The sequence below is a fragment of the Scyliorhinus torazame genome, chromosome 5 (assembly GCF_047496885.1).
Source record: "Scyliorhinus torazame isolate Kashiwa2021f chromosome 5, sScyTor2.1, whole genome shotgun sequence".
Classification (NCBI taxonomy): Eukaryota; Metazoa; Chordata; class Chondrichthyes; order Carcharhiniformes; family Scyliorhinidae; genus Scyliorhinus; species Scyliorhinus torazame.
Window position 1 is genome coordinate 171,520,169 of NC_092711.1, and position 57,955 is coordinate 171,578,123.

Below are 57,955 nucleotides of genomic sequence, written 5' to 3' on the forward strand. Positions count from 1 at the left end.
GTCTAGTTGAAGCCGCATAGTTCACTGCATTTTCTTTCCCTTTGTCTATTTGTTAGATTTCTTTCTCCATCGCATCAGAAAATAAATAAATAAATATTGCCGAATACAAAAAGAATGAGGATGCTCCCGGTTCTGATTGAGGAGCCGTGAGCTCCATCACAGGGTTCATAGCGGAACATCAATCTCAGTTAATGCAGAAAGATGGTTGGGACCCACACCTTACGGCTGGGGGACAGGAAAGCTGGCGGATGGGTCAGAAGAAGGATAGAGAACAAAAGGGGTAATAATTCTGAGCAGCCTATATTTAGTGAATAATTAGACAAAGGAATGAGACAATCCAGTCCAGCCGGTGGCTGCAGTTTGCAGCAACACAGTTGGGCAGATAGGGTGGGGCCGCCCCAGTGGATAAAACACAATCACCAATCGCCCTTGGGCCGAGGATACTGAGCCTCATCTCCCTGTGGCCAGAACCAATAGATACTGAGAATTGAAGGAAAAGGAGACATTTAGTAAACCCACAGGGTAAGACTAATCCTGAAGGAACACAAATTTGCTGAGGAATAGCAATGGTGTCACTTTACCTGCCTGAAGACACAGGAAACTGAGCGACAAAATGAAACAATTCAGCTGGACAGCTGGAAATGAAATACAGGCTTGTGTCTCAAAGGAAAACTCCGTCTGTGAAAAAGCATTTTTGCAAACTTTAAACCAAGGCCTTTCAGAGCAAGTTGATAAGGACAAGTACAGCTCCTCCTGCGATTACCAAGGGGGAGGCTGCCCTAAACATTACAGTCATATATTCTCCCCTCCCTTGTCCTGGCGAGTTAGCAACAGTTATAGTTAAAAATGTAACAAATGAATTTACTGTTCCATTTGAGATGCTAATAAGAGTTTTTTTATTGTGTTTAGTTCTAAAAAAATGTTTACAATTAGTTTGGATAGGAAACTAAACTTCATCTTATGTGAAACTCTGATTTAAATAAAATTCCAACCGCTCGGATTTAAGAGATAGGTTTGAAAGTAAGTAACCCATGTTTAGGTCAGTCTGTTCCAAAACAAAGATAAGACGAGTTTGGCAGCAATCCAATTTTAACTCCCCAGTACATTTGGGTGATAAAAAATGTTGAGAGTGAGTTTAAAACATTTTTTTTTTATTCTCCTCTTTTCTCACATTTTCTCCCAAATTTACACCCAACAATAATCAGTAACAAATATGTCAATCCCCATATCAATAACAACGATCCCATCCTCCCACCAAACCCCAAACATTAGCTCGCATGTTCACATAAACAAATGACAAAAAGGAATCAGGAATCACCCATAGTCGCCATTAACACACACAGCCCCCCTCCCCCTCCCCTCCCACCCACCCGCCCCAACTAATGTTCGATGTTATCCAGTTCTTGAAAGTGCATAATGAATAATGCTCATGAATTGTAGAACCCCTCCATCCTTCCCCTCAGTTCAAACTTAATCTTCTCAAGAGTCAAGAATTCCAACTGGTCCCCCCGCCACGCCAGGGCACAGGGTGGAGAGGCTGCTCTTCAACCCATCAGGATCCGTCTTCGGGCGATCAACGAGGCGAAGGCTACAACATCTGCCTCCGCACCCGTTTCCAACCCTGGCTGGTCGGACACCCGAATATGGTTGGAGTTCTATAAACATCTTCCATGACCAAAAGGGGGGGGGGGGGGGGGAAGTGTTGGAGGGCATTGTGTGATACTGGACTATGATATAAATTATAGGTGGCCCTGTAACTACATCTGTGCTCCCATATTACTTTTGAATAGTTCTGATGAAACAAAAGGTACTCATTGGCTTAGATGCCTGTTTAGAAGAGGCAATTTGTAGAAATAGATAGTGTATACACAATGCTGTTAACATCAGAAAAGACACAAAATGGCTGAACAAGCCTGTAAGCTGTCTCATGAGACCCAAGCGTGGGTATGTATAGAGAGTGTCCCAACAGCCGCTGATAACAGCTTCACAGAACAAGACTTGCAATGTATCCTTGATAAGCTCAAGGTCTAAGGCTGTAGACAGGGCACATTAGTTAGTTTTAAATGACTTCTGTATGAAGTTAGGGGCGGGTAAGACAACACCCACTTTAACCATATATGTGATAATTGGGTATGCCAGGAAAATTGATTTATTGCATGTAAAAAGTGTGACGTGAATATAGTTGATTGATTGTATGTAAATGAGAAAACAACTAATTCCGCCCCTTGAATCTGTATATTAACCCATGTGAGCTTTAGCTCAAGTGAGAGAAGGTGCTGTCACAGGCTGTGGAGTCTGAGACCTTCCCTCCCAGAATTCTGACATCATAAACTGCTTTTTTTTACTGATACTCAGGTCATCATGTGAATATTTTCACCCCTAACATTGTCATTCTTTTATTTAATTATGTGATATTCCCAATGAGAGAGTGACCTCGAGGAATTGAGCTGAGTTCTAACTGTACCATCAAGCAACATTGCATAATATTATGTATTAAAACCCCATTCCCGTTTGTTTCAGTCTGGTCAATGAACTTAAACTATGACGATGGAGCAATATAGGAAATGATAGAGGCAATGATTCAATAACAGTCCTGCTGATATTGTCTCTTTAAACATTTCAAGTTCTTTTTTAAATACATTTAGAGTTTCCAATTATTTTTTCCACCTCCCCAGCGCGCTGGCTTCATCCGTCACAGCTGGAGCTCCGAGTCAGCCCGCCATCGGCGGCGAGACTTTTCCCCCCTCCCCGCTCCCGCTGCCCGATCTCCCGTGTCTCGCGTTCAAGGAGCGAGCAGCCAGCTTCCGTCCTCCTCCACCTCCCTCGGCACCACCAGCAGCAGCTCACAGGGATCCTGGGCGATCTGGTCCTGCAGGAACTTCCTCAGTTCCTCCTCATTCCCGATTGGAACCGGGGCCTTTAGTTTGGAGTCCAGGTTGTAGTAGGCCCGTTGATTTGCCTGACTGCCACCCAGTGCTTGCGCTGGATGGGGAGCGAGACAAAGCCCAGCGTCATGTTGGAGGGAATGTTGAGGATTAAGCCATGGACCCGGCTCAGCACCGAGCTGCTGAGCGACTTGCGTTTATCCCACCAAATCGCAGCCAGACTTTGAGTTAGCAAGGCGGCCATGAGGACGTTGACATCATAGTTCCCGGTTCCTAACAAACTGCGATGTGGATTCACCAGAGAGTCGGGAGCCAGCCGGCCGCTCAGCCCGTCCAGCTGATGCTGGGTGAAGAGCGGCTGCTGCAGGAGGTTGTTGAGGGCGTGGAGGGCGCAGAGCTCCAGGCGCTGCCGCTCGTGGTACAGCGGAGGGGGGGGCTCCGACATCCCCACACCCGGGGGGGGGCTCCGACATCCCCACACCCAGAGAGAGAGGGCAGGCCGCTGGGTGAGTCACCGCCAACCCCGAGGATGCGGCATTCCCGCCCAGGCCCGGACACCGGACAGAGAGCCCTTTTTGCATCTTTTAACGACTTATTATTTTTGTTTTTCTTTCTTCAATCTAAAAACAAAAAATTTCTTCCAAAAAAAGTTTTTTTGAATATTCCTCAAAACGTCCCCCGGGGCCGGACTTCCGACTTCTTAAAAAAAACACACTCTAGGCGGGAGCCACCCGGTGTGGAACATCTCCACTACATTGCGCCCTGGCTTCGGGCCTGCCGCCTCATCCTCAGTTTGGCTCCGCCCCCGTTGCTCCAAATGCGTGCGTCCCGGGCCCGACACCTCAGCTCCGGCCGCCAGACACTCGCGTGGGGTTCCTCGCCGGTTCTGAAACCGGCCCGGCTGGACGCCCGAGACAGCCCCAAAGGCCGCCGAAAATCGGGGGGGGGAGCAAAAATCGCGGAAACCCACAAAAGCGGCGTAGACAGTGGCCACCGGCGGGAGCTCCTCGAGGACAGAGACTTGAACTCTTTCCACAGTCAGTCCCCTGGAACACACTCACTCGGGTGTGTGTGTCTCGGTGCTTTTCCAGTCACACTGATGGTTAAAATCTTTTGATGCCGACAGATCCGGCAAACATTTCTCCTTCTAGATTCAAAGGCCGATGATACTCAGATCCCAAGGAGTGACTCTGTAAGACCGAGACGTGACAATTGAGATTTCTGTCTGCAATTCCTCCTCTTGTAATATCTGTAAAAGGAGTTTACAAAAGTCAACACTCAGTACAGGATAGAAATTCAGATCAGAGAATTCTAGTTTCTATGGAACATTCCTTCCTCTCATTCCCCAATACCTCGTCTCCAATACCTATTCCCCATACCTAGTCTCCAGGGAGCGGACTTGGAGGGACGGAGTTTCAGAGCTGTGAGGACAAAAACCTTATCTCGGGGATTCGCAGCCGAGTATCCAGGGAGTGGACTCGGAGGGGCAGGGTATCGGAGCAGTGACTATAGGAAGGATGAGCTAGCTGACCACTGCACCCTGGTACAGGAGGCCATTCAAGTGGGGGGAGGAAGTGGTAGTTGTCGGGGATTCTATAATTAAGGGAACTGATAACATCCTTTGGAAGCAGGACCGAGAGTCCCACATGGTATGTTGCCTGCCCGGTGCCAGGGTGAGGGGCATCTCTAACCGGCTTGAAAGGATATTGGAGAGGGAGGGGGAGGATCCAGTTGTTGTGATCCACGTTGGGACAAACAACATCGGCAAGACTCGGAAAGAGGACCTGTTTGGGGAAAATCAGGAACGAGGAACAAAATTAAAGAACAGGTCCTCAAAGGATATAATCTCTGGATTATTACACGAGCCACGTGCAAATTTGACACAGGGATGAGAAAGTTACAGAAGTAAGCACGTGGCTAAAGGAGTGGTACGGGAAAGAGGGGTTCCATTTCACGGGGCACTGGCATCAGTATTGGGATAGGAAGAATCTGTACCGATCTGGGACCAGTGTCCTTGTGGAAAGGATAAATAGGGAGGTAAGAGGGACTTTAAACTAATAAATGGGGGGGGAGGGGAAGGCCTCAGGGGAACTCAATACAGTTCCAAAAACAAGTAGCAGGATGGTCTGGACTGGACAAATATACCGGTTATAAAGTTTACAGGAGGCACAGAGAATATGGCAGAGGGGGTGGAGTAGCCTTACTGATTGGAAATACTATCACCTCAATGGTGAGGATTGGATTTGTTAATTGTCACGTGTATCGAGATACAGTGAAAAGTATTGTTCTGTGTACAGTTCAGACAGATCATTCCATACATGAGAACAATACATAGGGCAAACATAAATACACAGGGCGCCTTCTCCTCCTCCAAAATAGCCCCGTAAACCACCAATACTACCCCTTCCCCAGTCCCCCTGTCGTCAGCACCTCCTCCAGCAATGTGGAAGCTGGCTCTACTGGGAAACTCTGTATCTCCTTTCTGGCAAACTCTCGAACCTGCATATATCTAAATATTTTCCCTTGCCCCAGCCCATACTTCGTTCCCAGCTCCTTCAATCCCGCAAAACGACCCCCAAGAAATAAATCTTTTAGTGTCCAAATTCCTTTCCAATCTCATCTCCGAAAATTTCCAATCCCACTTCCCTGGCTCAAATCTATGGTTATCCTCTCCTTTAAGGAGAAAGTCGACATAGCTTTATTACAGGAAACTCATCTGGATGATAAGGAACACTTTAAATTGAGGCGGGATTGGGTGGGGCAGGTTTTTTCATCTCCTTTTCATCAAGTAGCAGGGGTGTGGCAATCCTTATTAATAAAAATATCCCTCTTAAGGTTGAAACCTGCACCAAGGACAAAGGAGATAGATATGCGATCATTAGAGGTTCGGTGCATGGAGATGTTGCTTCAATAATGAATGTTTATGGACATTCCCCGAATTACTCCCCAGAGTTCTTTGTGGATTTTGCAGAGCTAGCTTCAACTAACTCTTGTGTGTTTGGCGACTTCAACTGCCACTTAAATCGTCTGGTAGATAAGCTCCCGGTTACCAGGAACACCCCCACCCCGCAAGCTAGGGCGTCGGCCTTTACTTGTGAGGAGGTGGGTTATGTGGATGTTTGGAGAACTTTGCACCAGAGGGGCGGAGATTTTACCTTCTTTCCAGCCCGAATCAATGTCATACTGGAATCAACAAAATTTTATGTCAAGGACGATCCTACACCTGGTGTCCTCTTGCACCGTAGTGAACATCGATTGTGGACCATCCCGTTTCTCTGGAATTCTACTCGAGGGTTCACCCCCAGGCCGAGAATGTGGAGGTTTGCTGCCTCTCTGATAAGAGATACTTAATTTACTAAGCATTGTAAGAACGAGTTGGAGTTCTCCTTTGGGTTAACCCAACCCCTGGTATTCCCCCCCTCCAATTTATGGGAGACATGTAAAGTTTATGCTCGGATGCTGAAGAACCAGCAATGTCTGGGGGTTTGTTTCACGAAGGCCGAGCAGAATTATAAGGAGATCTCTAATAAGCTATTGCTGAAGGAGCTTAATGAGACAAGAGTGGTTTTGGATTCCCTATTGATGCAGCAGGTCGAGAAAGGTTTGCGAGGCAGACGGTGTACGAGTTTGGGAATAAGCCGAGCAAATACATGACCTGTTTGACAAAGAAAAAGGCTGACATTGGAACAGTTCCATCTGTGCAGCTTGGGGGAGGGAAAAGGGTTGTGAGGACAGAGGAGATAAACAGGGATTCGGGGAATTCTATGCAGGATTATAAAGTCTGTGAAGTCTGGTGAAGGGTTGCTGGATATGGAGCATTTATTCTCTTCCCTGAAGCTTACGGAGGCCTCAGAAAGCCAGTGTGAGCCTCTTAATGCTCCCCTTTCTAGGGAAGAGGTCTCAAAGGCCATGAAGGAGCTCAGCTGGGTAAAGCACCAGGAGCGGATGGCTGTGGGTGTGAGTTTTATAGGGGGCTTGAGGATTTGTTGTTGGACCCATTGATGGCGAGAAGGCTGGAGGACATCCTTCCAACAATCGTGGTGGGGGGGTTCCAACAATCGTGTGGGGGGGGGGGGGGGGGGGCGTGGCGGGTGGTAACCAGACTGGGTTTATAAGGGTTTTCCAGTAACAATGTTGGACGGTTGCTGAATGTGACTCAGGCTTTTCAGAAATACACAGTGGATGGGCTGGTGATCTCCTTCGATGCAGAGAAAGCTTTCGCTCAAGTCGAATTATCTGGTGCATACCGTTCGAGGCTTCGGAATCGGTGAGGATTATGTCGAGTGGATTAAATTGTTAGATTATAGGTAAAGTCGCCAAGGTCCCAGATGACCATAGGCTGCTTTCCCCATTGAGAGGTAGAGCTGACTGGTGGTGATTCAACCTGAGGATCAACATACCTCAGGCAAGACACAAGGTTGAGACAAGGTTGAATAACCTCAGCCAGGAATTGAACCCTCGCTCTGCATCACAAACCAGCTGTCCGAATAACTGAGGTTAACCGGCCCCTGTTATATTACAGGCTGGTCAGGGGCAGGGCTCATGGATGGTTTATAATTGTCGTATTTGAGCTTCAGAGAGAGTCTCGACAAATAAATGTGTCAAGCTGAGGGAGCAAAGGATGTCAATGTCTTTAAGAGAGAGAGAGAGACCTGGGCCAAGCTTTGCAGAGTCTGCACCCTCCCTGGATTCACTTCCTTTCCCTTCAGTTGCTGCAAGTGACCAATTGAAGGTGGGAATGAGAAAAGAAATGGAAAGGGGGAGAAAAGAAAGTGTTTTACTCACAGATGTTGGAGACATGAAGAAGTTTTCAGTCTGTGTGATGTTCAAGCTCCATTCACACAAAGCCCGCGCTGATTGCCTGGAGGACCAGAGTCCTTCCGGTCATCCAACCCTTCCCATTGGTCAACGCCTCAGCAGAAAGGTCAGTGGTGAGCTTTCCCTCGCACATGCGCAATCTCTCATCTCCCTCAGACATGCGCAATCTCTCATCTCCCTCAGACATGCGCATTCTCTCATCTCCCTCAGACATGCGCAATCTCGCCTCTCCCTCAGACATGCGCAGTCCCGGGCCGGGGGGGAGAGAAAATCACCGAGAGGCTTCTCGCTCTGGCCGGAGCCGTCAGTCGGTTGCCTGGAAACCTTGTCTCGAGGAGGGGGGAACAATGAATGGGGCGGTGGAAGGTTGTTGACCAATGGGAAGAGTTGGTGAACCGGAAGGACTCTCTTCCACCATCCAATCAGCTCCCCCGTTCGAACGTGGAAGCTGGACAATGAGGAAACCTGGGGCCTCGCACGGACTGAAAACTTCTTCATGTCTCCAACATCTGTGAGTAAAACACTTTTCCTCTCCTTTCCATTTATTTTCTCATTCCCACCTTCAATTGGTCACTTGCAGCAACTGAAGGGAAAGGAAGTGAATCCAGGGAGGGTGCAGACTCTGCAAAGCTTGGCCCAGGTCTCTCTCTCTCTCTCTCTCTCTCAAAGACATTGACATCCTTTGCTCCCTCAGCTTGACACATTTATTTGTCTGGCTAAAAGGATGGTCTCTTTCCGAATGTTCACAATTAAAGGGCTGGTTTCTCCAGGCGATGGCTGACATTTAAGGGGACAGTAAATTAATACCAGAGACATGTCTCGTGCTGTTATATGGTACACATTAGATATATTACTTATGGTTCTGTAATAAAGTACAATCCAGTAATCTCTTCCCTTGGAGGGTTATTAGTCTCTGGATTTCTCTTCCCAGGGACCAGTGGTGTGTGGGGGTCATTGAATATATTCACGGATGAGTTGGACTGATTTTTAATAAATTGTTTTGTTTTAAATCATTTTTAATCAATGAATGCAACAGAGTAACAGAAGAAAATCGTGGCAAATGGGCACAGAGCGGAACAAGAGATATTGCCAACATCAATCCAAGCAACACATTGCAGAATTAATTTGGAACAGGATATTTGAGGGACCAGAGCCTCGAGATGAAATGCCAGATCAATTGAAGAACCAGTTAACAGGTTAAAGTAGTGAGTGGGGAAAGAGGGTAAGGGTATATAACAGTTCAGTTTGTAAACCCAAAAATATCACAAACGGGACGGGCTAACAGCATAATGAAATTAAAATGAATTACACAACATAGATGACATAGAACTCCTGTAGTGCTGAAGGGTATTCGCCCCTTCACATCTGCACTGAGCCTCAGAAAGAGCATTTCACACAGGCCCACTCCCCATCCAATCCTCGTAAGCCTGTCCATTGATCATGGTCAACCCACCTAACCTACACATCTTGGACACTAAGGGGCAAAATAGTGTGACTAATCCACTTTCGCTGCACTTCTTTGGATAGTGGGAGGAAACCGGAGCACCCGGAGAAAACACTCAAAGCCACAAGGTGAATACACAAACTCCACACAGACAGCCACCCAAGGCTGGAATTGAACCTGGGTCCCTGACGCTGAGGGAGCAGTACTAACCACTGTGCCCTAAGTTAAATTGAATTCACTCATGGAAAGTCCAGGAGGAGCAAGTCAGTGAATTTGGAGCCTATCTATTTGAGATAGGAGTCCCATACTTTACCCAATGCATCAGACTCCGAATGAATTACAGACATAAAAATTGCATGGAGATGCTTTCCATAATCAGCCTATGCTGGTTTTGGATCGAGGGAGAACTGACTGGCCTGCTTCTGTATTGAGCCAGATGAATGTGGGCTCCATCCTAACCCAATCCCTTATGAACCTAAGACGAGAGGCCAATTGATGAAGCCTGATTTTTCAGGAGACCATACCCTCCCTTAGCTCCTGGTGATTGGAGCTTAACAAACTTGAGGCAAGGTTTATTTGTGTTCCAGGTAGAGTCATAGATATTTACAGCTTGGAAACAGGCCCTTCGGCCCAGCTTGTCCATGCCGCCCAGCTTCTATCACTAAGCTAGTCCCACTTGCCAGCATTTGGCCCATTTCCCTCTATACCCACCCTGCCCATGTAACTTCTAACTGCTTGTTAAAGGACAAAATTGTACCCGCCTCTACCACTGCCTCCGGCAGCCATTCCAGATGCTCACCACCCTCTACCAGCCTCCCCGAACAGGCGCCGTAATGTGGCGACTAGGGGCTTTTCACAGTAACTTCATTTGAAGCCTACTTGTGACAATAAGCAATTTTCTTTTCATTTCATTTCTATGTAAAGAAACTTCTCCTCTGGTCTTTTTGTATCTCTCTTCTCTCACCTTAAACCTATGCCCTCTAGTTCTAGACTCCTCTACCTGAGGGAAAATATGTTGACTATATACCTTTTCTATGTTCCTCATTATTTTGTAGACTTCTATAAGGTCACACCTAAGCCTCCTACGCTCCAGGGAAAAAAAGTCCCAGCCTATCCATCTGCGGTCTTACCAATGTCTTGTCCAACTTCAATAAGACATCCCAACTCCTGTGTTCAATATTCTAACCAATAAAACTGAGCATACTGAATGCCTTCTTCACCACCCTGTCCACCTGCGACTCCACCTACAAGGAGCTGTGAACCTGTACTCCTAGATCTCTTTGTTCTGTAACTGTCCCCAACTCCCTACCATTAACTGAGTAGGTCCTGCCCTGATTTGATTAATTCCCCTAACAACTCTGGTTGACAGCAGTATAGGCAGCATCTGCAGAGGGTACAACAGTCTGGGCAACACATTCACTTTAATGAAGGCAATCCTCGCCATGAAATCGGAAGAGCCGACCACCGGGCAAGGTCCCACCTAATAGTCACCATCAGCTGTGAAAAGTTGGCCCCATACAGCTGCCTGAAAGAGGGGCCATTGACATTCACCGGTTTTTAAATGGCATGGTGGGGGTGGGGGGCATCTGAAGGGGAAGTTAGCAAGAGGAGGAGGCTTACACCTCAACCCCTCCCCACCGGCATGGCCTTGGACTCAGTAAAATTGATCTCGTAACCGGAGAAGGCACTGAATCTACCCACTACTCCAATAATGACCAGGACTGAAACACTGGGGATCGACATCAGCAGCCCGTCATCTGCACACAGAGTGATCGTGTGCTGCCTCATGCCACTCCCCAGTCCCGATATCAGAGGATCTGATCTGATATCCTCCAGCAAGGGCTCAATGGCCAATGCAAACAGCAAGGGGGACAGAGGGCAGTCCAGTCTTGTCCCTCTCTGAAGCTCAAGGTTTGATGCCCTTAAACCATTGGTGAGCACCGCCGCTGCCGGTTTGTGATGTATCAATTGAATCCACTCAATATAAACCTCACCCAACCCGAAGCCTCGCAGCGGATACACCAGATAATTCCACTCAACTCGAGCAAAAGCTTTCTCTGCATCGAAGGAGATCAGCAGCCCATCCAGTGCATATTTCTGAAAAGCCTGAATCACATTCAGCAACCTTCCAACATTGTTACTGGAAAACCTTCTCCGTATAAACCCAGTCTGGTCCTCCCGCACGATTGTCAGAAGGATGTCCGCCAGCCTTATCGCCAAAACATAAGATCGCAGTTTCAAGTCAACATTCAAAAGAGAGATTGGGCGATAAGAGGCCCACTCCTTGGGTCCTTGCCCACCTTCAGGATCAAAGAGATATTAACCTCACCAAGAGTCGGTGGCAGCATCCCTGAGTCAAAAGAGTGACAATACATATCTATCAACGGGTCCAACAACAAATCTTCAATCCCCCGATAAAACTCACCCACAGCCATCCGGTCCCGGGCTTTACCCGGCTGCAGCTCCTTCATGGCCTTTAATACTCTTCCCTCGAAAGGGGAGCGTTAAGAGCCTCACAATGGCTTTCTGAGGCCTCCAGAAGCTTCAGGGAAGAGAAAACATGTTCCACACTCACCAACACATCAGAATATTGCTCAGACTTGTATAATCCTGCATTGAATTCCTGAAATACTAGTTTGTCTTCATGACCCTTTTCCCTCTCCGAAGCCGAACAGAGGGAATTGCTCTAAAGTCGACCTTTTCTTTGTCAAACAGGCTACGTATTTGCTCAGCTTATTCCCCAAACTCGTACAACTTCTGCCTCGCAAACGTCCAACTTTTCTGTTGGGACAATAGGGAGCCCAAAGCTGCTCCGCCGTGTTAACCCAAAGCACTCTTGCCGTGTTAACCCAAAGCCGCTCTTGCCGTGTTAACCCAAAGCACTCTTGCCGTGTTATCCTCCTTCAACAGTAGCCGACTCGGGCCCTCCATATGATTCTCCTCCACCTTCACCAAACAAACCTCCAGATGCCACTGGTTCTCCAACATCCTGCACCTTTTATTAGCAGTGTAAGACATGATCAGCCCCGAGCATAAACTTTACACGTCTCCCACAAAATGGAGGGGGAAATACCAGGAGTCGAGTTAACCGAAAGGAAGAACTCAAACTATTCCGTAAAGTGTGCCGTAAATGAAGTGTCTCTTATCAGGGAGGCATCAAACTTCCACGTTCTCGACCTGGGGGTGAGCCCTCGAGCAGAAACTCCAGACAAACGGGGGAAGGTCTGTGATTACGATGCTCCCTGTGGTGCAAGTGGACACCAGGTGTAGGATCGTCCTCGGCACAAACAAATTGCTGATTCGAGTATGACAATGATGTGGGGCTGGAAAGAAGGTAAAATCTCTGCTCCTCGGGTACAAAGTTCTCTCAACATCCACATAACCCACCTCCTCACAAGCCGAGGCCAACACCCTAGCTTGCAGCGTGGGTGGGGGGGTTCCTGGTAACCGGGAGCTTATCTACCAGAGAATTTAAGTGGCAGTTGAAGTCACCAACCACAAAGAGTTAGTCGAAGCTAACTGTACAAAATTCACAAAAACCTTCGTAATGAACTCCGGGAGTAATCGGGGATCCATAAAGATTCATTATTGAAACAACATCTCCATTCACCAAACCTCTAATGATCACATATCTCCCTCCTTTGTCCTTGGTGCAGGTTTCAACCTTAAAAGGGATATTTTTATTCATAAGGATTGCCACACCCCTCCTATTTGAGGAAAAGGAGGTGAAAAAACCTGCCCCACCCAATCCTGCCTCAATTTAAAGTGTTCCTCATCATCCAGATGGGCTTCCAGTAATAAAGCTATGTCGACTTTCTCCTTACGAAAGGAGAGGATCTTTTTCCTTCTGATAGGGTGATGGATGCCCCGTACATTCCCTGAGAAAATTTGCAGATTAACTGCTGCCATTAGTTAGGCGACAGAGAGACAGGAACAGATTTTCACACCACAATCGGGCGTGCGCCATTACCCCCTCCTCCAACTCTCTTTACACCAGAGGCACCAACGTTTCCACAAACTGCTCCTTTCACGGATAAAAGCCCCGTCTGTACCAGAGTAGGATAAAGTCAACAACACATAAACCCTCCCAGAATAACAAAAATACAAAAGAATCACCAACACAATAGATCCAAGGGGACATTCCTCAATAAGACTGAGGACCCGGAGGATTAACCCCACGGCCAGACTGTCGTTACCCTCAGGATACCTTCTCCAAAATGAGAAGAAAAGAAGGGCCAACAAGGGAATGGGGAATGAATGCCCCTCCCGCATTTTAGACTCACCCGTGAAGACCTACATCCACCACCACCCACCCTTCGGCAATGGCACCACTCGGTTCTGCCATGATTAACGCTCGGATAGTAGAAGACAACGGATAATAAGCACACGGCACATCTGCCATAACTGAGATAAGATAATCCGAGTCCCTGGAACACTCGAGGAGAAGAAGAAGACATTCAATTGGCGCTCACAGAATAACAACTCCCTTCAACAGGATAAAAGATAACAATTTCAGACAACAACACCAAGATAGGGAAAGAGTTTAGATTAGAGCCTGAGTTAGTCTGAGCTGCAAATCATCGCTCCAATCGTAGCCCTTCGAGGATTTAGCGAAGACCAAGGCAGTAGTCGGATTATTGAAAGACTTGACGGAGTTGTCAATATAATTTTCAGGGTCACAGGATGACGCAACATAATTTACTGTAAGGTGAGGTGGGAGCCAGGTCTCACCTCACCTTGCCCGTCTCCAGGACCCTCTGGTGATCTTTCAAGTTGTGGAAGGGAATGATTACAGGCCTGGGATGAAAACTATCCCTTGGCCTCAAAGACAGGATCCGATGCCCTTTCTAATTTCTAATTCTAATACCCAGGCTTCACATCCAGCTTGAGAAAACGTGGCAGCCGGTCCTCGAAGAACCTAACGCGAGCCTCACCCTCCACACCTTCTGGCAGGCCGACGACTCAGATGTTCTTTCTCTGACCTTCGGTTCTCCAAGTTCTCCAGGAGTCCACCACACCACTCAGCCGGTTTTCCAAGGATTAAATTTTTGCCTCCGCCGAGGACGCATCTTGCTCAACGTTCAGGATTCTCTCCTCCGGATCATCGAGCCTCTTAATGGTGTTTTACAGCTCGGCCTCATGAGCTCACAGATATTGAGTCAGCACACTCAGCCTCTGGTCAGTAACACGCAGAATGTCGCTGACATAGATCGGCCAATGATCCCACAGAATAGACGAGCAGGCTCGATGGGCCAAATGGCCAACTGCAGCTCGTATTTGTTATGATCTCTGTGCCTAGGACAGGAAGCAGTGAGCGTGCATCTGTCAATCAGCCTGAATCAGCACCGTCAGGAGAATTGGGAGGGTGAATATTAGATACAGCAGTGAGAATGGAGGGAGAGTGTGTGGGATGGAGATTTACAGCTTTTGGGGAATGAGCGAGGAAAGAATGTTCCCTAGGAACTAGAATTGTCTGTTCTGAATTTCTGTCCTTTACTGACAGTGATGTCTTTTGTAAATTGTTTTTACAGGATATTAGAAGAGGAGGAATTACAGACTGAAATCTCAAACTTCACGTCTCAATCTGACTGAGTCTCTCAATTCCTTGGAACTGAATATCACCCGACTTCGTATCTAGAAAGAGAAATGTTTGTCTTTTCTGTCAGCCTCAAAAGATTTAAACCATCAGTGTGACTGGAAAAGCACCGAGACACACACACCCGAGTGAGAGTGTTCCAGAGCACTGACTGCGGAAAGAGCTTTAACCTGTTACACAGCCTGAAAAAACATCACACCATTCACAGTGGGGAGAGACCGTACACGTGTTCTGTGTGTGGATGAGGCTTCAACTGATAGTCAAACCTGGAGAGACACGAGGACACCCAAAACATAAGGAAACCGTGGAAATGTGGGGACTGTGGGAAGGGATTCAGGGTCCCATCTCAGCTGGAAGTTCATCGACGCAGCCACACTGGGGAGAGGCCGTTCACCTGCTCTGTGTGTGGGAAGGGATTCACTGAGTTATCCACCCTGCAGAAACACCAGAGAGTTCACACTGGGGAGAGGCCGTTCACCTGCTCTCAATGTGGGAAGGGATTCATTCGGTTATCCAACCTGTGGCAACACCAGCGAGTTCACACTGGGGAAAGGCCATTCACCTGCTCTCAATGTGAGAAGGGATTCACTCACTTATCCACCCTGCAGACACACCAGCGAGTTCACACTGGGGAGAGGCCATTCACCTGCTCTGTGTGTGAGAAGGGATTCACTCACTTATCCAGCCTGCGGAAACACAAGCGAATTCACACTGGGGAGAGGCCATTCAGCTGTTCTCAGTGTGAGGAGGGATTCACTCAATCATCCGTCCTGCGGAAACACCAGCGAGTTCACACTGGGGAGAGGCCGTTCACCTGCTCTCAGTGTGAGAAGGGATTCACTACTTCATCGAGCCTGCTGACACACCAGCGAGTTCACACTGGGGAGAGGCCGTTCACCTGCTCTCGGTGTGAGAAGGGATTCACTACTTCATCGAGCCTGCTGAAACACCAGCGAGTTCACACCGGGGAGAGGCCGTTCACCTGCTCTCAGTGTGATAAGGGATTCACTCAGTCATCCCACCTGCAGAGACACCAGCGAGTTCACACCGGGGAGAAGCCGTTAACCTGTTTTTAGTGAGAGAAGGGTGAGCAAGCGGGTGATTTTTGAGGCGATGAGTATTGTGGCGGATAAAGGGGGCCGATATGTGATGGTGAGTGGTAGGCTGCAGGGGGCCCGGGTGGTGCTGGTGAATGTATATGCCCCGAATTGGGACGATAGAGGGTCCATGAAGCGAATGCTGAGCCGGCTCCCGGATCTGGAGGCGGGGAAGGGGGGGGACTTTAATCCGGTACTGGACCCGGCACTGGATCGATCCAGGTCAAGGTCGGGCAAGAGGCCAGCTGCAGCCAAGGTTCTGAGGGGGTTTATGGATCATATGGGGAATGGACCCGTGGAGGTTTGCCAGGCCAGCGGCTTGAGAGTTCTCCTTTTCCCATGTGCACAAGTCCTATTCATGGATAGACTTCTTCGTGGTGAGTAGGGAGTTGATCCCAAGAGTGGAGGGGACGGAGTACTCGGCAATAGCGATTTTGAACTATGCCCGCACTGGGTGGAGCTGGAGTTGGGGGAGGAGAGGGGCCAGCGCCCGCTGTGGCGCATGAATGTGCCACTGCTGGCAGATGAGGAGGTCTGTGGGCGGGTCCGAGGGTGCATTCAAAGGTACATGGAGGCCAATAATAATGGGGAGGTATTGGTGAGTGTGGTCTTGGAGGCGGTGGTCAGGGGAGAGCTAATCTCAATCAGGGCTCAGGGAGAAGAGGGAGAGATTGGTGGGGGAGTTACTGAGGATGGATAGGAGATACGCTGAATCCCCTGAAGAGGGGCTGCTGAAGGAGCGCCGGAGCCTCCAAACGGAGTTTGATTTGCTGACTATGGGGAAAGCTGAAGCCCAGTGGAGGAGGGTACAGGGTGCAGCGTACGACTATGGGGAGAAGGCGAGTCGGATGCTGGCGCATCAGCTACGTAGGAAGGAGGCGGCTAGGGAAATTGGAGGAATCAGGGACCGAGGGGGGAACACGGTGAGGAGTCCGGCCAAAATAAAAGAGGTCTTTAGAGATTTCTACGGGAACCTGTACAAGTCAGATCCGCCGGAGGGGGAGGGGGGAGGGGGGGGGGGGGGGGGGGATGCGGCGGTTCCTGGACCAATTGAAGTTTCCAATGGTGGAGGAGGGGCAGGTAGAAGGTTTGGGGGCCCCGATCGGGATGGAGGAGCTGGTTAAGGGGTTGGGGAGTATGCAGGCGGGCAAGGCCCCGGGGCAGATGGGTTCCAGGTTGAGTTCTACAGGAAGTTTGTGGAACTGCTGGGCCCGTTGCTGGTGAGAACCTTCAACGAGGCGAAGGAAGAAGGGATTCTTCTCCCCGACGATGTCGCGGGCTCTGATCTCGCTTATCCTCAAGCAGGACAAGGACCTGCTGCAATGTGGCTCGTATAGGCTGATTTCGCTCCTCAATGTGGATGCCAAGTTGTTGGCGAAGGTCCTGGCGACTAAGATTGAGGATTCTGTCCCGGGAGTGATACACGAGGACCAGACGGGGTTTGTGAAGGGCAGGCAATTGAATGCAAATATGCGGAGGCTCCTGAATGTGATCATGATGCCCTCGGGGGTGGGGGGGGGGGGGGGGGGGGGGGGGAGGCGGAAGTGGTGGCAGCAATGGAAGCGGAGAAGGCCTTTGATCGAGTGGAGTGGGAGTACCCGTGGGAAGTGCTGGGCAGGTTTGGGTTCGGGTGGGGTTCATAGGGTGGGTCAAATTGTTGTACCAGGCCCCGGTGGTGAGCGTATCGACAAATCGGCTGAGGTCAGAGTACTTCAGACTGTACTGTGGGACGAGACAGGAGTGCCCCCCTGCTGTTTGTCCTGGCAATTGAGCCGCTGGCCATGGCGCTGAGGGAGTCCAGAAACTGGAGGGGGTTGGTCCGGGGAGGGGAGGAGCATCGGATCTCATTATATGCAGATTACCTGCTTTTGTATATCGCAGATACAGTGGAGGGGATTGCAGAGGTCATGCAGACCCTTAGGGAGTTTGGCGACTTCTCAGGATACAAGCTCAATGTTGGGAAGAACGAGCTCTTTGTGGTACATGCGAGTGGTCAGGAGAAGAGGTTGGAGGAGCTGCCGCTCAAGAGGGTGGAGAGGAGTTTCCAGTATTTGGGTATCCAGGTGGCCAAGAGTTGGGGGGTCCTGCAGAAGCTCAACTTGGCGCAGTGAGTGGTCCAGATGGAGGAGGACTTTAAGAGTTGGGACGTATTGCCACTCTCCCTGGCGGGCAGGCTTTAATTTAGAATTTACAGTGCAGGAGGAGGCCATTCGTCCCATCGAGTCTGCACCGACTCTTTTGAAAGAGCACCCTACCCAAGCCTACACCTCCACCCTATCCCCATAACCCAGTAATCCCACCCAACACTAAGGGCAATTTAGCACGACCAATCCACCTAACCTGCACATCTTTGGACTGTGGGAGGACACCGCAGCACCCGGAGGAAACCCACGCACACATGGGGAGAACATGCAGACTCCGCACAGACAGTGACCCAAGCTGGGAATCGAACCTGGGACCCTGGTGCTGTGAAGCAATTATGCTAACCACTATGCTACCGTGCTGCCCTAAGTTGTGGAAGTGAATGATTACAGGCCTGGGATGAAAACTATCCCTCGGCCTCAAAGACAGGATCCGGGGCCCTTTCTAATTTGAAACACCCAGGCTTCACGCCTAGCTTGAGAAAATGTGGCAGCCGGTCCTCGGAGAACCTAACAGGAACCTTATCCTCCACACCTTCTGGCAGGCCAACGACTCGGATGTTCTTTCTCTCACCCTTGGTTCTCCAAGTCCTCCAGGAGTCCACCACACCACTCAGCCGGTTTTGCAAGGATTGAATTCTTGCCTCTGCCGAGGAGGCATCTTGCTCAACGTTCAGGATTCTCTCCTCCGGATCATCGAGCCTCTTCATGGTGTTTGCAGCTCGGCCTCATGAGCTCACAGATATTGAGTCAGCTCACTCAGCCTCTGGTCAATAACACGGAGAATGTCGGCAGTCATCATTTTCACCGCCTCTGAGAGAGTCCCGGAGAGCGCGGGGTCGCGAGACCTCCTGAGGGTCAGGCCGCCATGTTCAAAAGGCGGCTCCTCCCCCACTGAATCCGCCTGCACTCTTTTATCGATAGATTTCTTTTTAAAAAAAATATAAAAAAAATTTAAGAGTACCCAATTATTTCTTTTATTCCAATTAAGGGGCAATTTTGCATGGCCAATCCACCTACCCTACACATCTTTGGGTTTTGGGGGTGAAACTCACACAGACATGGGGAGAATGTGCAAACTCCACACGGACAGTGACCCAGGGTCGGGATTCGGACCCGGGTTCTCAGCGCTGCAGTCCCAGTGCTAACCACTGCGCCACATGCCGCCCAATCAATAGATTTCTTGACATATTTCGGCATAATCTCACCAAAACTAATCCTGAAGTCTTCCAGAGACATGAGAACAAATATTAATTCTGGCATTAGTTAGATGAATGCCGGGAAATCAGGATAAATGACGGATTATAGGCGAGTGGCACCAGAACCTGCGGAAAAGCCGCTTCACGTGGCCCCCCCCCAGACAGATTTCTGATTGGCGAGGGAGTCGAGGGTCATGGGAAACCGGCAGGAAAATGGAGAGAAAGCTGAGATGAGGGATTTCCTCACTCGAGGATGTAACACAAGTGCAAGGCAATGACCATCTCTTGCAAGATGAGAATAATAATCTTTATTGTCACGAGTAGGATCACATTAACACTGCCATGAAGTTACTGTGAAAAGCCCTGAGTCGCCACATTCCGGCGCCTGGTCGGGTACACGGAGGGAGAATTCAGAATGTACAAATTACCTAAGAACACGTCTTTCGGGATTTGTGGGAGCACCCGGAGGAAACCCACGCAGACACGGAGAACGTGCAGACTCCACACAGACAGTGACCCAAGCCTGGAATCAAACTTGGACCCTAGAGCCGTGAAGCAACAGTGCTAACCACTGTGCTACCCTTGGCGAGGATCTAACCACTGCCCCTTGACATTCAGTGGCATTACCATCGCTGAATCCCCCACAAACAACATCCTAGGGTTACTATTGATCAGAATCTGAAGTGGACTAGCCATATTAATACTGTGGCTACTAGGGCAGGTCCAAGGCTGGGAATTCTTTTTCTTAATAAATATTTTTATTCTTCACATTTTCATTCAAATTTACACCCACCGACAAACAATCAACAGTAACAAGTATAATGTCAATCCCCTGGCCAACAATTCCTTCCTCCCACCAACCCCCAAACAACCCTCAACATTTTAAATACAAACATCAAAGAAAAGAATTCAGGAATCCACCATCCAACCCCATACAGTCACCAACAACATACACAGTCCAACCCCCCACTCCCCCCTTTTGTTCAATGTCATCCAATTTTTGAAACTGCATAATAAACAAAGCCCATGAATTGTACAACCTTTCCCCTCAACTCAGACTTCACTTTCTTGAGTGTTTAAAAGCTCCAACAGATCCCCCCCGCCACACCATGGCACAGGGTGGAGAAACTGACCTCCACCCCAACAGGATCCGCCTGAGCGAGGCGAAGGCTAAAACATCTGCCTCCGCATCCGCTTCCAACCCTGGCCGATCCAATACCCCGAATATGGCCTCCAGAGGACCCGGCTCATGCCTCACATGTACCACCTTCAAAATTACCTTGAACACCTCCCGCCAATACCCCTCCAGCTTTGGACAGGACCAAAACATATGAACGTGGTTTGCGGGTCCCCCCCCAACGTTCACAAACATCCTCTACCTCCTCAAAGAGTCGGCTCATCATCACCTTTGTGAGGTGCGCCCGATACACCACGTACAGCTCTATCAGCCTCAACCTCGCGCACAAAGTTGAGGCGTTTATCCTCCAGAACACCTTGCACCACAATCCCTCCTCCATGCTCTCTCCCAGCTCTTCCTCCCACTTTGCCTTAATCCCCTCCAGTGGGCCTTCTGTTCTCAAATCGCCCCATAAATTGCCAACACCACCCCCTTCTCCATTCCCGGAAAGCTCTGTATCTCCCTCTTAGCGAAATAAAGGCTGGGAATCCTACAGCGAGTAACTCACAACCTGACCTCCCAGAGCTTGTCCAAACATCTACAAGGCACAAGTCAGGAGTATAATGGAATACTCTCCACTTGCCTGGATGAGTGCTGCTCCAACAACACTCGAGCAGCTCGACACCATCCAGGACAAAGCAGCCAGGTTGATTGCTCCTCCGTCCACAAACATTCAAACCCTCCACCACTGACGAACAGGGGCAGCCGTGTGTACCATTTACAAGATACACTGCAGTAAGTCACCAAGGTTCCTCAGACAGCACCTTCCAAACCCACGACCACTAATATCTAGAAGGACAAGAGCAGCAGATACCTGGGAACCTCACCCCCTGGAGGTTCCCCTCCAAGTCACTCACCAGACCGACTTGGAAATATATCGCCGTACCTTCACTGTCGCTGGGGCAAAATCCTGGAACTCCTCCCTACCAGCACAGTGGGTGTACCTACACCTCAGGGACTGCAGAAGTTCAAGAAGGCAGCTCACCACCACTTTCTGAAGGGCAACTAGGGATGACAAAAAATACTGGCCTAACCAGCGACCCCCAAATCCCCGTCAATGAATTGATTTATCTTTTTAAATACCCAATTGTTTTTTCCAATTGAGGGGAAATTTAGCATGGCCAATCCACTGGTGCTGGGCGGCACGGTACCATAGTGGTTAGCACTGTTGCTTCGACTGTACCTCCTGTTTGTTATGGTCTCTGTGCCTAGGACAGGAAGCAGTGAGCATGGATCTGTCAATCAGCCTGAATCAGCACCTTCAGGAGAATTGGGAGGGTGAATATTAGATACAGCAGAGTGAGAATGGAGGGAGAGTGTGTGGGATGGAGATTTACAGCTTGTGGGGAATGAAAGAGGAAAGAATGTTTCATAGAAATTAAAATAATCTGTTCTGAATTTCTATCCTGTACTGACTGTGATGTATTTTGTAAACTCCTTTTACAGGATGTTAAAAGGAATTTCTATCCTGTACTGACTGTGATGTATTTTGTAAACTCCTTTTACAGGATGTTAAAAGGAGAGGATTTACAGACAGAAATTGCAAACATCATGTTTAGATCTGACAGAGTCACTCGGTTCATTGGCCATTAAATCGGGAAGGAGGAATGTTCGCCCGACCTGTTGGCTTCACAAGATTTTGAACATCGGTGTGACTGGAAAAGCACCGAGACACACCCACCCGAGTGAGAGTGTTCCAGAGAACTGACTGTGGAAAGAGCTTTAACCAGTTACACAGCCTGAAAACACATCACACCATCCACAGCGGGGAGAGACTGTACACGTGTTCTGTGTGTGGACGAAGCTTCAACTGATTGTCCGACTGGAGAGACACGAGGAGACCCAAAACATGGAGAAACCGTAGAAATGTGGGGACTGTGGGAAGGGATTCAGGGTTCCATCTGCGCTGGAAGCTCATCGACCCATTCACACTGGGGAGAGGCCCTTCACCTGCTCTGTGTGTGGGAAGGGAGTCACTCAGTTATCCCATCTGAAGTCACACCAGCGAGTTCACACCAGGGAGAAGCCGTTCACCTGCTCCGACTGTGAGAAGACAGTCACTCATCCACCCTGCAGACACACCAGCGAGCACACACTGGGGAGAGGCCGTACACCTGCTCTCAGTGTGAGAAGGGATTCCCTCAGTTATCCAGCCTGAACTCACATCAGCGAGTTCACACTGGGGAGAGGCCATTCACCTGCCCTCAGTGTGGGAAGGAATTCACTCAGTCATCCAACCTCAAGTCACATCAGCGAATTCACACTGGGGAGAGACCGTTCACCTGCTCTCAGTGTGGGAAGGGATTCTGTGTTTCCTCGAACTTGCTGAGACACCAACAAGTTCACAATTGATTACAGGGGTAGGATTCTGTTGTTATTGTTTCTGCTTCAATTACACAGAGGACTGCATTGTGTTCATTCTGACAGTTGGTCGATGGGGAGGGTCGGAGGGTTTCTTTCTGCTGGACTGTCCGGTATCCTGACTTTGCCTCCAATGGGCTGATGCACTCTGAACCTTCTTGCAAATACCTGGATTGAAGTTTCACAAGAATCAGAAGAGTGAAAGGGAGTTTTGAAGTTTAAGACTATTTGTTTCCATTTCTGTTTGGAAGCCCCAGAACCATGCCACGTTGCCACGAAGAGGGACTATGGTGGTTACATGGTTCTTTTGTTTAGTTTATTTGGGTGTTTCTCACTGTGGAAAACTGAGTATGCGGGGCTCAGGGTATGAGGGAATAAGGTGTCTGAGGTGGGCTGGGAAAATACATTAAAAGGTATGATGGGAGATAGCTATTATTTAAGGAATTATTACATATTTACAAGGGGATTGGTTAGTTCAGTTGGCTGGATGGCTGGTTTGTGATACTGAGCGACACCAACAGTGTGGGTCCAACTCCTGTACCGGCTGAGGTTATCCATGAAGGCCCCGTCTTCTCAACATTGCCCCTCGCCTGAGGTGTGGTGATCCTCGGGTCAAATCACCACCAAGCAGCTCTCTCGCTCTCTCTTTCTCAGGAGAGAGAAGCTTGTGGTCCTCTGGGACTTTGGCGACTTTCACATATGTATGACAAATATAAATTAATTTAAGGAATAAATATCCAACAGTAATAGTGATGCAATGGTGCCGAGGGGATTTTCACAGTAGTTTCTTTTGACAATAATAAAGATTATTATTATAACAGGAAACATTAAAGATTCCATTACATGAAAAGAAGGGGCTCATAAAATGGCCAAAATAGGTAATAAGCCTGAGGACTGGGAACTTGTTTTAGAATTCAGCAAAGGAGGATCAAGAAACTGATAAAAAGAAAATAGAATATGAGAACAAACTGGCGAGAAACATTAAAAAAAGGACTGGAACAGCTCCTATAGGAATGTGAAAAGGAAAAGATTAGCAAAGACCAATGTGGTCCATTCCAGACAGAGACAGGAGAGTTTATGATGGGGAATAAGGAAATGGCAGGGAAACTAAACAATGTGTGTCTGTCTTCACGGAGCAAGATACAGAAATTGTCCTAAAAACACCAGAGAACCAAGGGACTCGTGAGCACGAGGAACTGAAAGAGATTAGAATTAGTGAAAAAGTAGTACTGGAGAAATTAATGTGATTGAAAGTTAATAAATCCCCAAAAGCTGCTGCTCTACATCCCAGAGTGTTGAAAGAGGTGGCTGTAGAGATGGTGGATACATTGGTGATCATCTTTCACAATTCTGTAGATTCTGGAATGGTTCCTGCAGATTGGAAGGTGGTAAATGTAACCCCACTATTTAAGGAGAGAGAGAGAAAACAGGGAACCACAGACCCATTAACCTGACATCATTGGAGGAAAAATGCTACAATCTATTATAAAGGATGTGATAACATATGAATTAGGAGCAGATGTAGGCCACTCGGCCCCTCGAGCCTGCTCCACCATTCATTACATCCTGGCTGATCTGATTGTAACCTCAACTCCACACAGGCCCCTTAGAAATTAAATCTGCGGAGATAGTTATGGGGAATAAGGAAATGGCAGAGGAGTTAAACAGATATTTAGCATTAGTCTTTATGGTTCCATTAATACTAAAGAATATGGAGGAGGAATTAAATACCAATACTAGAGACGCAGTATTCAACAAACTAATGCGGCTATAGACAGATAAGTACCCTATCCCTGATGACTTACACCTTAGGATCCTAAAGAAATGCCTACAGAGATAGTGTCAGCAGTTTTGGCCCCCTTATTTAAGGAGAGATATTATTTTATTGGAGGAGGGTTAGAGAAGATTCACTATGATGATCCCCGGTATGAAGGGATTGTTTTAGGAGCAAAGGTTAAACAGGTTTGGACTCTACTCATTGGAATTTAGAAGATTGAGAGGTGATCTCATTGAAACATACAGGATTCTTCAGGGGCTTCACAGGGTAAATGCTGAGAGGATGTTTCCCCTCGTGGGAGAGTCTAGGCCCAGAATAAAGAGATGTCAATTTGAGACTGAGATGAAGAGGAATTTCTTCTCTGAGGGTTGTGAATCTTTGGAACTGAAAGCTGTGGGGACAGAGTCCCTGTGTATATTTAAAGCTGAGATAGATTCTTGATCAGTGAGGGAATCAAGGATTCCAGGGAAAGGGCAGGAAAGTGGACGAGAGAAATGTTGAGTCAGCCATGATCCTATTTAAAGGCTGAACAGCCTCCTCTTCTTCCTATTTCATATCGTCATATGATGGTCTTCGCCCCACCTATTGTCCCGATAACCTTTCACCCCCTTGCTGAACACGAATCTATCCAGCTCTGCCTTCTAAATATTCAAAGACTCTGCTTCCACTGCCCTTAGGAAGAGAGTTCCAAAGACTCAGCACCCATTGCGAGAAAAAAAGTTCTTCTCTGCCTTAAAAATTCCAATTAAGGGGCAATTTAGCCTGGCTAATCCACCTACCCTGCTAATCTATGGGTTGGGGGAATGAGACCCACGCAGACACGGGGAGAATGTGCAAACTTTACACAGACAGTGACTTGGGGCCGGGATCAAACCCGGGTCCTCAATGCCGTGAGGCAACAGTGCTAACCACTGTTGTTACTTTAAGAAGACTTCAATTTCTAGATTCTCTCACAAGAGGAAACATCCTTTCCACATCCAACATCAAGGTTCAATCAAGTCACCTAAACTCCATCGGACACAAGCCCAGCCTGTCCATTCATTCCTCATAAGATAACCTCCCTACTTTTGTATTCCATTCCCCTCACAATAAACAATGACATTCTATTAGCTTTCCTAATTACTTGCTGTACCTTTATACTCACCTTTTGTGATTCATGCTCTTGGACACCCAGATCCCTCCGAATCTCCGAGCTCTGCAATGAATACAAATCTTCAAGTAATAACTTTTCCTACATTGCACTCCATTTGGGAAATTTTATACCACTCATTTAACATATATTTTTGTAACCTCCTTATGTCCTCTTCACAATTTAATTTCCTACCTATCTTTGTATCATTGTAACACAGGAGCAGGAGTTGGCCATTCAGCCCATTGAGCCTGCTCCACCATTCAATACGATCATGGCTGATCATCCACTTCAATGCCTTTCCCCCCACACTATCTCCATATCCCTTTGTGTTATTGACATTCAGAAATCTGTCAGTTGGGCGGCACGGCGGCGCAGTAGTTTGCACTGCTGCCTCACAGCGCCAAGGACACGGATTTGATCCTGGCCATGGGTCACTGTCCATGCGGAGTTTGCACATTCTCCCCATGTCTATGTGCGTCTCACCCCCAGAACCCAAAGATGTGCAGGGTAGGTGGATTGATACTGGTTCTTGCAAATCAGTCCATAATTTTCCATGTTTTAAAATTCTATTTGGAATAATTGATTCTATAAGCTTGCCCACCAATGATGTTAAACTAACTGATCTGCAATTGCTGGGGCTATCCTTATTGAACAAATGCATAAGATTTGTAATTCTCCAGTCCTCTGGCACCTCCAGCAAAGACTGGGAAATTATTGCCAGCTCCACTGTAATTTACATTCTCACTTTAACACTTCCTCCTTATCAACTAAAAATAATAATTTTTATTATTGTCACAAGTAGGCTTATATTAACATTGCATTGAAGTTACTGTGAAAATCCCCTCGTCGCCACACGTCGGCGCCTGTTCAGGTACACGGAGGGAGAATTCAGAATGTCCAATTAACCTAGCAAGCATGTCCTCCGGGACTTGTGGAAGGAAACCGGAGTACCTGGAGGAAACCCACGGAGACACAGGGAGAACATGCAGACTCTGCACAGGCAGGGACCCAAGCCGGGAATCAAACCCGGGACCCTGGCGCTATGGAGTAACAGTGCTAATCACTGTGCTACCGTGCCGCTCTGGCGACAAAGTTTCTTAATCTGCCTCCATGGCCTGGGTAGCCTCTATATCCTTGGTAAAGACAGACAGTGACTTTAGTTTCATTTTGAACAGGGTGTCAGTTACTGTGTCTCATTCTTGAAAAGCTCTTTCTTCACATTTAAACAGGTAATGGTAAGTGGGGGAAAAATGATACGCAGTGACCCCAAAACAAGGTACTGTCGACATTCAGATAAAAGCAAATTACGACAGATGCTGGAATCTGAAACAAAAGCAGTAAAAACTCAAGTATTTCAGCAGGTCTGACAGCATCTGTGGAGAGAAAGGGAGCTAATGTTTCGAGTATGGATGGCTTTGACAAAGAGTCATCCAGACACAAAACATTTGCTCCCTTTACTCTCCACAGATGCTGTCAGACCTGCTGAGATTGTCCAGCATATTCTGTTACTGTAGACATTCCCTGTCTGCCCAGTTCTATTTTGAAGTCAGCCCCTGAATTGTGTGGACATAGTTTCAGATTTCCACATTTGAAGAACAAACGTTGAAATATTTGCTCCACACCCACAGGGTTTCATCTGTTTAAAGCCACAAACAGAAAGGTGCAGTTTCCTCCTGGAGCTTGAGACAAATTAGCTTTCAAAATGATGCCGAGTTTTAACCAATGAGGAAGATCCGAGCTCATGCCCGCCCCTCATTCACTCTGATTGGTTGGTGGATCAGCCGCTCCCGTTCAGGCAGCCAGGTCCGTCCCCTCTTCGTATTGGTCTAGAGCTGCTGTCAATCAACCTGGCATTGTGATGCAGGGCATGCGCAATGCGGCTGCTATAGTTGGGCACCAGGCGCGGGAACGGAGTTTGGAGCATGCGCAATTCCAGTGTTGGCCTCGGGAAGGGACTCCTTTGTCCCGGAGAAGCGGAGTCAGCGTCAGGCGGTGGGTGGCAGGATCCGCAAACCCTTCAGAATCATTGTCAGCTCCCTGGTTTGCAGCTGCCGGGAACAGGCCCAGGTTAACCCTCCTACTTCAGCGACTGGAGGATGGTTCACACCAGAGGAGAGGGACAGTAAATAAGAGCTGACACTTTGGACTCAAATCAATGAGGATTCTGATCTCTGGAAAGGAAGGAAACCCTGGGAGGTGGGCGGGGAGGATTCACAAACACCCGCTGGAGGCCCCAAACCCCCAATAGGAACCTGCAGGTCCCGAGTTTGCAGCTCCCGGGGCTTGTTTACTTGTGTGCCCAAGTGAGCGGGCATCAGGGTCCCAGTGACCAGGACAGAAAATGAGTGATTAATTGATTTTATTCTCACTTTGCAAAGAGGCTTGAGAACTGAACCCAGCCAGAGTGGAGGCAGGAGGTAAACTGTAAGGAAAATAATTGTGAAGGTGCTGTGCTGGGTTTGACGGGCTGACCAACTCTCATGGTAAAAATTAAGGGTGGTGTTTGCCAGAGCTGTTGGAACATAGAAGCGGTAAGGAACATGTTTCTGTGCAGTGACAAAGGTCCAGTTTATAGTACAGCCAGCATCCAGGCAGCATGCAGACTGGGACAGTGGACTCAAATACATTTCTGTAAAATATGGGACTGTTAGTCACCCTGGGATTTGCATTCAGCGCGGGGCGCAAGAGAGTGTATGGGAGTAGGATTTACTGTTTTGCAGGTACAAATGAGGAAAATATGTTGTATGTTCAGGATTTCTCTCTGTATAACGTTTTGTAAACTTCTTTTCCAGGGCACTAGAATGGGTGGATTTACAGACAGGAAGCTCAAACTGAACATCACAGCATGACCTGACAGAGTCACCGAGTCGCCACGGCCAGAATATCATTAGTCATTGAATTTGGAAGGAGAAATGTTTGTGTGTTCTGCCTGTGTGACACCATTTCAAACATCATTGTGACTGGAAAAGCATCAGGACACACAATGGAATGAGAGTGTTCCGGTTAATTGACTGTACAAAGAGCTTCAACCAGTGAAACATCCTGTAAAAAAAATCACACGATTCGCAGCAGGGAGAAACCGTACAGGTGTTCTGTGTGTGTGGACAAAGCTTCAACGGACTGTCCAAACTGGAGAGATATGAGGAAACTGGCACCATGGAGAAACCGTGGAAATGTGAGGACTGTGGTGAAGGATTCAATTCTTCACCCCGGCTGGAAATCCATCGACGCGTTCACACTGGGGAAAGGCCGTTCAACTGTTCTGTGTGTGAGAGGAGGTTCACTCAGTCATCTGCCCTTCGCTTACACCAGCGAGTTCACGCTGAGAAGAAACCATTCAGCTGCACAACCTGTGAAGAGAAATTCAAGTCTTTATCCATCCTCACTGAACACCAGCGAATTCACACGAGTCAGAAACCATTCATTTGCTTTGTGTGTGGGAAGGGATTCACTCAGGTATTCACCCTCCAGACACACCACCAAATGCACACAAATGAGGAACCATTCAGGTGCATCACCTGTGGAGAGAGTTTCAGCCAGTCAACTGACCTCAGTGAGCACCAACACACTCACACTGGGGAGAAGCCGTTCACCTGCTCCGTGTGTGGGATGGGATTTCCTTGGGCATCCCAACTGCTGACACATCAGTGGGATCACACCGGGGGGAGACGGTTCTCCTGCTCCTTGTGTGGAGTGGGATTCACTCAGGCACAACACCTGCTGAGACACCAGCGAGTTCACAAATGACCAGGGATTGGAATCTGCTGTTTTGCTGCTGCTAATCACATCCAGGATTGATAGTCTGACAATATCTGGTTTGATTCTGCTGATGTTAACAATCCCTATAACTGGCTGCAGTTTAATATCCTGAAGATATCAATGATTTTTGGGACTACAGTGTCCCTTTTTAAAAGCCCCATTTGTGATTTTTTTTCCTTAATTCAAGAACTCTCAACATGAACACATGTACAGTAAAATTCTGAACTTGCACTTCAATCCTAACTTGATCTTTGATGCAAATCAGTGTCTAAAAGGTTCCACTGTTTAACATCTCCAATTAGAAAGTGCAGATTAATCCTTGCTGACAATTCTTACTGACTTCTTCAGTGTTCTGTCCATTATGATATTAAATTGTGAAGGAAGCGAAACAAACTGTGAAATATTATACATGTACTTTAAAAAACGCTTAAAAACCTGAACATCAACATTAATACTGATGAAGTTTGTAAGCCGCTGAGTTGAATCATTTCTGACACAGCAACAGCAACATTTGGTAAAGGTGGAACCCACAACAAAGACTGGTTCAGACTCACTCGGCTGAGATGACATCTGTCATTGAAGCAAAAAGCAAAGTCGACCTGATGTGCAACATAAACCCAACAGCTAGAACACTGCATTACTTGAACGTAGCCAAGACAGTTGTGTAAATATCAGGGAGATCCTGTGCAAATAAACATTGGACCAGCCTCTCTCAATAATGCCAAGCTGCCTGTGACAATGGAAATCTACGACTGATGGGATCAAGAGGGATCTTTATCCGACCATCACCAAAATTGCCCGGCTGAAATTGGCAGCTGGTGAAGTTCTTACCAACAGAAGTAAACAGATGTCCTGCTGGGTTGATCACGGCTGTGAGCTGGACGTCTCCCAGACTCTGATTGTCTCTATTGCAGCTCCTGTCATGGTTGAGTTGGACAAGGAACCCTCACCACTTGAACTTGAAAATGTCATTCAGAAAGGCACCCGGCAAGGATGGGATTCCAGCTGATCTGCTTACACACGGAAAGTCCCATCGGCTGTCGCACCTTCATGACCTCCTACGTCTCTGATGGGTGACAGGAACCATTCCATACGTGTGATGCAAAATCATCACAATATATAAAATAAGCAGTGACAGAGGAGATTCCAACAACTACAGGGACACCTCACTCCTTAACATCACTGGGAGGACCTTCACTCGGGTCATGTCTAAAAGATCCATCTACTTGCAGATTGAATGTATCCAGAAGCACAGTGCGGTTTCTCTGCTGACAGGTCTGCAGTGAACATGATCTTCTCCACACACCAGCTACAAGAGAAGTGAACAATTGGTATTTAATCTAAAATGTCTATGCTGAGAAAAGTAAAACGTTATCATTACTGAGTGAAAGTGAACCTTTCAGTGTGAATCACAATTTAATTGTACAATTGGAAAAGGCACCAAAATGTTTGATTCCCTCAAGACAAACTTCAGCCTCACATAGAAACATAGAAAATAGAAGCAGGAGGAGGCCATTCGGCCCTTTGAGCTTGCTCCATCATTCATTATGATCATGGCTGATCATCCAACTCAGTAACCTGTTCCCCGCTTTCCCTCCACATCCTTTGATCCCTTTTGCCCGAAGTGCTGTATCTAACTGCTTCTTGAAAGCAGACAATGTTTTGTCCTCAACTCTTTCTGTGGTAGCGAATTCCACAGGCTGACCACTCTCTGGGTGAAGAAATTTCTCCTCATCTCTGTCCTAAGTAGTCTACCCCATACCCTTAAACTATGATGCATGGTGCTGGACTTCCCGCATTTACTCTGTCTTGTCCTGTTAGAATTTTATAGGTTTCCATAAGATCCCTCTCATTCTTCTGATCACCAGCGAACATAATCCTAACTGGCTGAATCTCTCCTCATATGTCAGTCCCACCATCCCAGGAATCAGTCTGGTAAACCTTCGCTGCACTCCCTCTATAGCAAGAACATCCTTCCTCAGATAAGGAGACCAAAGCTGCAGACAATATCCCAGGTGTGGCCTCACCAAGGCCCTGTATAATTGCAACAAGACATCCCTGCTCCTGTACTCAAATCCTGCTAGTAAGGCCAACGTACCATTTTTCTTCTTCACCACCTGCTGTACCTGCATGCTTACCTTCAGTGACATTTCCACCGTTTCTCCATGGTGCCGATGACCTTGTGTCTCTCCAGATTGGAGCCTCATTCACACACAGAACATCGTGTACAGTTTCTCTCTGCTGTGAATTATGTGATGTTTTTTCAGGCTGTGTAACTGGTTAAGGCTCTTTTCACAGTCAGCTCACTGGAACACATTCACTTGCATATGTATGTATCTCGGTGCTTTTTTCAGTCACACTGACCTTCCCACAGATAGAAAACAAACATTTCTCCTTCCACATTCAGGGGTCGATGATTTTCATACCCTGACAAATCAAAAGTCTCTCAAAAACCTTGAGTTTGCTGTCTGTAAGTCTTTCCATTCCATACCCTGTAAAAAGAATTGAAGTAGAATGAAACTCAATAGACAGCACAAAAACAGGTCATTGTACCCAGTGTCAGTGTATATATTCCCCATGAGCCTATCACTTCTCTCTGTCAGCAGGTATTTCTATTCCTTTCTCTCTTGTGTCTGCAACTTGCTAAGTGCATTCATGCTGTTTTCCTCAACCAGTCCATGTGGCAGCAAGTTCCACACCCTCTGGATAAAGACATTGAATCTAACCAGTACTATCCTGTGTGGCCGCAGAGCAATGCTGCCTCTTTTCTCAATTTCCTGCAGAGGCTGAATCATTGTTGATGAAAAAGCGTTGAGCCCAGCAGCATTACTCTTGTCTGATCATCTCTGCAAAGCAGGCGTACCAGCAAAGTCAGCTCAGCCTTCACAACACTCACAATACAGCCGATACCTTGTCAAGGAACTGCAATGAACCACAAACAACTATTTGTAGGAATCCCTGTCTGCCTATCCTCCGGTAAAACATCTTGAGATGTTAATGGCGATATGTGAATAAGATGAGGTGTTTCTTCATTCAAGTTTGTAAATTGGAATTCTACACCCTTGAAGGCTGTGGATGCTCAGTCGCTGAGTATATTCAAGACTGAATTCAACAGATTATTGGTTACAGAGGGAAAGAAGGAAAATGGCGACAAGGAGAAAAAGTGGAGCAGGCTCTATGTCCTCCAACTGCTCCTGTTTATTCTGCTCTTAAGTGGCTCTTGATGGACCGTGTCCTCTTTACATTTAGTAAAATGACCAATAACGATTTCGGATTTTATTTTGGTTCCATTCAGGTTCCGAGAATCGTAGAGATGCATTGCACAAGAGGGGGCGATGGGGGTTGTTCAGCCCATCTTTCCTGTGCTGACTTTTAGAAAGAACGGACTTGTTCAGTCTCTCATTCCCGTTTTGTGTCCCTAGCCATGCACCTTCTCATCCTTGGGTAACTATCCACCTCTCTTTTAAAATTAATTAGTGAATCGTATCGCTGCCTTTTCAGGCAGATCCTGGAACTCACTGAGTTTTGCTCAACTGCCATTGTGACACAGGTAGTTCAATGAAGGTTTTGCAGTGGGCAGTATGAGAGTATTTCAAAAATATCAACAGAAAAATATGTTTGAATATTAAAATTATTGGATGGGAGGGTAGAGCTGGTCCAGGGTTCAGAATGATTTTTCTCCTGGTCACTGGGACCCTGAAGCCTCCACTTCCTGTTCCCTCACCAAAATGGCCGCACATGCACCGCTTCTACCAAGTTTCTACTTTGTTTCTACCAAGATGGCGGCCGGACACCCTGGGTCAGTGGGCCGACACTAGACTCTGGACACTTTGGAAGCAGAAGGGGACAAATAGAAGTGGAGAGACAGGAGGTGAAGGAGAAAAATGTTATACAACTACAACTTGAACAATAACTTTGACAGAATCTCAAACCCCCAACTTCCCCAAAGTAAGAGGTGTATATGAAAACCACCACCTCCAATTCACACATTGTCCTGACTTGTCTGACATCCAGAATTGGGTGAACAGACATTTCCTCCAATTAAACATTGGAAATAGTGAAGTCATTGAGTTTGCACATTCTCCCAGTGTCATAGAACATTACAGCGCAGCACAGGCCCTTTGGCCCTCGATGTTGCACCGACCTGTGAAACCACTCGAAAGCCCATCTACACTATTCCCTTATCGTCTATATGTCTATCCAATGACCATTTGTATGCCCTTAATGTTGGCGAGTCCACTACTGTTGCAGGCAGGGCATTCCACGCCCTTACTACCTCTGACATCTGTCCTATATCTATCTCCCCTCAATTTAAAGCTATGTCCCCTCGTGCTAGACATCACCATCTGAGGAAAACGGCTCTCACTGTCCACTCTATCTAATCCTCTGATCATCTTGTATGCCTCAATTAAGTCACCTCTTAACCTTCTCTCTAACGAAAACAGCCTCAAGTCCCTCAGCCTTCCCTCATAAGATCTTCCCTCCATACAAGGCAACATTCTGGTAAATCTCCTCTGCACCCTTTCCAATGCTTCCACATCCTTCCTATAATGCGGCGACCAGAATTGCACGCAATACTCCAAATGCGGCCGCACCAGAGTTTTGTACAGCTGCAACATGACCTCATGGCTCCGAGTGTCTTGGTGGGTTTCATCCCCACAACCCAAAGATGTGCAGCGTGGGTGGATTGGCCACGCTAAATTGGAAAATAATAATTGGGTACTCTAAATTTATTTTAAAAAAGAAATAGTGAAGCCATTGTCTTATGGCCCTGCTACAAACTCCATTCTCTAGTCACCATCCGCCTCCCTGGCAACTGTGTTTATTTTATCCTTTCACAGGGAGTGGATACTGCTGGGAGAAATCATTGCCCACTCCTAATTGCCCTCGAGAAGATGGTGGTGAGTTGTCTTCTCAAACCACTGTAATACATGATGTGTAGGTTGAGCCACAGCGTAGCCAGGGTGGAAGTTCCAGGATTTTCACCCAACAACAGTGAAGGAACAGTGACATAGTTCCAAGTCAGGATGTTGTGTGGCTTGGAGGGGAACTTGCAGGTGATGATGTTCTCATGTGTCTGCTGTTCTTGTCGTATGAGGTGGTCACGGGTTGAAAAGTACTGTCTAAAGAGCCTTGATGAGTTGCTGCAGTGCATCTTGTAGGTGATACGCGCACTGTGTGCGACTAATGCAGATTTCAATGTCATATTTGACCTGAAGATGAGCTTTTGACTACATATTTGCACCATCACTAAGACTGTTTATATCCAGCTCAATAATATTACCTGACCGAGCCCTCACCTCAGTGTGTCTGCTCTGAAACCAACTGTTATCTTTAAACTTGATGATTCCAACACACTCCTGACCAGCATCCCAACTTTTATCATCTGTAAACTTGAGATCATTTGCTGCCCATTTTCTCATTCTTGCCAATTCCCTTTTCACTTGGCGCAGTCTTATCAACTGGTTGAACTGTTGATTACCAGAGGCAGCAGCAACACATCCAGCTCTACCTGGCCCTGCTCTCCTCTGCCTAAACTGATCACTATTTGAAAATGAAAATCGTTTATTGTCACGAATAGGCTTCAATTAAGTTACTGTGAAAAGCCCCTAGTCGCCACATTCCGGCACCTGTTCGGGGAGGCTGATATGGGAATCGAACCGTGCTGCTGGCCTGCCTTGGTCTGCTTTAAAAGCCAGCGATTTAGCCCAGTGTGTTGAACCAGCCCCTGGTTCTGGATTGTTCCTGGAAGCAAGGACAACCCAGATTCTGTTCTTCATGATCATCTTCTTAAATCTCTCTCCTGACTTCGAACAAGTGCAAGGAGCTCATTGATTTCTTTGTCACTGACACTGAGATCATCCGTTCAGCTGAATCTACTTCCAAAAGTTATTTGTGAACTCGCCTGTGTCTCATTAGGTTTTGTGACAGCGTGAATCTCTTCCCACACATGGAGCAGTTGAAAGGCCTCTCCCCGGTGTGAACTCGCTGGTGGGTTAGAAGGTCAGATGAATTAGTAAATCTCTTCCCACACTTGAAGCAGATGAACGGACTTTCCCCAGTGTGACCACGTTTGTGATGAACTGCTGAATCCCTTCATACACACAGAGCAGATGAATGGCCGCTCTCCAGTGTGAATTCGCTGGTGTGTGCGAAGGTTGAACAATCGATGAAATTGTTTCCCACACATGGAGCAGGTGAAAGGTCTCTCCCCTGAGTGACTACGCAGATGAGTTTCCAGTTGGGATGGAGATATGAATGCCTTCCCACAGGCCCCGCATTTCCATGGTTTGTCTATGGTGTGGATGTCCTTGTGTCTCTCCAGGTTGGACGATTTCCCACCTGTAGATTTCAAATTTCCCATAAAAAGAGTTTATAAACAGCATCACTGTCAATACCGAATAAAAATGAAGGCGAGACAATTCTAGTTTGTATGGAACAGGTTTTCTGCACTTGTTTCTGCGAAACAGTAAATCCTCATCACATACGTTCTCCCTCCTCCCTGTGCTGGAATCCAAACCCCAGGGTGACAAACCAGCCCACATTTTATGGGCCATATTTGAATCCACTGAGATTTGCTGCTTGGGTGTCTGACTCATCAACTGGACCTATGTAGAACTCTGTTCCAACCGTTCTGGCAGCCAACCACCCCCTCCCTGGCCTCACATTTCTGTCAGCAGCCCACCCAACACCGCCCACCTCTTCACGCAAACCCGTGTAGGCTTACCTTTAATTTTCACCATGAGAGTTTGTCAGTCTGCCAAACCTTTCAAACCACCTTCAAAATTCCTTTCCTTACAGTTTACCCGCTCCTTCCACTCTGGCTGGGTTCAGTTCTCAAGTCCCTCTGTGTAGAGTGAGAATAAATCGGTAATTTTCTCTCCTGGTCACTGGAATCCTGATGCCCCGCCCACTCTGTTGTTTCACCAAGATGGCCGCAGCTGAAGCAAACAAGCCCCGGGAGCTGCAAAATCAGGATCTGTGGGCTCTTCTTGGCGGTTTGGGGCCTCCAGCGGGTGTTTGTGAATCCTCCCCACCCACCTCCCAGGGCTCCCTTCCTTTCCAGAGATCAGAGTCCTCATTGATTTGAGTGCAAAGTGTCAGCTCTTATTTATTGTCCCCCTCCCCATCCTCTGATGTGAACCATCCTCCAGTCGCTGAAGCAGGATGGTGACCTTTAACCTGGGCCTGTTCCTAGGAGGGAGAAGCCCCGCAGCTGCAAATCAGGGAGCTGACAATGATTGTGAAGGGTTTACGGATCCTCCCTCCCACCGCCTGATGCTAACTTTGCTTCCGCGGGACAAAGGACTCTCCTCCAGACGAACAATAGCATTGCACCTGCGCGCTACTGTCTCACCTCATCAACCGCACTCCCTCCGTGTCCCGATCAGGCAGCAGAATGTGGCGACTTGGGGCTTTTCACTTCATTGTAATGTTAATGTGAGCTTACTTGTGACAAGAGATTATTATTATGAAAGACAGACCTTTCAAATGTCTAAACTGTGGGAAATGCTATAAAACGTCCAGTGAACTGATGTCCCATCAGCTTGTTCACACTGATGAGAGACCGTTCAGGTGCTCTCACTATGGGACTAGATTCAAGCGATCGGAGCAACTCACTGTACACCAGCGAATTCACACTGGGGAGATCCAATCTTTCCTCATAGTTAAAATTCTCCATCCCTGGTAGCATCATCATAAATCTCCTCTGCAGCGGGCAGCACCATGGCACAGTGGTTACATTGCCTCATGGCGCCGAGGTCCCAGGTTCGATCCCGGCTCTGGGTCACTGTCCGTGTGGAGTTTGCGCATTTGCCCCGTGTTTGCGTGGGTTTCGCCCCCCCACAACACAAAGATGTGCAGGGTAGGTAGATTGGCCACAATAAATTGCCCCTTAATTATGGGGAGCTGGTAGAAGGGCTGGGGGCCCCACTCGGGCTGGAGGGTTTGAAGGCCATGCAGTCGGGCAAGGCCTCGGGACCAGACGGGCACCAAGCCGAGTTCTATAAAAAATTGTCTGGAATATTGGGGCCGGTGCTGATGAAGGTCTTTAACGAGGCCAAGGAAAGAGGGGCTCTGCCCTAGACAATGTCACAGGCCATGATCTCGCTCATTCTGAAAAGGGACAAGGACCCGGGGCTATGTGGGTCTTACAAGCCGATTTCCTTGCTGAACGTAGATGCCAAACTTCTGGCCAGAATTTTGTCCTCCAGGATTGAGGTCTGTGTACCGGACGTTATAGTGGAGGATCAGACTGGGTTCGTTAAGGGCAGGCAGCTAGGGGCCAATGTAAGAAGGCTGCTAAACGTGATCATGGTGCCCCCGGAAGGTAGGGAAGTTGAAGTGGTGGTCGCGATGGAAAAAGCCTTTGACCGAGTCGAGTGGGATTACTTATGGGAGGTGCTGGAGTGGTTCAGGGTTGGAAGGGGCTTTGTTGACTGGGTTAGGATGGTGTACCGGGCTCTGGTTGCAAGTGTACGGACAAACAGGACGACTTAGGACTATTTCACACTGCACCGGGGGACAGGGATGTCTCCTCTCCCCACTGCTGTTTGTGCGGGGGATAGAGCCGCTGGCAATTGCTCGGAGGGCCTCAAGGGGCTGGAAGAGGTTGGTCCGGAGGGGTTGGGGACCGAGTCTCGCTGTATGCGGACGACCTATGTGGTAGCCACCACGCTCGACTGTTGTATGTCTCAGACCCAGAGGAGGGGATGGAAGAAATTATGGGAATTTTAGGGGAATTCGGCCGGTTTTCAGGGTACAAGCTTAATATGGGGAAGAGCGAGATGTTTGTGGTCCAGGCGAGGGGTCAGGTGAGGCGACTGGGGGAACTGCCGTTTAGAGTGGTAGGGGGCAGTTTTAGGTACTTGGGTATTCAGGTGGTGAGGGATTGAGGCAGGCTTCATAAATTGAACAAGGCCCGGTTGGTGGAACAGATGAAGGAGGATTTCCGGAGATGGGATGCGCTCCCGTTGTCTCTGGCGGGTAGGGTGCAGTTGGTAAAAATGATGGTCCTCCCGAGATTCCTATTTGTTTTCCAATGAACCATGTCCATATGTTCTGGGCATACCCAAAACTGAGGGGGTTTTGGCAGGGGTTTGCCGATGCCATATCCACGGTATTAAATACGAGGGTGGCAATGAGTCCAGAGGTGGCGATTCTTGGGGTGTCGCAGAATCCGGGAATCCAGGAGGAGAAAGAGGCGGACGTTCTGGTCTTTGCTTCCCTGGTAGCCCGGAGGCACCTATTACTAGCATGAAGGGACTCAAAGCCCCCAAAATTGGAGACCTGGCTTTCGGACATGGCTGGCTTTCTCTGCCTGGAGAAAATTAAGGTCGCCATGAGAGGGTCTCTGTTAGGGTTCGCCCGGAGATGGCAACCATTCGTCGACTTCCTCGCAGAGAATTAATCGTCAGCAGAAGGGAAGGGGAGTTAGGCTCGCGTAGATTAGGGAGGTAAGTAATTGTAGGACCTGTGGGTGTGGGAGGCAGTATATGTACTATGTTAATATTTTCCTTGTTATGTACATTGTTGATTTTGTTGCTGTTACAATGACAAAGAAATATCTCAATAAAATGTTTATTAAAAAAACCTTAATTGGAAAAAATTAATTGGGCACTCCAAATTAATAAAAATAAATAAATAAATCTCCTTTACTGTGCCTCTAGTGTAATCGCATCCTTCCTGTAATGTGGTGACCAGAACTGTCTGCAGTGCTCCGGCTGTGGTCTAACTGGTGTTTAATGCAGTTCCAACACACTCTCCCTGTTCTTATATTCTTGGCCCTCGGCTATCAAAGGAAACTGTCCCACCTGCCTTCCTAAGCACTAATAACAGAGAGTGAGAGGCAGGTGAGAGTGACAGAGGGAGAGGAGGTAGCAGAGGGAATGAGAGGCACCAGAGAGAGAGAGGAACACCAGAGGCAGAGAGAGGCTGGAGCGAGAGGAGAGAAAAGAGAGAAATAGTCCAGTAAGTAACAAAAATAAGTAATGGAATTGAGTTCAGACACGGATCTGCATGATCTGACACCACTTTATTGACAGATTGCCAAGGTAGTCACTGTACTTGAATCAATGTTATTCACTTTTGGAATTGAATGAATTAAGGATCAGATTAACTATATCACCCCAGTATCAGATAGGCCTGTTTAATACAGAACAGGGTTAAACCCAGTGTCCAATATTAGAGGTCTCTGTGGCTGTTGGATGCCTGGTTTCACTGTACAGCTGACAACCCACAGCTTCAGTGAACTCGTCGACCCAGGGTCTGTTTCTAAACCCTCATCACAATAGATTACCTGGTTAGCTATTTATATATGATCATCATGGTCAGACAGTTAACACAAAGCTCAGCCAGAAACAACGGTTCTTCTTTCTACTGATTCCAGTTCCGACAAGGGGTCACAGCATCTCCAGCCCTCAGCTCTGTTACTAGGCTGTCATTGACATGAGCAACAGAGAGACAGCAAGTTGCCTGAGGCTTAAATGGGAAGTTGAAACTTGTGACTCAAAACCAATTGTGTAAGATCTCTGAAAAGATCAGGAATTTTAAAAGATAAATTCTAACCCCAGTGAACAAATTAATGAGTCATAAGACAAAAACTTCAGGTTTTATGACTTTTATTGCAACAAACTAGAAGCAACAATGCCTAAACACTATTTTTATAGGGAACGTATCCCTTAAACTATAAACAGAATGATGACCTTTTACGTTTAACACAATCAAAAATCACACTCCATGGTTACATCGCTGAAGTTGTCACTCAATTCTCCTGGAACCAGCCCAATGTGATTCTTCGTTCCTGTGTTTACTTCCATTCTGTTCCTTTGCCTGACAGGCAAACCTTCACCCCAGAAGTGTCTTTTGCAGTGATGGTTCTCCTGATGATATTCAGGTCCCGATAAGCCAAGTGACTCTTCCAAATCCTGAAGTGTCATTCGGTTTTTTTCTGCAAGTCTTCATCTAATATCCTGTAAAAGGAATTTACAAATGGAAATTGAGAACAGGCAATTCTAGTTTCCATCCAACACACTCTCCCTCCATTCTCACTCTGTAATATTCATCCTCTTAATAGGACTTTAAACTAAAGATTGGGGGGGAAGGGAAAGTCAGGGAACCAAGAGGTGAAGTAATCAGTGGGAAGCGTAGCTGCTTAGGAATACAAAAAAGCACGAAAAGACAAAACTCAGGAGAGGTTATGATAGTCCCCATCCCACAAAATATGACACAGTGTATGGAAAGGCTCAGTCAACCAAGGTCCACCACACTAAGAAAACAAAAAGGGACGGTCAATAGAGAATGAAAGGTGCTATATTTAAATGCGCGCAGTGTACGGAACAAGGTAGATGAGCTTGTGGCCCAGATTGTGACTGGCAGGTATGATGTGGTAGGCATCACAGAGACATGGTTGCAGGGGGTTCAGGACTGGCATTTAAACATCCAGGGATTCACAACCTATCGAAAAGACAGGGAGGTGGGCAGAGGGGGCGGGGTTGCCTTGTTAATTAGGAATGAAATTAAATCAATAGCACTAAACGACATAGGGTCAGATGATGTGGAGTCTGTGTGGGTAGAGTTGAGGAACCACAAAGGCAAAAAAACCATAATGGGAGTTATGTACAGGCCTCCTAACAGTGGCCAGGACCGGGGGCACAAAATGCACCACGAAATAGAAAGTGCATGTCAGAAAGGCAAGGTCACAGTGATCATGGGGGACTTCAATATGCAGGTGGACTGGGTAAATAATGCTGCCAGTGGACCCAAGGAAAGGGAATTCATTGAATGTTTACAGGAGGGCTTTTTGGAACAGCTTGTGATGGAGCCCACGAGGGAACAGGCCATTCTGGACTTAGTGTTATGTAATGAGCCAGACTTGATTAAAGATCTTAAAGTAAGGGAGCACTTAGGAGGCAGTGATCATAATATGGTAGAATTCAATCTCCAATTTGAAAGAAAGGTAGAATCAGATGTAAAGGTGTTACAGTTAAATAAAGGTAACTACAGGGGCATGAGGGAGGAACTGACGAAAATCGACTGGGAGCAGAGCCTAGTGAGAAAGACAGTAGAACAGCAATGGCAGGAGTTTCTGGGAGTAATTGAGGACACAGTACAGAGGTTCATCCCAAAGAAAAGAAAGGTTATCAGAGGGGGGATTAGGCAGCCATGGCTGACAAAGGAAGTTAGGGAATGCATCAAAGCAAAAGAGAAAGCCTATAATGTGGCAAAGAGTAGTGGGAAGTCAGAAGATTGGGAAGGCTACAAAAACAAACAGAGGATACCAAAGAGAGAAATAAGGAAAGAGAGGATCAAATATGAAGGTAGGCTAGCCAGTAACATTAGGAATGATAGTAAAAGTTTCTTTAAATACGTTAAAAACAAACGGGAGGCAAAAGTTGACATTGGGCCGCTCCAAAATGACGCTGGTAATTTTGTGATGGGAGACAAGGAAATAGCTGAGGAACTAAATAAGTACTTTGCGTCAGTCTTCACAGTAGAAGACATGAGTAATATCCCAACAATTCCGGAGAGTCAGGGGGCAGAGTTGAATATGGTAGCCATCACAAAGGAGAAAGTGCTAGAGAAACTAAGAGGTCTAAAAATTGATAAATCTCTGGGCCCAGATGGGCTACATCCTAGAGTTCTAAAGGAGATAGCTGAAGAAATAGTGGAGGCGTTAGTTATGATCTTTCAAAAGTCACTGGAGTCAGGGAAAGTCCCAGAGGATTGGAAAATCGCTGTTGTAACCCCCTTGTTCAAGAAGGGAACAAGGAAAAAGATGGAAAATTATAGGCCAATTAGCCTAACCTCGGTTGTTGGCAAGATTCTAGAATCCATTGTTAAGGATGAGATTTCTAAATTCTTGGAAGTGCAGGGTCAGATTAGAACAAGTCAGCATGGATTTAGTAAGGGGAGGTCGTGCCTGACAAACCTGTTAGAGTTCTTTGAAAAGATAACAAATAGGTTAGACCAAGGTGAGCCAATGGATGTTATCTATCTTGACTTCCAAAAGGCCTTTGATAAGGTGCCTCACGGGAGACTGCTGAGTAAAATAAGGGCCCATGGTATTCGAGGCAAGGTACTAACATGGATTGACGATTGGCTGTCAGGCAGAAGGCAGAGAGTTGGGATAAAAGGTTCTTTTTCGGAGTGGCAACCGGTGACGAGTGGTGTCCCGCAGGGTTCAGTGTTGGGGCCACAGCTGTTCTCTTTATATATTAACGATCTAGATGACGGGACTGGGGGCATTCTGGCTAAGTTTGCCGATGATACAAAGATAGGTGGGGGGGCAGGTAGTATGGAGGAGGTGGGGGGGCTGCAGAAAGATTTAGACAGTTTAGGAGAGTGGTCCAAGAAATGGCTGATGAAATTCAACGTGGGCAAGTGCGAGGTCTTGCACTTTGGAAAAAAGAATAGAGGCATGGACTATTTTCTAAACGGTGACAAAATTCATAATGCTGAAGTGCAAAGGGACTTGGGAGTCCTAGTCCAGGATTCTCTAAAGGTAAACTTGCAGGTTGAGTCCGTAATTAAGAAAGCAAATGCAATGTTGTCATTCATCTCAAGAGGCTTGGAATATAAAAGCAGGGATGTACTTCTGAAGCTTTATAAAGCATTAGTTAGGCCCCATTTAGAATACTGTGAGCAATTTTGGGCCCCACACCTCAGGAAGGACATACTGGCACTGGAGCGGGTCCAGCGGAGATTCACACGGATGATCCCAGGAATGGTAGGCCTAACATACGATGAACGTCTGAGGATCCTGGGATTATATTCATTGGAGTTTAGGAGGTTGAGGGGAGATCTAATAGAAACTTACAAGATAATGAATGGCTTAGATAGGGTGGATGTAGGGAAGTTGTTTCCATTAGCAGGGGAGACTAGGACCCGGGGGCACAGCCTTAGAATAAAGGGGAGTCACTCTAGAACAGAGATGAGGAGAAATTTCTTCAGCCAGAGAGTGGTGGGTCTGTGGAATTCATTGCCACAGAGGGCGGTGGAGGCCGGGACGTTGAGTGTCTTTAAGACAGAAGTTGATAAATTCTTGATTTCTCGAGGAATTAAGGGCTATGGAGAGAGAGCGGGTAAATGGAGTTGAAATCAGCCATGATTGAATGGTGGAGTGGACTCGATGGGCCGAATGGCCTTACTTCCGCTTCTATGTCTTATGGTCTTATGGTCTTAATTCTCTGAAGGTGCTGATTCAGGCTGACTGACAGATCCCTGCTCACTGCTTCCCATCTTGGAGAGGCCTGAAATTCTCCATGCAGGCTGCAAGACAGAAATGTGTCCATATTACTGAACTCAAAATGTGTGCAACACACAGACTGGATTCACTTCCTTTCTCTTCAGTTGCTGCAAGTTACCAATGACCCCTCAGAATGAGAAAAGAAATGGAAAGATAAAGTAGGCTTGGAGCGGCTGCTGCCTCTTGTGGGGCATTCCAGAACAAGAGGGAATCGTCTTACGAAAAGCGGTAGCAAATTCAAAAGAGTTGTAATTTAAAACAAATTTTTTAAAATTCCAATTAAGGGGCAATTTAGTGTGACCAATCCACCTGCTCTGTACATCTTTGGGTTGTGGGGGTGAAACCTACGCAGACACGGGGAGAAAGTGCAAATTCCACACAGACAGTGACCCGGGCCGGAATCGAACCCAGGTCCTCAGTGCCATAGACAGCAGTGCTAACCACTGGGCCACAGTGCTGCCCTATTCAAAACAGAGTTGAGGAAAAACTGCTTCTCCCAAGGGCTGTGAATATGTGGAATTCACTACCCCAGAGTGCGGAGGAGCTGGGACAGTGAGTAAATTTAGGGAGGAGTTAGACAGATTTTTAATCGGGTTGAAGGGTTCTGAAGAATTTTCAGGACGGTGGAGATAAGGCCAGGATGAGATAAGCCATGATGGAATGGCAGAGCAAACTCGATGGGCCAAATGGCCTAATTCTGCTCCTATATCTCATGAACCTCTGAAAGGGGGAGACATTGATTTGCTCCCAGATGTTGCCCAGAGGAGGAAGTTTTAGTCTGAAACCCATTGTTCAACCTCCACATTGTGACATCACAAAGCTCATCCTCTAAATCAGCCAATAGGAATCCATCCGCTCCGCGGTGACGTCACTGCTTTAGAGCACATTCGCCCCCACCCTCTGTTTCCTCTCCCCCAACACTTCCTCGAGACGGTTTCCAGGCAACCGGCTGACAGTTCCGGCCGTCGACAGACACGGGATGCGCATTTCTCAGGGAGAGGGGAAGCTACGCATGCGTAGGGAGCTCACTTCCGCTGTCCTTACCTCTCAGGAGTTCACCAATGGTAAGACTTGGAGGACCGGAAAGACTATGCCCCTCCGCCAATCAGAGCTCCCCCATTGTCTCAATCCGGAAGCTGGACATGGAAGTTTCTGCCGAGCAAAGCTGTTGTTCCTCCAACCCTGAGTGAGCTTGAGCTTCACACAAACTCTTGTCTCCAACATCTGTGAGTAAAACACTTTCTTTTCTCCCCCTTTCCATTTCTTATCTCATTCTGATCTTTAATTGGTCACTTGCAGCAACTGGAGGGAAAGGAAGTGAATCCAGGGAGGGTGCAGACTCTGCAATGCTTGGCCCAGGTCTCTCTCTCTTAAAGACATTGACATCCTTTGCTCCCTCAGCTTGACACATTTATTTGGCTAAAAGGATGGTCTCTTTCCTAATTTTCATAATTAAAGGACTGGTTTCTCCAGGAGATGGCTGACATTTAAGGGGTCAGTAAACAGGCCAAATCCAACTCAGCCAATTACTTACCTGTCGGAATACTCTCCATCATCAGCAAAGTGATGGCAGGAGTCATCAAAGATCCTATTAAGTGGCACATTCTGCAATAACCTGCTCCAGGAAGCTCAGTTTGGGTTCTGCCAGGGTCATTCAGCTCCTGGCCTCATTACAGCCTTAGTTGAAACTTGGACGAAAGAGCTGAATGCCAGAAGTGAGGTGAGGGTGACTCCCCTTGACATCAAGGCAGCATTTGACTGAGTATGGCATCAAGGAGCCCCAGCTAAACTGGAGTAACTCATAAAGGTTCCTCAGACAGCACCTTCCAAACCTACAACCACTACCATCTAGAAGGACAAGAGCAGCAGATACCTGGGAACCCCACCACCTGGAGGTTCGCTTCCAAGTTGCACACCACCCTGACTTGGCAATATATTGCCGTTCCTTCACTGTCCCTGGGGCCCAACATCCTGGAATTTCCTCCCTAACAGCACAGGGGATGTAGGACAGCATGGTGGAGCATTGGTTAGCGCTGCTGCCTCACGGCGCCGAGGTCCCAGGCTCAATCCCGGCTCTGGGTCACTGTCCATGTGTAGTTTGCACACACTCCCTGTGTTTGCGTGGGTTTCGCCCCCACAACCCAAAGATGTGCAGGGTAGGTGGATTGGCCAGCTAAATTGCCCCTAAATTGGGAAAAAATGAATTGGGTCCTTTAAATTTATAAAAAACAATTTTTTTTAAAAAACAGCACAGGGGATATACCTACACCTCAAGGACTGCAGCAGTTCAAGAAGGCAGCTCACCACTACTTCGGAAGAGCAACTGGGGATGGGCAATAAATGCTGGCCTGACCAGCATTGTCCACATCCCATAAATTAATTTTAAAATATTTAATATCGGACAGAGATATGTCCAGTGTTGTTATATAGTATGTATTATAGATATTATTGATGGTGCTGTAATAAAATACATGTATTATTAGTTCTAGTTTTGTAATATAGTACTGGACCTACATTATATATTTCCAGTCATACAGTCATTGCAGCACTGACAGAATCCATTTGGTAACTCAAGTCAATGCTGACTCTCTGTACAGCAATCCAGTCAGTCCCATTCCCCCTCGATATCCCTGTTCACCTGCAAGTTTATTTTCTTCAAGTGACTATCCTATTTTATTTTAAATTATTGATCATCTGGACTTCCACAACCCTTGTGGGCAGTGAGTTCCCTGTCATGACTACTCCATGACTAAATAAAATTCTTCCTCAGAATTTCCCCATCTCTAATCAGTAAATGTACTTATATGGAGATTCTCTACTCTTGTACAGGTTTTAGTGAGTTTAGAGTTGTTGATCACCTTCAGGAGAATTGGGAGGGGCAATATTAGATACAGCAGAGTGAGAATGGAGGGAGAGTGTGTGGGATGGAGAATTAGAGCATTTCAGGGAAAGAGAGAGGAAAGAATGTTCGCTAGAAACTAGAATTGTCTGTTCTGAATTTCTATCCTGTACTGACAATGATTACTATTGTAAAATCTGTTTACAGGAAGTTCGAGCAAGAGGAGTTCGAGGGCAATATCTCAAACTAAATATCACGTCAAGAACTGACTGAGTCACTCAATTCGTGGGATCATCAGCCTCTGACTCTAGAAGGAGAAATGTTTGTCTATTCTGTCTGCTTCAAGAGATTTTAATCATCAGTGTGTCTGCAAAAGCACTGAGACACACACCCGTGTGAGACTGTTACAGAGCACTGACTGTGGAAAGAGCTTTAACCAGTGACACACCCGGAAAAAATAATACACCATTCATAACAGGGAGAGACTGTATCGGTGTTCTGTGTGTGGATGAGGCTTCAACTGATCATCCAACGCGGTGAGGCGCAAGATCACCCGGACCATGGAGAAACCATGGAAATGTGAGGATTGTGGGAAGGGATTCAAAGGCCCGTGCGGGCTGGAAAGGCATCAACGCAGTCACACTGGAGAGTGGCCGTTCACCTGCTCTCGGTGTGAAAAGGGATTCACTGACATTGGCAGCCTGTGGAAACACGAACGAGTTCACACTGGGCAGAGACCATTCACCTGCTCTCAATGTGAAAAGGGACTCACTGACATTAGCAACGTGCGGAAACACGAACGAGTTCACACTGGCGAGAGACCGTTCACCTGCTCTCAGTGTGAAAAGGGATTCACTGACATTGGCAACCTGCGGAAACACGAACGAGTTCACACTGGGGAGAGGCCATTCACCTGCTCTGACTGTGGGAAGGGATTCACTCGGTTATCCCACCTGGAGACACACCATCGAGTTCACACCAGGGAGAGGCCATTCACCTGCACTGTGTGTGAGAAGGGATTCACTCAGTTACCCAGCCTGCAGAGACACCAGAGAGTTCACACCGGGGAGAGGCCATTCATCTGCACTGTGTGTGATAAGGGATTCACTCGGTTACCCCACCTGCAGAACCACCAGCGAATTCACACAGGGGAGAAGCCGTTCATCTGCTCTGTGTGTGATATGGGATTCACTGAATTATCCACCCTGCAGAAACACAATGTCACTCACACCAAGAGCAGGCCCTTTAAATGCTCTGACTGCAGGAGGGGTTTCAAGAGCTCTCAGCTACTGATGTCCCACCAGCGCGTTCACTCTGAGGAGAGACCGTTCAGCTGCTCTCACTGCTCAAAGAGGTTTAGAACCTCATCCAACCTGATGAAACACGAGCGAGGTCACACTGGGGAGAGCCCGTTCACCTCTCCGACTGGGAAAAGCTTTACTCAGTCATCACTTGCTGAGCCACAATATCACTCACACCAATGAGAGACCCTTTAAATGCTCCGACTGTGGGAGTGGGTTTAAAAGCTCTCAGGTACTGATGGAACACCAGCGCATTCACACTGAGGAGAGACCGTTCAGCTGCTCTCACTGCACAAAGAGATTTCAAACATCATCCACATTGCAGAGACACCAGCAAGTTCACACTGGAAAGAAGCCATTCACCTGCTCTCTCTGTGAGGAGGGATTCACTCAGTCGTTCAACAGGCTGAGACACCAAAGGGTTCACAAATGATAACAGGTTAGATTCTGCTGTTATTCCTGCTGTTAATCACATCCAGGACTGAACCTGGAATGGGTGTAGGGATTTGCCTCCTCGTCAACTCCTCCTGGTGCTCGGACGTGGTGATCCTGGTGAACTACTGCTGCCCGGACCAGGAATACCTGACTGTGAAGTACCGTCCAGACTACCTTCCACGGAGTTCACGTCGGCCATCATCACGGCGGTCTACATCCCACCCCAGGCAGAAGTGAAGAAGGCGCTTGATGAATTGTAACCGCTATAAATAACAATAAAGCAGAATACCTGGCGGCCATGTTCATCGTGGACGGTACTTTAACCAGGTCAACCTCAAGTGTACTGCCAAAATTCCACCAACACACCTCCTGTCCTGACAGGGACCCCAACATCCTTGACCACTGCTACACAAACATCGAGGGCGTCTGATGATCCATCCCCTGACTGCACTTCGGAAAATCGGACCACAATACGGTGCTCCTTCTCCCGGCATACAAGCAGAAATTTAAGCGGGAGAATCCGTTTAAGAAGGTTGATGCAACGGAAGAGCTCCTACGCGACTGCTTGGAGTCAGTGGACTGGACCATATTCAAGAACAAGGGAAGCACGGTAGCTGAAGTGGATAGCACTGTGGCTTCACAGCGCCAGGGTCCCAGGTTTGGTTCCCTGCTGGGTTGCTGTCTGTGCAGAGTCTGCACATTCTCCCTGTTTCTGCGTGGGTTTCCTCGGGTGCTTCGGTTTCCTCCCACAGTCCAAAGACTTGCAGGTTGGGTGGATTGGCCATGATAAATTGCCTTTGTGACCAAAAAAGGTTCAGAGGGGTTATTGGGTGACAGGGATAGGGTGGAAGTGAGGGCTCAAGTGGGTTGGTGTAGACTCGATGGGCCGAATGGCCTCCTTCTGCACTGTATGTTCTATGTTAACTCCGCAGCCAACCTAGACGAGTATGCCAGCACCGTCACAGACTTCATCAGTAAATGTGTAGAGGATTGCGTGCAAAAGAAGGTAGTCTGTACATTACCCAACCAGAATCCATGGTTTAATTGGGAGATTCACTCCCGACTGAAGGTGTTCAAGGCAGGCAACCCTGACCTATTCAAGAAATCTATATATGACCTCCGCAAAGCCAACAGGGACTCCCAAGTGACAATACCAAACTAATCTAGAGTCGCAGACTAACGACTGGGACTCTCATTGGTTGTCCCAGGTCGTGCACCCAGATCCTGCGCTGACCCACTGGCAGGTGTGTTTGCGGACATCCTCAATCTCTCCCTCCTCCGTTCAAAGGTTCCCATCTGCTTCAAGAAGACCACCATCATATCAGTTCCGAAGAAGAACCAGGCAACGTGCCTCAATGGCTATCATCCGGTGGCCTTGACATTGATCATTATGAATTGCTTCGAGATGTTGGACACATCAACTCCATACTCGCAGCATTCCTTGATCCACTGCAATTCGCATACCGCCACAACCGGTCCACAGCAGATGCCATCTCCCTGGCCCTATACTCGCCCCCGAAGCATCTCGACAACAAGGACTCCTACGTCGGACTCCTACGTCAGACTCCTATTCATTGACTACAGCTCTGCCTTCAACAGGGGCAGCACGGTAGCCTTGTGGATAGCACAATTGCTTCACAGCTCCAGAGTCCCAGGTTCGATTCCGGCTTGGGTCACTGTCTGTGCAGAGTCTGCACATCCTCCCCGTGTGTGCTTGGGTTTCCTCCGGGTGCTCCGGTTTCCTCCCACAGTCCAAAGATGTGCAGGTTAGGTGGACTGGCCATGCTAAATTGCCCTTGGTGTTGGGTGTGGTTACCGGGTTATGGGGATGGGGTGGAGGTGTTGACTTTGGGTGGGGTGTTCTTTCCGGGAGCCGGTGCAGGCTCGATGGGCCGAGTGGCCTCCTTCTGCACTGTAAATTCTATGAAAAACCATAATCCTAGCCAAGCTCATATAAGAACTCCAAAACTTCGGACTAGGCTCCTCCCTCTGCAACTGGATCCTTGACTTTCTGACCCATAGACCACAATCAGTAAAGATAAACAACACCTCCTCCACAATGGTTCTCAATTCAGGAGCCCCGCAAGGCTGCACTGCCTATACACACACACGACTGCATGGCAAAATTTGGCTCCAAATCCATCCACATGTTTGCTGATGACACAACTGTAGTGGTTCGGATCACGAACATCTCCACGATAGTCCTCTATACCGGGGCCCCACAAGGCTGCGTACTTAGCCCCCTACTACACTCGTTATACACACACGACTGTGTGGCAAAATCTGCTCCCGCTCCATCTACAAGTTTGCTGATGACACGACGTCATGGGTCGGATATCAAATAACGATGAGTCAGAGTCCAGGAGGGAGATAGAGAACCTAGTGGCATGGTGTAATGACAACAATCTCTTCCTCAATGTCAGCAAAACTAAGGAGTTGGTCATTGACTTCAGGAAGCGAAGTATCGTACACACCTCTGTCTGCATTAATGGGGCTGAGGTGGAGATGGTTAGCAGCTTCAAATTCCGAGGTGTGCACATCACCAGCATTCTGTCCTGGTCCACCCACATCAACGCTACAACCAAGAAACATATACTTAGGAAACTAAGGAAATTCAGCATGCCCACACTGATTGCCACATGGGCGGCACGTAACACAGTGGTTAGCATTGTTGCTTCACAGCGCCAGTGTCCCAGGTTCGATTCCCGCTTGGGTCATTGTCTGTGCAGAGTCTGCACGTTTTCCCCGTGTCTGCGTGGGTTTCCTCCGGGTGCTCCGGTTTCCTCCCACAAGTCCCGAAGGACGTGCTTGTTAGGTGAATTGGACATTCTGAATTCTCCCTCAGCGAACCCAAACAGGCGCCAGAGTGTGGCGACTAGTGGATTTTCACAGTAACTTCATTGCAGCGTTAACGTAAGCCTACTTGTGACAATTATGAAGATTATCATTGACTTTTACCAATTATTACAGGTGCACCAACTTTTACAGGAGCACCATAGAAAACATCTTATCTGGCTGCATCACAGCTTGTGTTATGGGCCAGGGTTCACAAAACTCCAAAGTATATCATAGAGTTCACCTGACCTACAATTGTTCATTGACTTTGGTTCCGATGAGCACAAGGGCTGCCTTTCAGGTGTTATTCAACAGAGGCCTTCACCACTTTTAATCAAAACAAGATTTATTCTACGAATTTAGTTAACATTTTTATAAACACACACAGTAAGCATTTTTATAAATTACAAACATAAATACCCCACACAGCTACAGTAATCTATGTATAACCCTTAATAAATTCCCCCCTTTAACTGTTCCAATTTAATAACAAGATCCCATAAACCAGTACCGCCTTTTCAAAGGTGTGTCCCAGCACACAGCACTCACTCTTGTTTTCTTTCCAAAACAGCAGGTTTGAATTCCTTCCAGAAAGCAATTATTTATTTTCAAGTTATCAAGCAGTCTGGAAACAGCTTTTAAAATGAAGATAGAGAGAGGCCAAAATACTCCTCTTTCTGAGTACAGCAGCCAAAAATGTGAAAGCGAAAGCAAAACACTCAGAGCCACAAAACAGCCCCAAACCAAAGCGAAAGTAAATCCAACTCCCAGAGCCACAGCCCAGCTCCACCCACACAATGACATCACTGAAGCCATGTGATAAGACAAAAACATTTCTTAAAGGGACACTCCCATGACACTTGGTATGGCAACTGCTCAGCCCAAGACTAAGAAACTACAGAGAGTTGTGAACACAGCCCAGTCCCTTACACAAACCCGCCTCCCATCCATTGACTCTGTCTACACCTCCCGCTGCTTTGGGAAAGTGGGCAGCATAATCAAAGACCCCCCCCACCAAGGTTATTCTCTTTTCCAATCTCTTCCATTGGGCAGGGGTTACAAAGTCTGAGATCTCGCAATAACAGATTCTAAACAGCTTCTTCCCCACTGTAACCAGACTCCTGAATGACCCTTTTTTTGGACTGAACTGATCTCTCCACACATCTTCTCTACTGAGTAGCACTACACTCCGTATGCTTCTCCCGATGGCTATGTGTTTATATTGTGTATTTACCATATGTCCTATGTTTTTTCATGTATAAAATGATCTGTCTATATTGTACGCAGAACAATACGTTTCACTGTACCTCGGTGCACATGAATAAATTTAATCCGATCAAACTTTCTTCATTCTGACACTTGGTGAAGTGGGAGGGTCGGAGAGCTTCTTTCTGCTGGATTGGCCGGTCTCATGACTTTGCTTCCAGTGGGCTGATGCTCTTTGAGCCTGGGGGAGAGCACATTTCCACTGGAATGATCCACAAAGGCTGAAGTACATTTATTTTATCCTGGATAGTAAATAGTGTTATTCCCCCACTACAGGTGGATCTAAAAGAAACCAACTGGGTATTTACAACTATCGACAATGCTTTCATGGTCATCAATGACTTTTAATTCCAGATTTTTAATTAATTTACATTTCACCATCTGCCGAACCTGGATCCCTATTGCATTACCCTGGGTCTCTGGATTACTGGTCTGGCTATTGTTTTCCGAGATGTGTTTTGTGAGAGATGAAGTCACTATAGCCAATAAGTGAGCTGTTTTCGAGTTGTTTCCTTGACGTCCTGTACTTTCCCACTAACTTACAGACAAAACAGCTGCAACTGTACTGTGTATAAACGTGTGTTATTGTAACTACTCCCAGAGAATCTTCGGTTCGCTGAAGCATTCCCTGCATGTTTGTAATAAAGATTCCTAAACTTTAACCAACTCTAGACTCCGAGTGACATTTGTCCCAAAACAACCTGGTGTCAGGAACAGGATCCACTGACGGCTCTGGTTAAAGGAAAGTCCCCGTGGACAGCAGATACCGGGGTGAGTATTGTTTGTTTTATACCACCCGTGTTTAGTTCAGTCAGACTGACCACTGGGGACTCCTCAGAACCTCAGGGATCTGTTTCTGGTCTGTTTCTTTGACGTCCATTCAATGTAATTTCAATAACTGGAACATTTCAGGCAGGGAATTGGCGGTTTTACACCAAGGATATGTTTGGGGGGGATGCTGAAGTACCCGTGACCGAGAGGGTTTTGTAGCTGCTGAAAAATGAGGGGAGAAAGGCATACGGGAGGCTAAACAGAAAGATTTGGCAGTTGGACAGAGTTTGGCGTGTGTTCAGAGGTCCCAGATAGGGGTCAGCCAGCATCATCACATCGATGGATCTGCACAGAAAAGGTCCAACCAGATGGCGCTTATAAGGCCCAAGGTGAGGTTAGTGGCGCGGGGATTTGAAGAAGCTTTGGGCGATAAAGAGGTCAGAGTGGACTCGCCCACAGTGGGAAAGGTAATTTTGAAATTTCTTTGGCCCTTTTCGTGACATTTTCCCGGAACTTTCAGTCAAGAAACATAAAAGCTGCATTTGCGCTGGGGGATCACCTCCAGAGGGCAGTGTTTCTGCAACCCCCCAAGGTGCCAGATGCATGGAAGACTGAAGAAGTTCAATAAGTTTGTCTATGTTTTGAACGATGTTTTGAACAATGTTTCAGAGTGTATGGCACTTCTCAGTTAGATCAGTTTTGTTCAAGTCTGGTTGTCTCTACCTGAAGGCAGAAGCTGCCGTGCTTTATTGGTACCATGGCAGGAAACTCTCGGGCATCTTTATGATGCATGTTGATGACTGCCTATGTGGTGGTACTAGTGAGTTCCAAAATAATGTTACTGACAGGATCAGAACAACATTTAAGGCTGGAGTCAGGCTTCTGGGACCTTTAAATAAATTGGATTGGAAATCGGGCAGTGTGGGCTGATGTGACTTTACATCAACAATCTCAGGGAGACAGTATGAACCCTGTCACAGTCAATGGGGCCGGGGCCTCACAGAAAGATGAAGATGTTTCCAAAGCTGGGACTGAGCTGCTGCAAAGTTGAATTGACGAATGGGGCACACAGGCAAGGCCGGATACAAGTTTTGATGTCTTCGAGCTGAGTTCTGTAATGAAACGTCCAGAAGTCGAGGATATTTAACGGGTGAACAAAACATTAAAAAATACAAGATGGAGAAATGTGTGCTGAAATTTCCATCTTTGAGTGAGCTGCAAAATATAAAATGGATTTTTTTAGTGATGCCTCACTCGGATGAGCCTGGCTCAGTGCCTGTACACTGAGTGATGTTTAAAAATCTCTTTCAGCAGAAGAACAGACAAACATTTCTCATTCTAAATTCAAAGGTCGATGATATTCAGCTCCCATGAATCGAGTGACTCTGTCACATCTTGATGTGATGTTTGGTGTGAAATTTCTGTCTGTAACTCCTCCCCTTCTAATATCTTGTAAAAGGAGTTTACAAAAGCCATCACTTAGTGCAGGAATGTGAAATTTGATCCTATTGTAAGATCCGGGTTTGGATCCAATCTCAATTGTAACACTCAAATCAATTACACATCAGACTGTGTTGTGAAAGTTACCTGCAGCTCCTGACTAGTTGCAGACCATTCCGGGTACAAGAATGTTGTCACAGAATTTATTAAGTTAATTGTAATAAGTACAAAATCACAATAATTAACAAAGGCAGTGGATCAGTCCGTTCACTCTGGATCACCAGCTCTCAGCTTCCAGGTGACTGTGGAGCTGTCTCTTGTTCTATTGGCTGAAGTCTATCCTCTTGCTTCATGTTGTGTTGTGCACCAAGCTCCAGAAAATTGTAGCTCATTACCCCTTTCTAGTACCTACCTCTACGCATGGCTGGTAGTTTCCTGTGGTTCTGATTGGCCCAAGTAGCCCATGATCAGTCCCTGATTGGTTAAATGGGGTACGATCAATGTCTGATTGGTCTCTGAAGGATATCGGTCACCTTGCTGATGTGTGATGTCACTTTCTCATTGTGGTGTCACTTTCTCATGATTAATATTCGTCAGGCTCATCGTCCTAACTGATACCATAGCACCACTGAATCTCTAGAGTGCAGAAAGAGGCCATTCAGCCCACCAAGTCTGCACCGGCCCTCTGAAAGAGCACCTCATCTAGGCCCACTCCCCCACCCTATCACCATAACCCCACCTAACCTGCACATCTTTGGACTGTTGGAGGAAACTGGAGCACCCAGAAGAAACCCACGCAGACACAGGGACAACGTGCAAACTCCACACAGACATTGACGCAAGGCCAGAATTGAACCCGGGTCCCTGGTGCTGTGAAGAGGTTGTGCTAGCCATTGTGCCACTGTGCTGAGATGACACATCTTCAGGTGTCATGTGTAACTTAGTGATTGCCAATGGCTGAAGCAAGTTACTTAAATACAAATAACTGAAAGTGCACAAGATACACAAACTTAAACTAATACAGCAATTCCTCCTGAACACAAAATAAATTTGTAAAGGTGATCGGTGTGGTACAGTTCAAGTAGCAAGATACACGTTACAAAATATCATTTTCTGTTCATAAATTACATGTTCACAAGAAATAAAAGTCACAGAAACGACATAACTACAACACCATTACAGGAACTGATAAAACCACAATAATGCAGAAAATCTGTTGTACAATTTGAAGGAAAGTGACTCTTTTGCAATAAGTTAAAAAGCAAATACAATTTAAGACAGCATTTCTCTAGCATCGACACGTAGTAATAATAATAATCGCTTATTGTCACAAGTAGGCTTCAATGAAGTTACTGTGAAAAGCCCCTAGTTGCCACATTCCTGCGCCTGTTCGGGGAGGCCATTATGGGAATTGAACCCGCGCTGCTGGTCTTGTTCTGCATTACAAGCCAGCTGTTTAGTCAAATCCTGCAATAACAGAGATTCTCATTAATCATTCGTCTTGTGGTAAAACCATAAAATTAAACCTACTTTGGCCGAAGACAATATGGCACAAGTCACTTGTCAAGGACGAGTGCACCTGAATACAGAGACTCAGAGTGAGATACCGTATTGAGTGAATTGATTCATACACTTTGATTCTGCGATAACTGAACATAACTAAAACAAAACTATTAAAATGAATAAACATTGACTTACATAATAATCTTTATTGTCACAGGTTGGCTTGCATTAACACTGCAATGAAGTTACTGTGAAAAGCCCCAGTCACCATATTCCACTGCCTGTTCAGGTACACAGAGGGAGAATTCAGAATGTACAAATTACCTAACAGCACGTCTTTCAGGACTTGTGGGAGGAAACCAGAGCACCCGGGGAGAATGTGCAGTATTATGATCACTGTTACATAGATGCTCCATCACCACATATTTATTGATTAAGCCTGTCTCACTGCACACGGAGGTCTCGGATTGACTGCTCCATGGTTGGCTCCAGAAAGACGCGCTCCAAGAAATTCTCCCCCAAAATCTTTATTAACCGATGTTCCAGGCTATCTCTGCCTATCTGACTCTCCCAATCTATATTCGATTAAAGTCACCCATGATTATTGTGGTACATTAATTACAAGCCTTATTTAATACTTCCTGTACACTCTAGCTACAATGTAACTACTGTTAGGAGGCCCATTAACTACTTACATGAGACCTTGTAACATATTATTTCTTATCTCGAGCAAAGCTGATTCCACACCCTGAACTTTCAGGCTAAGTTGATCTCTCAGTAATCAACTAATGTAATCCTTAATGAACAGGAGCAATCCCATCATCTTTTCCGAGCTTCATGCATTCCAATATGTCAAATACCCTTCAGCATTTAGATTCCAGCCTTGGTCACCTTTCAAACAAGTCTCTGTAATGTCTATCAGGACACACATTTATCTCTATCCGTGCTGACAATTCTTTTTTTATAATTTAGAGTACCCAATTCATTTTGTCCAATTAAGGGGCAATTTAGGGTGGCCAATCCACCTCGTCTGCACATCTTTGGGTTGTGGTGGTGAAACCCACGCAAACACGGGGAGAATGTGCACACACATGTCAGTGACCCAGAGCCAGGATCGAACCTGGGACCTCAGCGTCGTGTGGCAGCACTGCTAACCACTGCACCACTGTGCTGCCCCATCTGCGCTGACAATTCATCCAATCTCTGTCAAATGCTGCGTGCATTTTCAATCCATTTTCAGGGGTTCAATAATCCAATAGGGATTTCAAGTGAAACCTCTTTACCCAGCGAGTGGTGAGAATGTGGAACTCACTACCACAGTGAGTGGTTGAGGTGAACAACATGAATACTCCTGTATCTTGACAAGGGAGAAAGGAATAGAAGGATATGCTGATGGGGGAGATGAAGAGGGCTGGGTGGAGGCTCATGTAGAGCATAAATACAGACAGAGACCAATTGAGCCGACTGGCCGGGCCCTGTGCTGTCGACTCAATGGAACCGAGACAAATGTATTTATTTTGGATCTACCTGTAGTAGTATGATAAAACTTTTTTCTTGGGATGTAGGCATCACTGGCTGGGCCAGCATTTGTTCCCCAATCATAATTGCCCTTGAACTGAGTGGCTTGCTAGGTCATTACAGTGGGGGACAGTTAAAAGTCAACCACATCTGTGTGGCTCTGGAGTCACATGTGGGCCAGACCGGGTGAGGATGGCAGATTTCATTCACTGAAGGACATTAGTAAAACAGATGGGTTTTTACAACAATCGATAATAGTTTCATGGTCATCATTAGACTTTGAATTCCAAACTTTTATTGAATTCAAATTTCACCATCTGCCCTGGTGGGATTCGAACCCCAGAATAATACCTGGGTCTCTGGATTATTAGTCCAGCGGCAATACCACTAGGCCACCTCTTCCCCCATACTATCCA

General features: G+C 47.1%; 2 protein-coding genes, 1 long non-coding RNA gene and 1 pseudogene across 3 annotated transcripts; 2 read left to right on the forward strand and 2 right to left on the reverse strand.

The window, feature by feature from the left end:
- Window positions 1–1,375: 1,375 nt before the first annotated feature.
- Window positions 1,376–7,833, reverse strand: LOC140420676 (josephin-2 pseudogene; annotated as a pseudogene).
- A 2,956-nt stretch (window positions 7,834–10,789) lies between these two features.
- Window positions 10,790–23,947, forward strand: LOC140418039 (uncharacterized). Its single transcript, XM_072501468.1, has 3 exons — window positions 10,790–10,804; window positions 15,004–15,829; window positions 21,866–23,947. The coding sequence occupies exons 1-2, from the start codon at window positions 10,790–10,792 to the stop codon at window positions 15,817–15,819; spliced, it is 831 nt and encodes a 276-aa protein (XP_072357569.1). The 3' UTR covers window positions 15,820–15,829; window positions 21,866–23,947.
- A 16,041-nt stretch (window positions 23,948–39,988) lies between these two features.
- Window positions 39,989–44,582, reverse strand: LOC140420678 (uncharacterized). Its single transcript, XR_011946506.1, has 2 exons — window positions 44,529–44,582; window positions 39,989–40,356 (listed from the first exon to the last, which is right to left on the reverse strand). It is a non-coding gene; the product is annotated as an uncharacterized lncRNA (long non-coding RNA).
- Window positions 44,583–46,684: 2,102 nt separating this feature from the next.
- On the forward strand, window positions 46,685–52,904 carry LOC140420674 (uncharacterized). Its single transcript, XM_072504675.1, has one exon. It carries the CDS (start codon window positions 47,031–47,033, stop codon window positions 47,952–47,954), a length of 924 nt encoding a protein of 307 aa, XP_072360776.1. The 5' UTR covers window positions 46,685–47,030; the 3' UTR covers window positions 47,955–52,904.
- The last annotated feature ends 5,051 nt before the right edge of the window (window positions 52,905–57,955 follow it).

Excerpts from the sequence above, each read along its gene's own strand:
- LOC140420674 (XM_072504675.1), top strand. The coding sequence starts at position 47,031 with ATGGAGAAACCATGGAAATGTGAGGATTGTGGGAAGGGATTCAAAGGC.